We start from the raw sequence: 72089 nt of genomic DNA, 5'->3' as shown, positions 1-72089 counted from the left end.
TCTCCGAGAATCTCAGAGAGAACGAGAACTAGAAGGCCTTGAGCATGCGCAGATGCTCAAGGCCCAGCACATGCAACAGGGAGGATCTTCGGGCACCAGCATACCCTGCGCATTGGTGCTGGTGCCAGAGCAGGGTAAGCGATGGTGTTCGGGTGGGGGATGCCGGCTCATGGCGAGCGGGGGATGCCGGATTGTGGGGGGATGCCAGATCACGGGGGGTGGGGAGTGTGGAGCAGCACAGGTGGCCTCGAGGGTGGGGGTAAAGTGGAGCAGTGCTGGTGTCCTCGGGGGGGGAGAGAGGGGAGGGAAGATGGAACGAATCAAGTGTGTTTCCCTTACCTCCTATGATATACAAGTAAATTGGTTTACGAGCATGCTTCTGGAATGAATTATGCTTGTAAACCAAGGTTCCACTGTATATATTTTCACATGATTTTATGTAATCCTAAATATATATTTGGAATATTTTAGAAATATATATTTAACTTGTAAAACTTTTCTTTAAGTCTATTATTTGTAAAAGCTTAAGGAATGTCTTTGTTTAAAAAAAAAAAAAAAAAAAAAGGCCCGTCTATTAAGAGAGCTGGTAGCTGAACACTGGAAAACTGAAGTGATATGTCACCAGTCACTGCAAAAGTATAAAAGCAAGCCCCTGGCTGCTGATCGGGGGGGGGGGGGGGGGGAGAACTGCTCTCTACAAGGACCACTTAGTCCTTGGGAAAGACACTCCCCTCACACACAGAATGTTTACGGAGTTATGGTTTATGGCAATGCATGTAATGCATATCATTAATTGGCAATTTAACCTCAAGTTTAATTTGATAAATTGAATATTATTTTTATGAAAATACATGTCTGTGTATGAGTTATTGGCATAAGGTACCCTATGGGCTCCTTTTACTAAGCTGCCATAGCGTTTTTAGCACACATGGCATTTTAGCGCACGCTAAACCCACGCTACGCAGCTAGAACTAACGCCAGCTCAATGCTGGCATTAGCGTCTAGCGCGCACTAAAACCACTATCGCAGCTTAGTAAAAGGAGCCCCATATGTTGGGCCGCAGTACGAGAAGTGCACTCACATGCTCTCTCCCCATGCACCATCTATGAGGTGAAAATAACCAGGTGAATCGCTGGAATGGTGTCTCAAGGTGAGGATCTATAATTCTACGAAGACTAAAAAAAAATTCAGCCTATGACTTAGCCTGTGTTCTAGATTTCAGCCCCTTATGTGACTGCGTTTAACACCCCTGACATAAAGAATAAGTTAACTTTTATATACCTTTGAAGCCTTTAAGGTCCTCTCAAGGAGCATCACTTCCTGCAATCTCATGAAAAGAAATTGCATGTGATACCGGCCAGCAAGCCTTTTCAGGAGCAATCCCCATACTGGAACTCACTCCCAGACAGGCTACATCTATCTTAATACTACCTCTTGAAAGCAGGTAAAATCTTAGCTCTTCTCTCAAATGTCTAACACATGTGACAACTTTCACTCCACACCTGGACTAATTTGCTGCATACCTTGCAACATATTAATTGTACATATTATTTGACCTCAATTTGTCCTGTTTATATAACTGAGCTGCACATGCCCCCTTGTCTACTAAGACATTTCATTGTATTGTACAAACAGCCTTGACACCATATCTGTGCTATTTGAATGTTCTATCTAATGCAGGGGTGTCCAACCTGCGGCCCAAGGGCCGCATGCGGCCCTGTGAAGTATTTTGTGCAGCCCCAGTTGAGGGCGATACAGTGTTTTCCTCTGCTGCCTCTGGGTGTTTACCATTTTGCTGGCTCCCTCCTTTGTCTTGCTGCAGCGTCTGCGTGTTTGTGTGGCCCCAGAAACATTTTTTTCTGCCAATGCGGCCCAGGGAAGCCAAAAGGTTGGACACCCCTGATCTAATGCATGCATGCATGCATGCATAAAAAGTGTTTCATTTGCATTGTGTTGACATTGTATCATATTCATTATACAAATGTTCTTCCATGCTGCCTATTATAGTATCATTTGTATTCTTCTGACATGTATCTTATTTCTGTTATATGGTTGCTTTATATTTCAGATACTGTTTCATATTAGCTCTATTACTAGGATTCAATTTGGCATCTCCAAGATTACCTTGTTTGTATTTTTGTTTATTATAGTTCATTTTCCTGTTGTTTATAGTACCATTAACAAAATTGTATACAGCCTTGGGTGAATCTCTTTAGATGGCTATTAAATACCAATCAATTAATAAAATAAATAAAAGAACGTGTTAGTCAGAACAAACCAATATGTTGATGTTTGGGAAGGAGCCTTTATTGCCCTCGCCCTCATCTTTTTAGGTCTAATTCTTAGGTTTCAAAATAAATCGATTAATTGAAGCTTCTGGACAGTGGGGCAACTTGTAGCTGGTAATAAACTTAGGGGGGTTTGCTGCTCAACATAGGGAATTTGATCTCAACTTCTACTTAAAATGATTCCAATTAAGTAATTGTATTAAGTGAACTTAGCCTTCCCACTGGACACATGGCCCATTGAAGATACTTTTACAGCTTCCTCATGTTTCTATCACTTATTGAATAAGGGCCATGAGAAAGGTTCTACTGGTATTGAGATAGTTCTAGAGCACAGGTGTCAAAGTCAGTCCTTGAGGGCCGGAATCCAGTCGGGTTTTCAGGATTTCCCCAATGAATATGCATGAGATTGCTTTGCATGCACTGCTTTCAATGCATATTCATTGGGGAAATCCTGAAAACCCAACTGGATTCCGGCCCTCGAGGAGGGACTTTGACACCCCTGTTCTAGAGGCAGACTTAAGAAGGTGCTTTCTGACCTTCTTTGGGCCAAGTTCTGGGGTAAATCAATCCAAGTCTTTTAATGAGTGTCTATTGCTCAGGCCTCTTACTTTACAGTACATACAGCTGCTTTGCTTCCTGTCAAGATGAATGTCCCCTATAGTAGTAATATAATAAGGGCTGGATTCAGTGAATGGCACTCAGACTTTGGCACCAAACGGTAATCTACAATGAATTTCTGGAGTTAGCGCCCTTTATTGAATAGTATGCAGCACTAGGAGCAATTTTAAGAACATAAGAACATATGAACTGTCATCTCCGGATCAGATCTTCGGTCCATCAAGCCCGGCGGCCCAAACACGCAGAGGTCCAGCCAGGTATACACCTTGCATAATTTTAGTCACCCATATCCCTCTATGCCTCTCATAAGATGTGCATCTAGTTTGCTTTTAAATCCTAGAATGGTGGATTCTGCAATAACCTCCTCTGGGAGAGCATTCCAGGTGACAAGGACAAGAGGACATGGACTGAAGCTAAGGGGGGACAAGTCCAGGACAAATATCAGGAAGTTCTGCTTCACGCAACGGTGGATTCTGCAATTACTTCCTCAGGGAGAGCATTCCAGGTGTCCACCACGAGCTGCATGAAACAGAACTTCCTGATATTTGTCCTGGACTTGTCCCCCCTTAGCTTCAGTCTATGTCCTCTTGTCCGTGTCACATTGGACATTGTAAATAATTTTTTTCCCTGCTCTATTTTGTAGATTCCTTTCAGTATTTTGAAAGTCTCAATCATATCTCCTCGCAGTCTCCTTTTCTCAAGGGAGAACAATCCCAGTCTCTTAAGTCGTTCCTCATATTCCAAGTTCTCCATACCTTTTATTAGCTTCGGTGCTCGTCTCTGCACCCTCTCAAGCATTTTAGATTCTTCTTTAGGTTGGGAGACCAATGTTGGACACAGTATTCCAAGTGTGGTCTGACCACTGCCCTATAAAACAGCATTATAACTTTCTCCAATCTACTTGTGATTCCTTTTTTTATCATGCCTAACATTCTATTTACTTTCTTTGCCGCTGCCACACATTGTGCCGATGGTTTCAGGGTCCTATCTATCAGTACACCAACTGAAACCAGGTGTAAATCTCAGCATGCATGTTAGACATGGATCCACACTATTTTGTAACTGTGCACATTTTAAGGAAACACCACTGATCCACCCATGCGCCCCCCAAGGCCACACCCCTTTGCAGATTCACACAAAAACACTTAGGCACTATTCTATAAATGGGTGTTTAAGTGGTTTGCCATGTGGATCTGCCCTCTTTCAGCGCTTTGCATCCGTTAGAATGCTTTTCTGAGTCAAAAACTCAGCATGGAAGGCCTGATGTTTGGCACATCTCATAGAATTCTCCTGTAAATGTTGGTCACATAGGGCAGCTGGGGAAAAGTTTTCTCTTATGCTTTTTCAATGACGAGTGGAGAGCTCCATCTTCCCCATGGCTAAAAAAATTTAAACGAGCTCAATCAAAAGTCAAACCAATGATGATTTTTTGCTTTTGATCATGAAGGCATCATCATTACAGACAAAGTTCCATGGGGAAGAAGTGTCACAGCAGTGTATTATTGTGATTTTTTGCGAAAAATGCACAAAACCTGACCTCAGTTGCTCTTGGCTAGGCCACTCATTCTTCAAAACAATGCTTGCCCGCACATAGGGAATGTCGTCATTGAAAAACTAGGCAAATACGGCTGGGAGGTGTTACCTCATGCTCTCTACAGTCCAGACATGAGTCCACCAGACTTCAACTTTTTTCCAAAGTTGAAACAACCTATGCATGGACATTGTTTTGCATCTCTGGAAGAGCTTTCTTCCGCTGGTACTCAAGCCATTCGGCAACTGAACAAAAACGGTGTCTTGGATGGAATAATGAAGCTTCCCGGACGTTGGGACTTGGTCACTGCAAAGCAGGGAGACTATATTGAAGGAATGTAAAGAAATACTTGAAAATAAAAAACCAACACAGGTAAATTAAAAAAAAATAAAAAATTGTGTGCATTATTAGGTAGGGGAGGGTTATTGGGGAGGGCAGATTTAATGGGCCGTGGCCCTTATCTGCTGTCTGTTTCTATGTTTACACCACCCAGGATTTTGTAGACCTTAATCATATCCCCCCTAAGCTATCTTTTTCCAAGCTGAGGAGCCCTAACATCCTTAGCATTTCCTCATAGAAGAAGTTTCATCCTCTTTATCATTTTGGTTGCTCTCCTTTGAACTTTTTTCTACATAATTCCACTACACCTCTTTTGGGATATGGTGACCAGAACTGAGTACAATTTTCAAGATGAGGTTGCATCATGGAGCAATAGAGGCATTACAATATCTTCAGTCTTATTTACCATCCCTTTCCTAATAATTCCTAGCATCCTGTTTGCTTTTTTGCCGCAGCTGAGGGCAGAAGATTTCAGTATAGTGTTTACAATGACACCGGGATCTTTTTCTTGGGTGCTGACTCCTAAAATGAAACCTACCATAGAGTAACTATGATTTGGATTATTTTTCCCAAAGTGCATCACTTTGCATTTATCCACATTAAATTTCATTTGCCATTTGGATGTTCAATCTTCTAATATACTAAGGTCTTCTTGAAATTTTTCACAGTCCTCATGTGTTTTGACAACTTTTGAATAATTTTGTGTCATCTGCAAATTTAATCATCTCACTTATTTCAATTTTCAGATGATTTATAAATATGTTACATGGCACTGGTCCCAGTACAGATCCCTATGGCACTCCATTGAGAAAAATGGCCATTTAACCCTACCCTGTTTTTGTCAGCATAGCTATGGCTAGCATTCTTAGTTGGCATTACTAATGTCAGTGAAGGCCTATGGGAAATTATATCAATCTGACTCTGAATGCAGAATTCTGTGCTCCTGCACAGAATTCACATACATTAATCATTCAGCCAGACTGGATTGTTTATCAAGAAGATAGGCTGCTTGAATGGGACAAAGAAGCCAAAGACTAATCCCATCTACCATGCCTGCAAGTATCACACTCTCCTTATCAATTAAATTAACCATTGTTTCAAACAGTTTACAAATTCTAAACAGAAAGATACTGGGACATACAATATTTTCTATACACAGAATAAGATTCCAAGCTATAAAAGCCTCCTTTCTGCAACACATCTGCAGCTCTAGCTCTCTCTCTCTTTCTCTGTCTATCCTTCTCTTTATCTATGGAATAAGAAGCTTGGACCATCACCCCATCCCCCTTTTTCTCTCTCTCTGCCTCTCCTTAGAACTTCAGGCTTCTATGTCTCTCTTTTCCTCTGAACTCTGTAAGGCAGGGAAACTGCGTTGCTCTCTCATTAATTGTAATGCTTATAAATATTGCTTTTCTGTAAGCCTATTTCTATAATATATTCTTTATGCAATCACCTCTGGCTGTGCCTTTTTGATTCTACTTCCTGGTGAATCATCTGTGAGGGAACTGAACCTGGGACCTGGCATTTGTAAGGGCGCCTCTCAAGTGACCCCACCAACCATATATTGTGGGGGCCACTAACAAACCTTACAGTTTTCTGTCCAATAACCAATTCTTAATCCACAACAGAACATCGGTGCCGCCTATCCATGACTCTAATGTTCTCAGGAGCCTCTCATGAGGAACTTTGTCTAAAGCTTACTGAAAATCTAGACACACTATATCAATCAGCTCACCTTTAGCCACATGTTTATTCACACCTTCAAAGTGAAGCAACTTGGTGAGGCAAGATTTCTCTTGGCTTGACCCATACTGACTTTTCCATTAAATCATGTTCCAGAATTGCATTTTTATAATTGTTTCCACTATCTTGCCCGGCTCTGAAGTCAGCCCTTTCTATAGAAAACGTCACTGGCTACCGTTCGAAGCAAGGATCATCTTCAAATTCGCCTGCCTCTGCTTCAAAACCCTAACTGGCTCAGCCCCGATATATCTGTCACGCCACTTCGCCTTCCCAGGCTCTAACCGTACACGCAATGCCCACCTGTTTGCCTACCCCTCCCCAAAAGGATGCATCTACAAAAGATTCTTCGACAAAACCCTCTCTTTCCAAGCTGGCAAATGGAATGACTGCTTGTCCACTCTCATCTCTCTTGCCCCAACTTATCAATCCTTCAGGAAATCTCTCAAAATCATACCTCTTTGATAAATTCCTCTAACCCCCGCCCCCCCCTACCAAACTAATAATCCCAACCTCGCCTCCCTCCCTACCCTTCCCCTCCTTCATCCCCGGTTGGCACCCCCCATGTAACAGTTATTGGATCATTTTGTAATTGTCACTGGTTTATACCATACAATTGTTAACTAATTCTCTGCACCTGCATTGCATAAATTGCTCTGAACTGTTTTCTGATATGCTGTAACTTCGCTGTAAATGTACAGTCTCTTAACCTGTAAACCGCTCTGAACTGTTTTGTGGTATTGCGGTATACAAAAATAAAGTTATTATTATTATTATGTAATTTCCTGAACCTCTACTTTTACCCTTTAAAAAAATCAGTTTAAGAATGGCCCACCCTCCAATCTTCAGGTTCTATGGACAATTTTAGCAACAGGTTATAGATCACTAACAGCAGATCAACAATTTCATGTTTGAGCGAAAATTCAATTCTCCTTTACCCATTCTATAACACTCAGGATTTTGTAGACCTCAACCATATCTCTCCTCAGTGTCTCTTTTCCAAGCAGAAGACCCTTACATATCTTTAACCTTTCCTCATATGAGAAGAGTTCCATTCCCTTTATCATTTTGGGTGTTCTTTGAACCTTTTCCAATTATGCTATATCATGTCTGAGATACAGCACCCGAACTGAACTGTGAGATTGCACTATGGAGCGATACAGAGACATTATTGCATTCTTTGCCTTATTTACCAACATTTCTTAATAAAGAGTAGCCTGAGAGCCTGTCTCGAAGGGCGAAGGGTAACACGGGGCTGGGAGACCCTATGTCGCCAATGAGGCAGCTTAGTAGAGGGGAGGGACAGAATTAGAAAAGAGTTAGGGGTGTGGCTCGCGCCAAAAAGCTGGTGTAGGATTGGGTAGGCAGAAGGTAGGACGGCACGGAGGTGATAAAGCTGGGACCTTGGAGGACTCGGCTTTTTCAGGGTCCTCCAGGGTGGCTTTTTTTCCTCTCCCCCCACCCGCCCATTAGGTGGTGGCCTTGGTAGCTCAGGAAGGCGGGTCTCCCGAGCTACTCGGTGCTGGGGCTCATCCGGCGATGAGCGGTGGGCTGGCTGTGAGCTGTGCCTTGGGATCTGGTAACCCGGTTAAAAGGGCATGAGGTCATGCCAGCCCTCAGACTCTTGCTGTTTATGGCGGGTCAGGGGCAATTTATTGATGTTTACACCGGGTAGCTCGGGAGGAGCTTGCAGATGTTATATTGAAGTTTAATGTGTTGAGGATGTTAATATATGCAAATTAATTTATTTGCTGTTCTTGATTAATAAATTGAGCTGCGGCTATGTTCCAAATTATGTGTGTGGTCTCTTAGTTATTGGGGACAGGATGTAGGGAGGGGGTGTGTATGGATGGTAGTAGGGACTATCCAGATCCTGCTTACTCCAAGCATCTTGTTTGCTTTTTTTGGCCACTACTACACACTAGCTTATTTCATCATATTCTCCCATCTAATATAATAAAAGCCTAAGCGTGAATGCGCACTCTTACCAGCGTGTTTCCATTTTCCGTGCGCTTTAGGTCCCCGCTGATAGGAGGGCGCATGCGCGCTTCCACGCATCTCTCTCTCTCTCTAAGCGGATGTCAGCTTCAGGCGGCGTGGAGGCTGTCAGCCGCAGCAGCTGTCAGCGTCTGCAGACCACCGTGGCTGTCGGCATCTGCAGGCCGTGGCGACTTCAGGCGGCTGTCGGTGGAGGGCAGACGCGAGATAAGGGGTGCTGCTGGACAGGAGAAGAGACGGGGGGAAAGGAAGGAGGCCTACTGCTGGACGGGGAAGCAGGAAAGAGGTGCTAGGGGGGAAGAAAAATGAAGGGAGGCCTACTGCTGGACGGGGGGAGCAGGAAAGAGGTGCTGGACAGGGGAAGAGATGGGGGGAGAAAAAGGAAGGGAGGCCTACTGCTGGACAGGAAAGAGGTGCTGCTGGACAAGGGGGAGATTAAAAAAAGGGAGAAGGGCTGCTGCTGGATAAGGGGAGCAGTGAAGGGGTGGTGGTGGACACAGGGAAGGTAAAAGGAAGGGAGAATGGGTGGACAGCCAAGGAAAAAGAAAGACAGAAAGCGGCTAAGGAGAGAAAGAAATAGACAGACACACACACATATATTCTAGCACCCATTAATGTAACGGGCTATAAGACTAGTATTCTATAAAGTCCACCTAAAGTTAGGTGCCTACATCATCATGCGTAGCTGTTATAGGCACCTAATTTAATTAATAGGCTTAACTGGTGCTGATAACTGGCATTTAACACCTCATAATTGTCATTAATTGGACTTAAATGAAAGTTAGATGCCTAACTTGAAAAATGCTATTCTATAAAAAGTAGACATGTAGTCCAAAGCATGTGGTTAAAAGTGGGCAAGGTTAAGGGCAGATTGTGGGCGTTTTTCACTTAGGCGCCGTTGTGCACTTAACTTAGGCACATGCATTTATGCCATGAAAACCCTGGCCTACCTATGGTGTGCCTCAATGTTAGTATGCCTAGCAACATCTAAGGCTGCTTAGATAAGCTGGGCTTAGTTCTATAGAGTGCGCCTAACTTTTATAGAATTGAGCTTAGCACGACCATAGTCTGCACTAATTAAAAAAAAAAAAAAAACCCACCTAGATCTGTTTCTTAGGTGCTGACTCCCAAGTGGACCGTAGCATGATTTGGACTATTTTTCCCAGTGTGCATCACTTTGATTTGTCCACAACTTCTCTAACTTCTCCCCCCCTCTTACTAGCCTCCTCCTCTAATTCCGACTTACCTCCAGACTCTCCGACTCCTCCAATCCTGTCAGACACTAAATGACTTAACAAAATGGATCACCCAATCTAACTAATTATCCCTTCTTCATTACTCCCCATACTAAATACCTCTGCTTTGCCTTATCGAACACTGCAGTATGTATCACCGCCGTATGTAACTCTGCTGTATGTAATATCGCTGTATGTAACTTACAGCAAATGTAACTTCATTGCAAATGTAACCTAGCTGTAAAAATTAACTTCACTGTAAATGCAGCGTCGCCGAAAATGTAACTTCGCTGTAAATGCAGTCTCTTCATCTGTTAACCGCATAGAACTTCCATGGTAATGCAGTATACAAGAATAAAGTTATTATTATTATTAAGGGGGAGAATTCATCAACAGGCGCTAACCACATTAACATGCACTAACGATGCCCATTATAAATCATGTTTGTTTACATGTTCCATAATTTTATTTTTAGAACATAAGAAGCGCCATCTCCGGATCAGACCTTCGGTCCATCAAGTCCGGCAATCTGCACACGCGGAGGCCCTTCCAGATGTATACCTGGCGTAATTTTTACTCACCCACATCCCTCTATGCCTCTCGTAAGGAGATGTGCATCTAGTTTGCATTTAAATTTTTATAATTGTTTCCACTATTTTGTCTGGCTCTGAAGTCAGGCTTACTTGTATGTAATTTCCTGAACCGCCCCTTGAACCCTTTTTAAAAATTGGCATACGAATGGCCACCCTCCAATCTTCAGGTACTACACCTATGGGCATCTTTAGCAGTTAGCGTACATTAACATAGTAGTGCCCGTTGATGAATTCTCCCCTAAATTTTTTCTGCCATTAGGATGCCCTGTCTTCCTCCAATTTCCTTAGATCTGCAATTTTTCAGTCTGAATGGGTTTTAAGAACTTTAAATTTGCAGATGACACAAAACTATCCAATCACCTCACTTTTAGTTCTGATTTCTAGATTATTTATAAATATGTTAAATAGCACCTGTCCCAGTACAGATTCCTGATTTTGTATAGATCAGAAAGAATCAAATTAAAAGGGAAATAAGTCAATGTAAGAACAAGGAGGTAGGTCAAAAGATATAACTGTCAATTTGTGGAAACAATTCTTGCTAAAAATAAATAAATATACTCCCATAAACCAGCTGTCCTGCCCAATTCCTCAATGGCATCTAGGCAGCCATCGATCAGGATGTAGCATACTTATCACTGATCTGCTACTACTCCACCTCTTCTCATTCCTAGGCATGCACGGTCTGTGTCTGTATATGGCCGTTTGGGGGAGGATGGGCTGCGGATGGCTTCAATGGCTGGGAGGGTTTAGATGGGCTGGAGTAGGTTTTAACAGAGATTTTGGCAGTTGGAACCCAGGCAGAGTACCGGGTAGAGCTTTGGATTCTTGCCCAGAAATAGCTAAGAAGAAAAAATTTAAATTGAATCAGGTTGGGCAGACTGGTTGGACCATTCGGGTCTTTATCTGCCGTCATCTACTATGTTTCTATGCTTCCAACAGAATGGGAGGCAGCAAGGTCACATCAGAACTAGTACTCCATAGAGATAGTGCAAAATTTTGCAGTTGCTTGGAACAGCCTGAAACCTTGCTCTGCATCCTAACCCCTTCGGTACTTTCTTCAAACCACCTTCACAGGTACAGAGGCAAATTTGGCACACAAGTCCCTGAATTTCTTTTTTTTAATAAGATTAGAGGCCATCTACCTTCCCCACCCCCCTCCAGTGTAAATCCATCTGATATATCAATAGGCAATGTCTGTGCACAAGGACAAGCAGAGACACAGAAGGATCATCCTACTTACAAGCTACAAGCTATCCCTGGGATATTTGACTGTCCTGGAAGCTCTGAATCTTCTCAATAAACAGATGGGAAGTGGCAGAGAAAGAGGTGAATGGTTTCTGTGTAGGCAGCGAGAATTCCAAGGTACTAGGTTCCAGTGCTGAGGCTCATCATACCATCTTGCACCCTATGAACTGTCACTAGCTACAGCCAGTGTCTGACAGGAACACTACAGTTCAAGACAAAAGAAGGGCACTAATGTCCCTTGACTCAACCAGTGAGGGCATCAAAATGTCCTTACAGAGTTAAACATGTATAATAAAAAATATATTATATATTATAAATACAATTTTCACTTTACAAAAATTAAAATGGCGCACATTTTTCATTAGTAGCTCAAGGCAAATTACATTTAGGTACACTAGGTATTTCCCTGTCCCTAAAAGGCTTACAATCTACAGGGCATAGTTATCAATATGGCTTACCATCAAAACATGCTATTTTACCACTAACTTGTGCTAGTTTAGCACAGATCCCATTTCAAGTAAAGAAATTACTCTTATAGTTTAACAGTAAGATAATGTCAGTGGTAGCTCATGCCGATAACTTCCTTCCTAAGTTTGTACCTAAGGCAATAGAAGGTTAAGGTGACTTGTTCAAAATCACAAGCAGCAGCAGTAGGATTTAAACCCTTGTTTCTTTGGTTGCCAGCCCAGTAGTCCAACCACTAAGCTCTTCAATTTTTCTTTCTTTTCTTAATAAGACACACTATATTGGATGTGTGGTTGAAGGTGACAAGACACCGTTGGGAAGAAAAAGGACAAGAATAGGGAGTCAAGAATAAAGATATAAGTTCCATTTGCTCAAGCTAGGCATTGTATTATATACTAAGCTGTTTTCTCATCTTCTGCTGCAACACATTTAATTTCTCCCTGTAAAATGAAAGATGGTAGTCTATCGAGCATGAGCCAGTGCCAACACTTGAGAGTAAACATTGTGGCTGTAATATCACAACCATTTCTAGTTAGATGGTGGAGTGGGATGGAATGTCAACTCATCTAAACGTAGACACTGTCAGTGGCTCAGAAGAAATAAAGGTAGTGAGGAAGGCCTACTGGCCAGTTTAAGTGGTAGTCTAGGAACATTTCAAGCATACGTTTGGCTAGCTGGAGTAGCAAAAGGTCTCCTACTGATTCCTTTGCAAATTAATTTAGATTCTGGGACAGTGGTTCCCAATCTTTTATATAATATAATCCCATTTTTATAGGCAGTGGAATGAGGTGCGCCACTGGGGCTATGGTCAAACCAATAATTTGCCCAACACAGCATCATGTGTTCTACAGCCCCTGCCCATTTTAGTCTTTAAAAATGAATATGACCCACACTTACCTTCCTCTGTCTCATACATTTTCCTCTTCCCTTACTTATCCAAAGCATGAAGGCAGAAGTGATGGGACCAGTAATGAAAATCAGCACAAGGGCCTGTGCATCAGTGTGGACTCACAGACTCCGGGACTCTAAACAGAAAGTCCACACTGGCAGGGTCTGTGAACGTTCACTGATTCACATGCTAACTATAACTACTAGGCTTAGGTCACAGTGGAGGGCCAGCGGGAAAGGGAGCTACTAGCTTTCTGGGACACCATCTACCTATACAATCCCAGTTGACGTACCAAACCATAATTTGGGAACCAATAGTCTGGGCCTTGGACTGGCTGCCTTGTGATATATGAATGTCCATAAATCAAGGTAGTTTTACATGGCAATCTCACTTCTCCCCTCCCTCCACCGCAAAAGTCTATTAATGAAAGTTTGCCTGGCAAATGATGGCCTTATTCCTCTGCAGCAAATAGCAGTGCAGTATCAGATTTCCTTTAATGCTGCAGTCTACTGGACCAGGCATTAGTCCAAATTCAAATTCATTTACTATGGCTGAATTGCAGCCTTCTCCTTGATTCCCTCAAAAGATCTAACTTGGATAAAATAGCACGGGAGCCACATTGTTCCACTTTGAGGCTAATACAATTATTAATCTTTAAAAATCCAGTGAGTTTCTGAGCTTTGATCATATTCCAGTCTCCTTTTTAAAATATTTTCTTTTTCATACTGTGTGATACCAGCTCCTATTACAATCCTCATCTCTCCGTGATATATTCATGTTATATGTGCATCAAGTGATGAAGATTTGTTGTCCTTGATGTGTTCATTTAGGATGCTAGCATAGGGCTCTGATAAAGAGTCCCATCTCTGCTATTTGTACTGCATTCTTGCTTTATGTTTATTAATGCAATGCCTGCAAGAGCTTCCAATGAAGATCCACTTTTCTGCTGTCCATGCAGTATGCATGAATTACATAAATCAGTGTGAGGGCTGCAGTAGACTCACGATTTCAATGTAGGAGTAACACTATTGTTGCAACATGCTTAAATAGCTCTATCATCTCCTTAGGGAATGAATTAAAAATTTATCAGGAAAGGCTGTGATTCTCTATCCCTATAAAAAAATAACCTCTCTCCTGCCCCTCCTCACATACAGCTAGCTTCAAATTAAAGTTACTAAAATTAGAAGGCCATTTGATGAGTCCCTGTACCCATCCCCTTATGCTCTGTGGATGCAGTGGCTACTTGAGCAAATGCCTTTACTTTGTCTAAGGAGAGGTTAATTAAAGATAGGTTGAACATCCCAATCATTCTGAAAAGGTAGCTCCTCAAGCTGGGTTGACTGGAGTTGTGTTGGAGTAGGGCTTAGTTGGACAATGTTTATGGACACATCATAGGGATTATTATCTTCTAGGCCTACCAGAGCAGCTAGCTGGTCATTTGTTTGCTTACAAACACCATGCTGACCTTTGACCTTCAAGACAGAATGCCAGGGAACATAAGCCCACGTTTACTCTCTTTCCATGGCCTCCTTCCCCCTCCAAAGTACTGTATATAAAAACACCCTACAGGTGATGCTGCTGTGTGTGAATGTACAGGGAGCTTCTCAGCTCAAACCAGACTTCCTGTACTGTTCCTTCTTGAGGTTTGAAGTCTAACCAATAATTTTTGCTCCACAGCATAAAATATAAAAATTCAGAAGAAAGCCTGAAATTGACACTGGCCGAGTTTAGATCAGGTGACCACTCTGCAATAACGTGCTGACAGTGTTCTGCAGAGCTGCTGCCACCTTCTTGGAGGTCTTGCGTAGCAGAGGGCTCTGGGGATGCTGCTCTTTCAAGTGCAGGACACTGGCCTCCTGGCTGTCTGCTGTAAAGCCACATGCCTCACAAACATACAATTTTGTGCGCCGTTCTTTGTAGGCATAGTGTTGTTGCACACCATGGATTTTCTTTAAATGGGACTCCAATGAGCAGCGCTGGGTGAATGCTTTGTCACAAAGGCTGCACTTGTAAGGTCGGACACCTGCAAAGGGTTGGGTTGGAAGAATAGGAGGGAGAAACCAACACATGTAGAAAATTATTACCTATGCACCAAAAGCCATCAGATGGCACCATTCAGACATGCAAACTGGGCCTGATTCTATAAACAGCGCCTAGCAGCACCTAACTTGTAAGCGCCACTCCACAATCAACCACACGGTTCCATTTACAGAATCACGCTTAGCGGCAGGTACCAATACATTAGCCATGTTTTACCTGGCGCCTACTTCAGATGCCTAGCGATATCTAAATTTACCACGCCTACTTTTCAGGTAGGCATCAGAGAGCATCTCAACTTAGGCATCGCTAGGCACTGCACCGATATCCACATGCAACCTAAAATTATCAGTTTAAAAAATTTGCTTTTTAATGGGTTTTTAATGGCATTAAACCCATTAAAAAAAAAATTTAAGTTGCACAAAAATAGTTAGGCATTGCTAGGCATCCATAATTAGAGCACCGTTTATAGAATTTTCACCACTGTCTCAAGTCTTGTACAGCACAGTCCTGTCCAGGGCAAATTCTGTTTCCCACTGGGTTACTACATGAAAGATGTGTCTCCCTTCTCCTCTAAAGTAAGTTTAGAAAAAAAATTATTATTATTAATTTTTAAGTTAAAAAAAAACCAAGACAACTACACCCCCTCAATTTTTTTTTCCAAAGTGGCTGAACACAAAGGGTCAGATTCTAAAAACGGTGCTCAAAATTAAGCTCTATGTGCTATTCTGTAAAAGGTGTGTCCCCTTTACAGAATAGCACTTAAGCATGGATCTTACTCCCAACCCGGTTTATGTAAAATCTGCTTTTATTGATTATCAAGAAACTTACAACCAGCAGTATATAACCACAGGGCCAGATTAAAGGGTAAGCCAAGTAGGCACGGGCCTAGGGCCCTAAATGGGCAGGTGGGCCCGCCGCTGGAACCAACCTCCCTATTCTGCCACTGCTACTTTTCTTAACCAGCAGCAGTGGCAGCAAATCTTTAAATGAAGTGTTCAACCCGCGGCCCAGCTTGTGCTCCCTCAAACACGGCCTTCTCTCTTCCTTTCTTCCATGCCTCCCTCCAGTGTGTGCTTTGTTTTTGCCCAGCTCCCTTGGTACCTGTTCAAAGCCGTGGGCATCGGCTCCTCTTGCGATCTGCGGCTGCGTCGGAAGCGTTCCCTCTGATGTCATGACGTCAGAGAGAAAGATTTCGATGCAGCCGCATATCACAAGAGGAGCAGACGCCCGCAGCTTTGAACAGGCAGCAAGGAGCCGGCCAGAAACGAAGCACGCGCCGGAGGGAGGCGCAAAAGAAATGCTAATACTGCGGCATAGGGGAGTGGGGGAAGGGGGAGAAATGCTGCTGCTGCGGCGGGAGGGGGTAAAAATGCTGCTGAAGGTGAGAAGGGGAAGAAATGCTGCTGCTGCACAGGGAGGGGAGGGACAAATGCTGCTGCTGCACAGGGAAAGGGGGGACAAAAATGCTGCTGCTGCACCCAATTGGGGAGAGAGAGGGAAGAAGGGAGAAGGAAAAGGGAGAGGAATGAGAGATGCCAAGTCCATGGGAGGGAGGGAAAGAAAAGGAGATACCAGACCATGGATGGGGAGGAAGAGATGCCAGGGCATGGGGAAGGAGACATATGCCAGACCAGGAGAAAGGAAGGAAGAAGTGAGGGAGAGAAAGGAAGGAGAGGAGATGCCAGATAATGGAGGGGGAGTTGGAAGGAGAGGAGAGAGATGCCTAGGCATGGAGGGAGGGAAGGGATGGAGATAGAGATGCCAGACCATGGGATGGAGTGGGAAGGAAGGAAAGGAGAAGAGAGAGATGCCACAGCATAGGGGAGGGGGGTGGAGAAAAATGGAGAGGGGGTGAAGCTGAAATGAATCATGTATAAAGGAGAGAAGGGGCACAGGATAAACAGTTTATGGAAGGAGCATAGAAAGAGGGTAGATATCATATGGAATGGGGAGAGGGCAGACAGTGGATGGAAGGGGCAGAGAGAGAGAGGGCAGACAGTAGATGGAAGGGGCTGATGCTGCATGGAAGACAGGGAGAGGACAGATGCTGGCTAGAAAGAAGAGAGTGAAGACAAGATGATTAAAGCAGAAATGACAAAAGGTAGAAAAAAGATTTTTTTGCTGCTTTAGTATAAAATAGTATTGAAGTTGTATTGATAAAACTTTTAAAACCAATAATAAGGTAATATTTTTATTGGACTAATTTTACTACATTTTTTTACTAACTTTTAGAGACCAAAACCCCCTTTCTCAGGTCAGGACAGTATAATGTAACAGCAGTATACTATATTGACCTGAAGAAGGCTATGGCTTCTGAAAGTTAATTGAAAAATGAATTAGTCATATAAAATGGTATATTCTTATTTTCAGTTTTTGTGATTTTTATTTCTTAATTTGTAAAGTGGTGATTGTCAGTTTCTTCAAATTTACATCTGCTATTATTTATATTTTGCAGAGTATTAGGGGGCTATATGTCATTGTTTCTGTGGTGTTTCACTGTATGCAGTTTGGCTTCTTGGCGGTTCAGTTTAACCTTTATCTATATATTTCTGTTTTTAGTTTGTGATTACGTATTCCATACTAGGTGAGGGTGTATCTGTGTTCTGTGTGTATGAAAGACATGGTTTCTGTTAGAGATGACTAGCCTTGTTTGGCGAAATGCATCAAGCATGGTTCTTGGGAGCGCCTTGAATAAACCTGATTTGAATCTCCTTATTTTCTGCCGATCTTTTTTTTCATGTTAGATTCTTTGGTGGACTGCTTGCCTTGCTAGTCAGTTGGTGTAAGGTGATGTAGATACGGTATGCTGATTAGCGCAGAAATGTCCACTCTTCTACCTCAGACAAAAACTAAAAAATAATTTTTAGGATGTAGACAGCGCACACACATTTGGAACTTACCATAGGGTACCTGCATACACCCTGTAGTAAGCCCTTTTAAAATGTGGTAAGCATATACTAGTGCTTAGTAAAAGGACCTCTTTGTTACATTAGAGACATGATTGACATGGAGTACTGTGTCACACTGTCAAGTCAGCTCCTATATGCATCATCTTACCCAATAGCTAGGCATCAGAGTTAGTTTAAAATTTACAAAATCAATTTGCATATCTTGATTCATGCATTTATAACACCAAAACTTGACCATTATAACATCATGTACATGGGAAATTCGAAAAACAAACTTAGAAGGCTTCGAACTATTGGCAATGATTACAAGTTTGTAGGGCCCATGGGGAGGACCGAGAAAGGTAAGATGGTGATGGCAGACCCACAGGGGAGAGAGAGGGGAGAGGCTGCTCATGGATGTATGGAAGGGAAGAGAGAGGGCAACATGCCATGAACAGAAGAGGAAGAAAGGGAGAGAGAGAAATGCAGCAAATGGATGGAAATGGAGGGAAGTGGTAGAAAACTAGATAGATTTGGAAGGAGGCAAAAAATGGAAGAACCGGAGACTGGGAGCAAGATGATCAGAAAAAAATCACCAAAGGTAGGAAAAAATATTTTCTTTTCAATTAGTGATTAAATGATATCTGTTTTGAGAAAATGCATTTCTTTCTATTTCTCTGGTGTTGCACTGCATGCAGAGTCTGGCATCTTGGATCTCAATTTAATTTTTGCCTACATTAATACTTTTAGTTTGTGGTTGTTTATCCTGTTTTTAAACAGGGGCTATCTGTGCTCTGCATGTGTGACTGAGGCTAGAATGGAGTGTTGTGGAAGAGTATGAGAAAGAGAGGAAGGAGATCTTAGGGGTTTGAGTGAGGATGGAAATGGAAAGGCAATAGGAGATTGGGTTGAAGGTAAGACACAGAATGTTTAGGGTACAAGGGAATGGAGGAGATACAGGGATAGAGCTGAGGCTGATGAGGGGATAAGTGGTGGAAGGTAAATGAGGGCTGAGAGGGTAAATACAAAGGATAGAAATGGGGGATTAGAGAGTGGATGAAAAATAGAGGGGAGATTAGATGACTGGGGAAGGAGAAAGCCAGCGGGAACAATGGGCTTGCTGGAGAGGGAATGAGAGGGAGATGAAAAAAGCTGGTAGGTAGATGAGAGCTAAAAAGAACACAACTAAAGGTTAAGGGGATTGAGGGGTACAGATAGAAGTAGAGGTAGGTTATAGAAATGGTCAGGAACCACTTCACAGGTCATAGACCTGATGGGCCGCCGCGGGAGTGGACCGCTGGGCGCAATGGACCTCTGGTCTGACCCAGTGGAGGCAACTTCTTATGTTCTTAACTAGAGTTGAATAACTCACTGGTTCAAGACTCATATGCCTTTCTATTAGAAAGAAGATTATGGAGGGAAGAACCTAATCTTCCCTTCTAAAAAGGATAGCTCCATTGTTGAGGAATATAGAGTTTGTAATATAGAACTGGACCTTCAGGTTTATATAAAATTCTGTCCAGCCCTGTACAGAATCTAGGCCACTCCCATACAGAAGAAATTTGTTGAATAACGCTATCAATTATAATGCTAATTTAAAGGAATATGTGGGGGGAAGAGAAATATGATATGCAAAAATGTCATTGTGACTTGCCCTCTCGTCATACCTAGTTGCCCCCCTTTTGCCACCTCAAATATTTCTGTCTAGAGAAGCCACTGTGTACTGTATATTTACACCTGCATATATTTTATAAACTAGCCCTCTAATTCTATAAAAGGCATGCATGGTTATGAATGCAACTGCATGCATAATTATAGAATAAGTAATTAAAATTACACACATAAGTGGCACTAATTATCCCTTGATCGACACTTAATTAGTAATATGTATAATTAACTTTAACTAACACCATTTAGCACCAAATTGCAGTTACGTACGTGACTTATGACCCTGTTCTATAATGTGCATCCATAAATTTTGGTGCAATTTCATCAGATGACTAAAATCATCCGACTCTTGTATAAATGGTATGTTGGCACCATATTTGAATTGTTATGAATATGAAGATTTGAACAGTGAAAAGTTTAGATAACTAAAATTTTATTACTGAATTTTGTGCTGGAATGCTTGTAAAGGTCAGACACCAATGATATAATTTTTGCAAGGAACCTCTACCCTGAAGCAGTTAACTACGAAATGTGACCATGTCGGGGTGGGGGAGGGGTGTCTAAACACACTGCTTTACTGATAAGACTTAAGATAAGTGATATGCGCTTTATTAATATAATGTGAAGTATCATGAAGATTGAAGTCAATGAAAGAAAACCTTTAGGGGAACCCTACCCCCCTCAGGACTAATGACAATTCGGATGCAATAGTAGCAGTAAAAAGTGTGTGCTGCTTGCACAGTCTGAGGTTCTGGCTTCTATAAAAATTATTTATGAAAGGCTATTGATGAATGTATTTTGTTAATTGTCTAACACGTAATGCACAGGGGGCATTCATGTGAGAGGGGCATGTACATTATACAGTAGAATGTTATCAGTTACATGTGCAAGATGCTGCATTTAGGGGGCGTGCATTTACACCAGCCACACACATAATTGCTTGTGCCTAAATGTTGGCACATAAATTGCCCTGCCCGTCAGGCTCTGCACCCAGCCCCCTCTCTGCCAGGCATTGCACCCAGCCCCCTTCTCTCCCTCCCCTGCCAGACACTGCACCCAGTCCCCTTCCTGTCAGGCACCTCACCCAGCCCCCCTTTCCTCCCTCCCTCCCTCCCCTGCCAGGCACTGCACCCAGCCCCATTCCCTCCTTCCCCTGTCAGGCACTGCACCCAATCCCCCTTCCTTCCTTCCCTCCCTCCCCTGACAGGCTCTGCATCCATCCCCCCTCCCTCCCCTGTCTTCGTACCTCCTCTGCCGATCCCTGGTGGTCCAGAGGTGCAGCAGGCAGGATCGAGCTTTCTGCGCTCCTGCTCCACTGCTAACTCAGTCGGTGGTGGTTTCCGCGAGATCTGGTTTCTTCAGCCGCTGAGTGGCACCAAACAGGAGGGCGCTTTGGCGCTCCTACTCAGCGCTGAGCAGCTTCTTGACTGGCTCCCATGAATTCTTGCAAGAATTTGCGGGAACCAGTCAGGAAGCCGCTCAGCGTCGAGCAGCAGCACCAATGCGCTCTCCTGCTCGGTGCCACTCAGCAGCTAAAGAAACCCGATCTCACGGCAGCCACCACCACCAACCGGGTTAGCAGTGGGGCAGGAGTGCGGAAAGCTCACTCCTGTTCTCTGCATCACCAGGGATCGGCAGAGATCGGCAGAGGAGATTCAAGGACAGGGTGCAGATCCTGGCGGCGGCCAGCAATAATTCTGGGAGGGGGGGGCGCTGGCCTGAATATAAACTGGGACCCCCATTTTTGGGCCAATTTTTTGGCTCAAAAATCCCAATTTATATTAGAGTATATACGGTAATTGCCATTATACAGTAGAATTCATGCTTTAAAACAAAGAGACAAGAATTCATGCTTAAAGCATAAACTTTTGGTACTGAAGGGTAGTTTCATAAATTGAACCTCATGTGTACACATTAAAATTCAGCCTCTGCCCAAACTAAGCCCCTTGAAATGCCTATGTGCAGTGCACATATAATCTAATTTAATCTAATATTTGTGTGTCATGCACACGTAAACAGGCTCTAGGCGACTTGAGGAAAAGAAGAGGATTAGGGTGGGAGGGAGGAGTGGAAGGGGGACAGGAAACATAAAACTTAGGCGAATTAAGTAAAGGTCAGGTGCTTATGATGATCTTAGAAGAATTAGTTGTCGAAGAGTGAAGTTTTCAGTTTCTTTTGGAATAGGGTATAGCTGGTTTCTATTAGAACATAAGAATAGCCATACTTGGTCATACCAATGGTCAATTTAGCTCAGTATCCTGTTTCCATAGTGGCCACTTCAGGTCACAAGTACCTGGCAGAAACCCAGAGAGTATCAACAATCCATACTACCGATCCCAGGGCAAGCAGTGGCTTCATCCATGTCTTACATGTATTTGACTGAATACATTTATAAATTAATGTTGCAGGTGTGGCTTACTGGTAGGGCTGCTGCCTCTGCACCCAGAGGTTGTGAGATCAAATCCCAGTGCTGTCCTTGTGACCCTGGGCAAGTCACTTAATCCTCCAGTGCCCACCACTTTGAATGTCAGCCTTGAATGCCAAAGCCACAAAAAAGCGGTATACAAGTTCCCATTCCCTTTCCTGTGGATAAAGCATATCCTTTATAAAATTGATCCACCATATGGCTAAAAAGCTAAAGGCAAAGTATGCTCCTAAACTGACCCTTCTAAAATCTGACTAGGAGTTGGATGCCTCAAGTTATGCTAAGTATCTGGAAGACCAGGTTTCACTCAGAGAAATAGGGTGAAGTAGGGGGAGGTGGGAGCAGTAGCTATAGAGACAATACCTTAGCAACCTTCAATTCTGCTTTTCCCTGCAGCCTGTTATCTGGCTAAGTTTCCTTATGAATGTCTGACTAATCGGCTGCAGGGGAGAGGCAGGAGCAGTAGCTATAAAGACAGTGCCTTATCAACTTTCAGACCTGCTTTTCCCTGCAGGCTAAGCATCTTTATGAATATCTGACCAATGGGTTATGGGAGAGGCGGGAGCAGTAGCTATAAAGACAGTGCCTTATTAACCTTCAGTCCTGCTTTTCCCTGAAGCCTATAGCTGGCTAAGCTTCTAAGCTTCAGTAGAAATGCCTGACCAATGGGCTGCAATGAGAGGTGGGAACATCGGAAAAAAATACCCCAAAGGAATTTTGCCGAACTCCATACTTAGCTAAATCACTTTCTCACACCTGAAAACTGTACATTCACCCCATTTTATGAAAAACCTTAGGGCATCTCAATGGCCACGAATCTGGACTTGGAGGATAAGATGTACGGTGTCGGAATCTATGAGACAAACATGGTTTTTCTTATTATATAGAGCATTTTGGACCCCAGTTCGTTTACAGAAATTAGATAGTTCAAAGTCTAATAGATGCTGGCATTGTCATCTTGAAGCTGGGACTTTGGATCATTTATTATACTATTGTCCCTTGGTACTTAAATTTTGGAGATCTATTTGGGATCAAGGGAACAATATATTAGAAAATCCAGTGGCATTGACGTATGATACCATCCTATTTGGTACGTTAATGAGGGCTAAAAGCCAAATATCTGCTCGAAATAACAAACTTCTCTTTATAATGACAAGGGGTTGCCATACAACTTATTTTGAGGAATTAGAAGAACTGTGATAGATTAAATTACACTTTCTGGTGGGAATCTCTTTGCTATACTTTTAAAATGGAACGTATGATGGCCATACAACAGGGATATTATAAGAAATTTATGGATGTTTGGGAGCCATTGACAGAATTCTGCAAGGAGTGATTGTTGATTTTGCCCTGTGATCATGCACGTCTAGGAAGGGTGGGGAATTATTTCTATTTAGAGTGCAATTGTTGGTCATGTATAAAGGGGGAGGTTGATATATGTATTTGTCATAAATATAATTTGATAGAATTTAAGTGTTGTTAAGGTGTAAAATGTCAGTAAAATATGTGGCACTTATTTTTGGCTTTAAAATGAATAAAGATATTTAAAAAAAAGAAAATCCTTAGGGCCGTTTTCAAGATAACATTTATCTACATACAGACAGACATACAACTATTGCTTGCTTTATAGCAATGTTTCTCAACTCGGTCCTGGAGTACCCCTTTGCCAGTCAGGTTTTCAGGATATCCACATTGAATTTGCATAAACTTGATTTGCATATATTGCCTCCATTATATGCAAATGTCTTTCATGCATATTCATTGTGGATATCTTGAAAACCTGAATGGCAAGGGAGTACTCCAGGACTGAGTTGAGAAATACTACTTTATAGTATAGGATAGCTTCACTAGGTTTCTAAAGCTAGTATCCCAAAAAGCACGTGGCAGCAAGGGTGGGGAGAAAAAGGAGCTACTAAGCACCATTTTTCAAGCACAAAAAGGGACAATTCTACAACTGTGTGCCTTCATATAGGCATTTTAAGGTAAAAGTTTATTATGTAACAGACCCTAGGTGCCAGGGTTTTATTCTAGAATACCAACATAATCAGTATTGATGTACTTAATATTAAGGCACCCACCAGTTATAGAGCTGGTATCCGAGTTTATTTAGATTTTACTATACTGCCAATTGGGCAGGGCATCTGGGAAGTCTACAGTCTAATAAGGCATGAATAGTCAAGAAAAAGAAGCTGGGAAAAGGGCTAAGAGTAGAAAGGAACAAAAAAAGGGAGGGGTATGGTATAATGAATTACATATTATCAGATAGGAAAGAAGGTGGACAACAGGATAGAAGGATAAGGGGTTTACATGTGTCAAACAGGTCACCGTGAAAAGGAGCATTGGGCTTGAGAATCAGTTGAATGCATCACTAAATAATATGTTTTCAATTGTGATTTGAAGTTCTGGAAGAGAATCAATCTGATGTAAATGACAGGAAAGGGCATTCCAAAGAGTGGGGCAATTATTGAGAAGATAAGAGTAGCACATTATTTCTCTTAAGGTAGGGATAAGTAAGATGTTCTGTTGAGATGATCGTAGTGCCTAGATGGACAATAAGGTGTGAGAAAGCAGACTAGAAAGGCTGGAATGCCAGTTAGTTTAAATTATAAAGACTAGAAGTAGTATCTTATAGACTATTTGATGAGTTATGGGAAGCCAATGAGAATTTTTTTTAGCGGGAGGGGGGAGTAACATGAGCAAATTTTTTTCTGCCAGTAATTAGACTGATGGATGTGTTCTGGTCATTTGAAGTCAATGAAAATCTTTCTGTCTCCAACAAACTATTATTAATCTTGACTGGGGTTGCTATTCAGCATATCACCAATAACTAGAAAAATTATACTAATCTTAATTATACATTTTGTTTTATTCAATTTTTATTAGAATTTTATAATGAAAATAAAACAATATAATCACCACAAGTACATTAATCAAGGATATTACAACCACTCAATAAAGCATACAGAAAAAAAACACAATACAAGTACATCCCAATCCCACCACCCCACATAAAATAAACCAATACAGTCAAAAATAACCTCCAACAAAATCAATACCATGAGGAAATCCCTTTGTTGTTCCTTCAAATAGACTCCCAAATAACCACTTCTCCCCTCCCATCCCAACCTCCCATCCAACAGAAAGAAAGGATCAAATGCACTGAAATATTTTATCCCAAGTCCGCCTTTGGAAGTCATAATAACCATAATGCTTAGCAGCTATACATTCCATCTGTGCAAGTTTTCGCAATTTCTCTAACCATTCCTCCTCTGGTGGAGCAGCTAGCTTCTTCCAATACAATGCTATCAAACATTTGGCTGCTGCCAATCCCATTCGAACTAGTTTTGTCTGCCAAGGAGCATCTCTAACATTATGTAATCCGAGCAGACAAACCTGAGGTAAAAGCTGTATCGAGTCCTGGATCCACAATGTCAAAAAGCGGGTAACAGATACCCAAAATTTCTGAATCACCCCACACTCCCACCAAATATGCATAAAAGAGCCAGGGCCTTTACCACATCTCCAGCAAGAATCAGAAACCTGAGGGTACATAATATGCAACCGTTCAGGAGTGAAATACCAGCGTGTTAATATTTTATAAGCATATTCTTGGACTAGTATACAATGAGATGCTTTCTGTACCTCATTACAAATACGGGACCAATCGTCTGCAGAAAAGTGCAGCCGAAGGTCCCGTTCCCACTGTAGCCTAAAAGGAAGGGAAATCACCTCTCTACCTCGCAAAAATTTATAGAGAATGGAAATCGGCCTCGGTACTCTACTCAATAAAACCCATAAATTTTCCAAGGATTCAGATCCCTGAGTATTCCCTTTATCCCAACCTTCCGAGATCATAAAATGTCTCAATTGCATATATGCAAAAAATTCACTCCCCAACCCAGGCTTCTTAGTCACCAAAGCATCGAAAGTAGGTAAGCAACCCCCAATAAGCACATCCCGAAATGTAATAATACCCATAGTTTCCCATCTCCTAAACGCCCCCCTTTCCAATCCTGCAATAAACTGCGGTTCCCCCTTAATATGAGCAAGAGTAGAAAGCCCTCTACCACTCTTCTCCCTATGACACAGAGATCCCCACATCCGTACCAGATGACAAAAAAATGGATTCCTTTGCCCCTGCAATCGCTCCGAAACCGAAAAGGAGGTCCACAACCAAGTATGCAGAGTACAATGAGGAACATAGCTTTGTTCAATTTGAACCCCGGGTTTAAACTCAGCAATCTTCCAATCTAAAATAAAGCGAAGTTGTGCCGCCTCATAATACCAGTGCAGATTGGGCACTGCCCTTCCTCCATCCTCCCGAGCAGACCAAAGTACTTGTTGACTCAACCTGGGGTGTTTCCCCTGCCAATAAAAAAGCGAAATTCCTTGTGCAATATCTTCAAAAGTCCCCTAGGCACCGCTATGGGAAGTGTTTGAAATAAGAATAATAAACGGGGTAAGACATTCATTTTGATAACTGCTATACGCCCCCACCAGGACAACCACAAACCCTTCCAAGTTTGCATATCCGTCCGCACTAAGCGTACTATCCTAGAATAATTAAGATCATAAAGACGCGATAAATCAGATGGAATCAAAATACCGAGATACCGAAGATGACCCCTTACTCGCCTTACCGGAAAGGTATCCACCAACCTCTGCACCTCCTCCTCCTCCAAAGAAATATTCAAAAATTCAGACTTGTCCATGTTGATCGTAAAACCAGACAGACCTTTAAATTTCCTAAATACCTCCAGTAACTCAGGAAAAGTAGCCTCCGGATCTGTCACATAGAAAAGAATATCATCCGCAAATAGCGCTAATTTATGTTCCCGTCCCCCCAATTGGATTCCCCTAACTGCCCCCAGGTCCCGAATATAACAAGCCAAGGGTTCTAAATACAAAGCAAAAAGTAAAGGGGAGAGTGGGCAACCCTGTCTGGTCCCTCTAGTAATAGTAAAGAAGTCTGTATAAAGCCCATTAATTTTAATACAAGCCCTGGGTGTCAAATAAAAATTCCATATCCACCTCTCAAACAGTCCCCCTATTCCCATCCGTTCCATTACTGCCCATAAAAATTCCCAACTGACCTGATCCAAGGCCTTTTCAGCGTCAATGGACATTAAAACCATTTTACTATGCTGTTGCTGTGCCTCCCAGATCAAATGTAAAGTTCTACGAATATTATCTCCCACTTGACGCCTCTGGATAAATCCAGCCTGATCAACATGGACAAGTCCCGGTAACACCCGTCCCAATCTCAATGCCAACACCTTTGCCAAAATTTTAGCATCAACATTTAATAATGAGATGGGACGATATGCTCTGCACTGCTCCAAATCCTTTCCCGGCTTTAACAATACCGTAATCCCTGCTTCTCCCATAGTAGATGGCAAAGAACCCCCATCTCGCACCCCATTACCAACCCTCACCAACATGGAAACAATCTGCTCCCTAAAGGTCTTGTAGAACACATTTGGTAACCCATCCAACCCCGGAGATTTACCCCCTTTTAAACCCCGTATGACCCCAATCACTTCCCCCTCCGTTATGGGAAGATCTAACCCCTCTTGTTTGGCAATGGGACCATGTCTAAAAAGTCTGTGATCCCAGAACCATCATTCGGGGTGTCTCCACGATACAACGCGGCAAAAATTAATTATACATTTTGATGGAATTCGGTATGCCATATTTTTAAGATGGAAAGAGCAATTGCAATACAGAAAGGGAACTATAATAATTTTATAAAGATCTGGGGGCCATTGGAACGATATTGTAAGGAGTAAACATCATTTTCCTTGGATGAATATATGTACACATTGGGGCTGGGAGTTTTTCTGGAAATTTCACTAAATTATGTGTTTATTATATTTATGATATAATTGATTATAATATTTGAAAGAAGATGGGTGGGACGGGATATAATTTTTATGTTTGTAGAATTATATGAGAATTACAAGTGTTATTGTTGTTACTAATGATATATTCCTGTACGCTTGCTGTAAGTTTTCAAAATGAATAAAGAATATTTAAAAAAAAGAAAATCTTTCTGTCTAATCCCTTTCTAAAGTGAATTACAATAATCGAGCTAATTGAGTATGAGTGTGTGAAACCTCAATAATCTGAGTTCTTTTAGGATACATAAGAGTCCATACTTGAGCTGTTGATTCACATTTACTGTGAACTGCAGAAGGATATCCCTGTAGTTGAGAACTCTTCCCCTTCTGCAGTGGAGCCCAGCATCTTCCTCAGTTGGTACCAAAGAACATAAGAAGAACATAAGTATTGCCTCTGCCGGGTCAGACCAGGGGTCCATCGTGCCGAGCAGCCCGCTCCCACGATGGCCCTCCAGATCCTTGACCTGTAAGTTCCCACCACCTTAATTGTTTATGCCCTAATCCTGAAGTACCCTGTATAGTATCCCTCTATCTATACCCTGTAATCCCTTTCTCCTTCCAGAAGTCATCCAAGCCCTTTATGAAACCCATTATTGTACTCTGTCCTATCACCTCTCCTGGAAGCGCATTCCAGGTGTCCACCACCCTCTGAGTGAAGAGGTACTTCCTAGCATTCGTCTTGAATCTGTCTCCTTTCAGTTTTTCCAAATGCCCTCTTGTTTTTGATGTCCCCGCTAGCCTGAAGAATCTGTCCCTCTCCACCTTCTCTATACCTTTCATGATTTTATAGATCTCTATCATGTCCCCTCTAAGTCTCCGCTTTTCCAGGGTAAAGCGCCCCAGCTTCTCCAGCCTTTCAGTATATGCAAGGTTTTCCATGCCCTTAATCATTTTTGTTGCTCTTCTCTGGACCCTCTCGAGCATCACCATATCCTTCTTAAGGTGCGGCGACCAGTATTGGACGCAGTACTCCAGATGCGAGCACACCATTGCTCTATACAGCAGCAGGATAACTTCCTTCATTCTGGTAGTGATATCTTTTTTGATAATGCCCAACATTCTGTTCGCCTTTTTTGAGTCCGCTGCACATTGTGCCACTGGCTTCATCGTTGTATCCACCAATACCCCCAAGTCTTTTTCAAGTTTGCCTTCCCCCAATACCCTCCCTCCCATCATATAGCTGTACATCGGGTTCCCTTTCACTGTGTGCAAGACTTTACATTTCTCTACATTGAAGCTCATCTGCCATCTTTTTGCCCACTCACCCAGCTTGTTCAGGTCACTTTGTAGATCTTTGCATTCCTCAACAGCATTCCTCAAAAGCAATCAAACTCAACTGAAACATAAGAAAAGAGAAGGAGAGGCACGGGGAACTTCTCTGGCAAAAAAACATTCTGCTCTGTTCTGGAACATATGAGAAAATAGAACAATGATCAATAAACACTTAACAAGTAAACAGAGTAACAAACATTCACATGGGTAACTCAGATCCAACCTGCTAAGGGTAACAAGCATGAGCTATGGGACCCTCCCAAGAGGAAAGAGAAACCCTCAATACCTGAAACACCTTTTCTTTATGTCTCAGGCAGAAATCAGGTGAATCAAAACAAGTCCACATAGGGAGGGTAGTATGGACTCCTGTGTAACCTAACAGAACCCAGATTACTGAGATAAGAACCTAATCTGTCATTCTGTTCTGGATACACAGGAGTCCTAGGGAATGCCATACAACTAGGGAGGGACAGATGAGCCTGCCCAAAGGTGGCATCCTCTTGAGCTGCCACATCCACTCTGTAGAACTTTTGTAAAAGTATGAAGAATAGTCCAAGAAGCAGCTCCGCAGATTTCATCAGGCGAAATGGCCTGGGATTCTGCCCAGGTCACTATACCTCTTTTGTAATGTGCTGCCAGGGAAAGAGGTGGCTGTTTCTTGGCAGAAATGTAGAAAGAGAAAATTGCCATATGGATCCATCTGATAATGGTTGCTTTAGAGTCTGGCCTGCCCCGTCTCGAATGACTGGTCAATACAAAAAGATGATCAGAAAGCATGGAGTCATTAGTCCTCTCCAGGTAGATGAGCTTAAGCAGAAATTTTGGAAAACGGGCATTATTGCTTCAGTTTGATATATCTGGAGTGTTTGATTCAATAGATCATAATGTTATGCTGTGTAGATTAATTGCTATTGGATTGGGTGGAAAGGTGTTGAATTAATTTTCAGGTTTTTTAAGGACAAGAAGGTACTATGTTAAAGGAATTTATGTAAATTCAGAGTACTGGAGTGCAAATTGTAGTGTTTCTCAAGGGTCACCTGCATCTCCTTTGCTTTTTAACTTGTATATGAGCTCTATGGGTGAATGGTTGACAAATTTAGGCATTTTTATTCAAGTTTCAAAGTTTATTGAAATTTTGATGTAAACGCAATATCAAGTATTTTCAATGCGTATAACAATAATAATAATTTGGGGGGACAGATAAAACCTTTTGAAACAATTAACATACAATTTTATCCATAATTGATTAGTGATACATAAAGAAGGCAGGGATAAATTACAATTGTTTAAAAAAAAAAAAAATTTAGAAAAACATTTAGGGAAGAACAGCATCAGGAGGGTTATTATTTTATCTTATGCTGATGATATTTTTATCTTAAGTTCAGCATTGAATAATCAGGAGGCAACTGAGATTTGTTCAAAAGGTAAATTATATTAGTGGATAATTGGGCAGCCAATAATTTCTTACAGCTGAATAAACAAAAAACTAAATTAGTTTGTTTTAGTAATCCAAGTGGGTTTATTGGTCAGACAATAGTACCAAGTACTGGAGAAATTCTTACAATAGAAGAAAAATGTAGGGTTTTGGGAATTATTTTGGATTGTGGTTTGACATTTGAGAATCAAATAAATGGATTGGAAGAGAGACTTTTTTTGTTTGCCCCAGTTAAGGGCAATACGTTCTGTTTTATCTTTAGAGAGTTTTCAAACCGTGGTAAGTGCCATCGTATTGCCTCAGTTGGATTACTGTAATTCTTTACTTTGTGTTGTTACATTACATTTAAAAAATAGATTGCAACTGCTTGATTTTTAGAGCAAAAAATATGACCGGGTTACTCCTCTTCTGAATCAGTTACATTGATTGAAGATTGAGAAGAAAGTAAATTTTAAATTGGTTATACTTATATATAAATTGTTGCAGGGAATGGGACCAGAAGGTTTAATGATGTATATAACTTTCCCAATAAATACAGCTATTGCCCAGTATAAATAGTCATTGAGGCATGGCTATTCTATAAGTTCATATGGTCATTTGAAATTTTTGATTTATAGGAGCCAATAATATAACAGAAAGTGGGTGCTTTCTTTCCTTTATAGCAATGTTTCGCAAACTGTGTGCCACGGCAAGATTCCAGGTATTCTGTGAGATGCCGGGGAGGAGGAGAGGTAAGAGGCATGTCCTGTAGGCAGTCAGCTGGCGCCTCTCCTCCTCTCCACACCTATCCTTCTCCAGCACCCGCCCCTTCCACTAGCGTAGTAATAACAGGCTCTGCACATGCGTGGTTGTCGACGTGATGATGTCACACATGCACATGACATCATTGCATTGATGTCTCCACATTTCTAGATGCCCTCCAGCCGTGCTACTGAGTTTCAGAAAGTTTGCAGAACACTGCTTTATAGAATAGTAACATTGCAGCACAATACATACATACATACATACAATTTAGGTGCAACCTCTTATCTCAGCAACAGAGTTGGTGTAATGCTTGTGCCTGGATGTCTTAAAATACCATAAATATAAATGATAGCATTCTGTAATCTACATGTGCAAACTGTGTGCCCTGCCCATATTCCACCCTTGTGTATGCCCCAACCTTCAAGCTATATATGCCATCACATTTAATCATCATGTTACAAAGTGGTGCATAGCCGGAATATGTGCACACAGTATATGCTGGTATTCTGTTCATTACATGCATTTTTAATTCTGTAAAGAGGGTGCCAACCTTTAGGTTCTATTTCATAAATGCCTAACTTAATATCTAAAAATCTAAGCAAATAAACTTTAGGCCTTAATTTAAGACCTTAACATTTAAGCACACAAACTTACCTTAGCTGCTTGAATTTCAAAGCTCAGGTTTTTTCCCAGCATTAGCCTCTAGGTCAGTGGTCTCAACCTCTTGGCCCAGGGGCCACATGTGGCCCACAAGGTACTATTTTGAGGCCCTCGGTATTAAAATGGACGATTCTTTTTGGAAAACTTGTGCCTTAAGTGTCCGGCGGTTGCCCGCCTCACTGCTGTAACCTCACGCAAGCGCTTTCCTGCATCTGTACGCGATTGTCCTCGCCACTCCACCTCACAATCATGTACAGACGCAGGAAAGCGCTTGCGTGAGGTTACAGCAGTGAGGTGGGCAATGTTTCAGAACGAAAGGTAACCATTAGAGGCAGTGCAGCTTGTACACGTGTCCGGTGCTAGAGGATGTGAGAGCTGAAGGTGGTTGCGGACGTGACCACTGAACACTTAAGGCACAAGTTTTCCATAAAGATTCATTCTTTATAATTCCGAGGGCCTCAAAATAGTTAGTCCAAAATCTTATCTCTTGCACTTGATACTTTGATAGCTTTTTACTTTCTGCATGTTGCACTGCTTTCAGCTGTATATAGCTGAAATTATCAAGTAATCCACATTTTGGATTTGTAGGTACTTACCTTATGCAAAGTTGTCATTTCTTTAATAAGACATTAACTATTTTTTCTGTGGCCCTCCAAGTACCTACAAATCCAAAATGTGGCCCTGCAAAGGGTTCGAGTTTGAGACCACTGCTTTAGGTGAAGCCTGAGGAAATTATCTGGTAAAAATTCAAAGTAATGGATTGTCCAGTCAAATAAAACCACATCTCCATTATCAAGGCTGCATATTATCTTTTAGGCCCAAATGGATCATGCCTTATCTTAAAGGAATGTAAACTTAGGCACTGTGTTCAAATCAATTTGGATGAAGAGAAGCTAATATAAATATAATTCAACAGAGAGAAATTATCTCGCTGCGTTAACTGTCTTCATTCAGTTGTATACTCATTAATTATTCACGGTTCCTCAGCGGGCCACCACATACTCGATTACTCTCATAGTGTGTGGCTTTATGCTCCCACTCCTCATTGGAACCACTATATATTTTTTTAGTATTATACTTATTTGCAATTTTGTGTAAATATATATTCAATACTAAGATACTTAGCTTTAAGCTGTTAGCTTATTAGCAAGACGCTGTGCAGGGGAGTTTATACGAAAACACCGACATGTTTCGCCCGTATGTATTAGTGGGCTTTCTCAAGGCTCCAACTCCCGTTCATAAACATTCAGCCACCAAAGCGCCAAAGCGAAATGGCCACACACTATGAGAGTAATCGAGTATGTGGTGGCCCGCTGAGGAACCGTGAATAATTAATGAGTATACAACTGAATGAAGACAGTTAACGCAGCGAGATAATTTCTCTCTGTTGAATTATATTTATCTTAAAGGAAAGCACACTGGTTGGGGTGGGGAGGTGGGAGGAGGGGGCGGAGGTGGTGGATGGCTCATCTTATCCCACCTGCAGAGGAGCCAGTAATGTCACAAAATCATTGAAGTGCCTCTGCATATACACTACATAGGCTGGTAGGCCTCTTCTCTCTCCCCCCCCCCACCATCTCAAGGGTAATGTCTCCAAATGGTTTCATTTTATACATAACTAACAGTTCTGACTTCACTTTTAAGGTTACCAGATTTCCCAAAGGACAGTGTTCCTCATCACCCCCAGCCCCACCCCCACATGAACCTCGTGTCTCCTTCCCCAAGCTCAGGGCCGTGTCTGTGAGGATCTTCGCACAAGTGTGGATTTTGAAGCAATGACATACAACGTGCATGTGTGTGATGTCATTACATCGATATCCATGCATGCGCAGAGGCCCTCCAGACACAGCCCTGAACTCAGGGCCTTCCAAAACCTGGACAAACTGCCGGATTTTGGAAATTGCTCTGGGCACCCAGACAATCCTCAAAAAAGAGGACATGTCCAGGTTTTCCCGGACATCTGGTAACTCTTACTTCACTCCTAATGCAAGGTACATAGAGTATGATCTAAGTCTCACCTGTATGTGTCCGCACATGCCTCTTCAGGTCAAATGTATCATTGAAGCCCTTGCCACAGTAGGTGCAGAGGTGGCGTTTGACTTCATTGTGACACTTCATGTGACGGGTCAGCATGCGTTGATAGGCAAAGCTTTTCTGACAGATGTGACAGCTGAAGGTGTCCCGAGTTGAATCCCCTCCTGTCACCTGCCACAAAATCACGGGCAACAGATGTGAGTAGAAAACATCCCCCTGGTGCTTCCTGGTAAAAGTTGTCCAACAGTCTCACAATTCCTCCCTCCACCAATATTTTACCTTTATTTTGGGGTGCAGGAAACTCTGTCCTTGATTTTCTATATCCAACACCTGTCCTGCATTGCCCTTGCCAGGTAACTGCATCCCCCGGGAGCTGGGGCTAGTAGCACCATGCCGGGATAAATCTATGGCACCATAGCAGGGTGGAGGCTGTGAAAACGAGCAAACCGTTTCATCCCAATGGGCAGCCAGGCCCAGAGTCACTGCAAGAGGTAAGTATTACAAGTGTTATTGTATGTGCTGTTCTACAGCCAAGAAACATAGCAAAAGAGGGAGGGAAAGGGACAGCATAGGCAGAAAATGTATAAGAAAAACAACTTATGCAATCAAAGGATTTTATCTTGTTTGTGTTTCTGCAAAGTTGTAAAATCCAAGGTATGTGTCACTTGTGTGGCTTTCTTTAAACTCTTCAGAAGGATCATTGCTTCATTAGAAGCCTAGCACACACCCTGCCGGGAGCACAGGAGAGGTAGAAGACGGAAGGGTGGGATCCCATTTAACAGAGAGCAGCCCCAGAAAATATTTTTCTTTCCAAATAAGCCTACCACTTCCGACAGCTTGGAGCAAAGATCAGCAATGCCTGCCCACTCTCTCAATTATGATCTGAAGGTGCTATAAGCAATTTTGAGGATTATAAAGGCAGTCCTCATTGAGCCACTCCCTGAAGTTATGGATCTGACTATGAGGATGTGTGGCAGTGCTGTTTGTCATCAAGAACTGTTACCCAGCAGCTCGATCTCAGAAATAAAGCAGTATGGGAAAGGAAGGAGTAAGCTCATCCTTTGGGTCAGTACTGAACCAATGCCCCCCCAATGATATTAAAAGGGTTCTCTCCTCTGAGCCAGTATTGATTCAGTAGCTCACCGCTACATCAGGCATGGCCTCAGAGGTGTATCTAGGTGGAGCGCAGGGAGAGCAGTTGTTCCTCTAAACAGATTTTTCAAAGAAAATGGTATCTTATGTACCTGAAGTACCTTATACTACTAATTTCGCTTGCTGCTGCGCTGCACTCTTCTGAACTTGCAGGCTGCCAGCAGCGTCAGTAGGGTAAGCCCTACCTTCTGCTTAACCTGCAAGCCTTTTGTGTACAGCCAATTTCTGTTCCCACATAGGCAGACCACTGAACATTGAAGGCTTCCGGAGCAGGCCCAAAGCAGCATTTACCTTGCTGATGCTGCTGGCAGCCTGCGAGTTCGGAAGAGTGCTGCATGAAGGGGATAGAGTGCTGTGTGAGGGGGTTAGAGAACGCGATATCAGCGACTCTGCAGAGGTTGGGAGAGATGCCAAACCAAAGGGAAAGTGAGAGCAAGGGTGAGAAGTTAGTAAAGAGAGAGAGGGAGAGAAACTGGACCCATGGGTGGGGGGAGAGATACAGAATGCAAGGGGGAAGGGTGTGAGAGAGAGATGCAGTACCATAGAGTTGGGAGAGAAGACGCAGAGATTCTGACTCTGGGGTGGGAATGCAGGAGAAAGGGTAAAGAAGGGAGAATAACATGGGGACACAGAGGGCAGATACTGAACATGTGGAAATAGGGACAGAGACACAGAAGGAGGTGATGGAGATAGTGAGACAGAGGAAATGACTGTGGACATGAAGAGAGAAAAAAGTCAAATAGAAGCTAGTGGAAAGCAAAAGATAGATGGGACTAATGGGAGAGGGAGGAGGACAGAGTGAGTGAGTGAAGGAGCAGAAGGTTGATGGAACTAGGGGATGTGAGTGGTGAGGAGGGGAATGGAGCAGAATGTTTATGGGGCGTGTGTGGGTGGGAGAAGGATCAGAAGATGGATGGAGCTAGGAGGTGGAGCTGACCCGGAGAAAGAGCAGAAACTGGATGGAATTAGATGTGAGGGAGGAGAAAAAAAAAATAGAGCAGAAGATTACTGAGGGGGAGATTCAGAAAATGTATATGACTAGGGTATGGGGTAGGGTGGATGTAAAGGGAAATAGAGCAGAAGATGACGGCTTTGTGATTGAACGAGTTATGGATAGGAAGATGGAGTGGGAATTTTGAAGGTATATTTGGCAGTTTTAGGTATGAGTGGGGATATATTGATGGATTGGGAAAAAGGGGATAGGACTTGATATACTATACTGCCTTTCTGTGGTTAAAATCAAGGTGGTTTACATATTATATACAAATATTTACAGTATTTTGTACCTGGGACAATAGAGGGTTAAGTTTCTTCTCCAGTTCCCCCTCTTCCCTCTGCTGGTATGATTCCCTTACTCCCCTTCTGCTGATATTAACCTTCCCCAATCTCTCCCCATGCCACTGAATCCCTTTACATCATATTACTCGTTATTTAAACCCATTGCATCCACCTCCCTCTTATCCACTACCCTCTTATCCATTTTAAAGATCCAACACTTTCTCCCTCTCATACAGTCATCAACACCTCACCTATGCTGCAGAAGCAAGTCCCACCCGCACCTTCCTCCTCCTTCTCTTGCTCTCTGCTGGGGACATCAACCCCAATCCTGGTCCTCCAACCAATTCCCACCCTACTCCTATGGTCCACTTTACTCTTGCGGGCCAACCCGCAATATCACCAACCTTATTTCTATTCCTCTCCTAACCTCCTCCTTCCTGCCATTCTCTTGTGTCCTATGGAATGCCTGCTCTGTTCCTAACAAGCTTCCCTACATCCATAACCTCTTCATCTTGCGATCGTCCCACCTACTCACACTAACAGAGATCTGGACCTGCCCTGATGACTCTACCTCAGCTGCTGCCCTGTGTCATGGAGGCTACATTTTCTCCCACATGCCTTGCCCAGTTGGTCCAGGAGGAGGTGTTGGGCTGCTACTCTCACCCTCTTGCATATTTCAACCCCCTTCTCCTATCACATTCAATCTCAATCTCCCACCACAATCCCAATGCTTTCCCTCCTTTGAAGTCCATTCCATATTTGCTCCCCTACCTCTCTGAGTAGCAATCATCTACCGACCCCCTGCTACATCCCACTCTTCCTTCCTCACTGACTTGGACTCCTGGCTCTCCTTTTTCATTGAGCCCTCATCCCCTTCCCTCATCCTCGGCGAATTCAACATCCATGTTGATGACCCCCTTGGACTCTTTCGCTTCCAGATTCCTTGACCTAACATCTTCATTCAATCTCCAGCTGTGCTCCATCAGCCCTACACACCAGAAAGGACGCTGCTTGGACCTAATCCTTTCTTCCAACTGCTTGCCCTCCAAATTCTGCAATACCTCTCTGACCATCATCTGTTAACATTCACAATTCATCACTCCACCCCCCCCAGACCTGACCAATTGCCACCAATACATTCAGGAACTTTCAGTCTATCGATCCTAGAGCCCTCTCCCAGGGGCATTGCAAGGGGAGGGGGTGGAGGGGCAGACCACCTCGGGTGCTGTCTCTGTGGGGTCAGTGGCACCTCTCTGCCTCCCCCCCTGCCACACACAAATCCTCCCTTCCCTACCCTTCACCAGCGCAACTACTTTAGCGTGTTGCTCACAGAGGCCTGGCTCCCTCTAAAATCACTTCCTGGTCACAGGACCAGGACGTGACATAAAAGGAAAAGCCAGCACGAGCAGCAGGCGGAGGAGCAGCTCACACTGGCAAAGATTTAGAGGTATGGGGTGGGAAGGGACGGCATGAGTGTGGCGTGGAGCCTGGAAGGAGTGGGGGCAGAGAGGAGGGCGTGGAGCGGCACAGAAGGAGCAGAGGGGGACAGAGAGAAGACCGCGTGTGGGCACCACTGCCCTGGGCACATCACACCCTCAGTACGCCACTGCCCTCTCCACTGCTGTCTCATCCCTTCCTCTCTGAGCACACTACCAAAACCCTTATCCATGCCCTCATCACCTCGTGCTTAGATTACTGCAACTCGCTACTCTCAGGAGGTCTTCCGCTTTGCCATCTTTCTCCCCTTCAATCTGTCCAGAATTCAGCTGCACAACTCATATTACGTGACAGCCTCTATACTCACGCTACCCCTCTCCAAAAGTCACTTCATTGGTTTCCCATCCATTTCCGAATACAATTCAAACTCCTCTTACTAACCTACAAATGTATTCACTCGGCTGCCCCTCACTATCTCTCTTACTTATCTCCCCCTTTGTTGTCCCCAATGAGCTTCGCACAGCTGATAAGTCCCTCTTGTCTATGCCCTTCTCCTCCTCTGCCACCTCCAGACACCATCCTTTCTATCTTGTTGTGCCATATGACTGGAACAAACTGCCCGAATCCCTGGCAGTGTTCAAGTCCAAGTTAAAAGCCCACCTCTTCGAGAGTGCTTTCAACTCCTAATTCCTCTCACCTTGGGTTCTGTATCCCCAACCCTATATGTCATGTCTGTCTTTCCATTTTAGATTGTAAGCTCTTCTGAGCAGGGACAGTCTACTAAATGTCAAAATGTACAACACTGCATATGCCTTTTAGAACTATTGAAGTGATAAATTGAATTGTATTTATTTATTATTCACTTTATACAAAGCGAAGCACAAGTGAACACACATAATAAATACACCATCATACATAAAATCATACATAAAACAATCCGAAACAAGACAATATAACATAACCAATACTGACCACAATCAATCTCCCTGCCCCTAATCTGTCACTCCTCTGTCAGCCATACTTCATTTCACAAAAAAGGTGACATTTTAACAGTTTTAAAAGTTTCATCAAATCCCCTTGTTGGTGTGGAAGCTTGTTCCATGCCTTAGGACCAATGCAGGAAAACGCTCCTGCCCTCATCATTTGCAATCTAATCTCCTTTCAAGGCAGGACAGTTAGGTCCTTATGTCCCAAGGAACGCAACTGAGGAAGTGCAGTATAATGTGAAAGACAATCAATTAGGTATTTGGGGGCCAACCCATGCAGGCCTAAATAGACTCTAAAATCCATCTTAAGCCAATACAGCCTAATATAGTAGCCAGATACATGTTCACCTCTTATTAGTCTAAACAATAACCTAATGATAGAATTTTGTAATACCTGTAAAACATGCAATACAGTAGCAGGTATGCCCAACAAAACGATGTTGCAATAATCAAGACTGGACATTACAACCATCTGAAAAGCCTGTTTATAATCACTCCAAGAGAGATAGGAATACAAATTGCGTAACACCCATAGTTTATAATACGTCTTAACGACTGTGGATACATGCTGCTTAAAGGAGAGCTGCAAGTCTATAATAACTCCCAAGTACCGTATATCTGAAGCAACTTCTACTTCCAAATCTAGCAACTTAACCGACATTACTAGGACCTGTCTGATGACCTTTGGCAAAAACATCACAAATAGTAGTAAGTGACTTGTCCAGAGTCACAAGCAGTTGCAGTGGGAATTGAACCCAGTTCCCCAGGGTCTCAGGCTGCTGCACTAACTACTAAGGATATGAGAAGAGGGCAAAGGAATAACAGGGATAAGGGAATAGGGCAAGATAGGGGGATAACAATGGGACTCGAGAGAGGATGATAGACACTGAAAAGAAATGGGGGTAGAGGGGATGGGAGGAAAGGAATGGTCTCTGAAGGGGTTGAGTGAGATCGAGAATGAGGTTAAAAAGATGGTGAATGAAAGAGAGGCAATAGGACATGGGGTATAGATAAGAGGTATAGGAATGGCCTTGGAGATAAGTGAAGGAAGGAGAGACATGGATGGAGCTGGGACTAATAAGGTAATAAGATGCGGTGTAGGGTAAATGGAATTATTTTTATATGTATTCATAGGCAGCGGAACGCTTTTTTGTTTGGGGGAACCCACAAGCTCCGCCCCCAGACCCCTCCCAATCTCTGCCCCAGACCCTACCCCCATAATAGTACTAACTGTAATACCATTTTTTCCATTCATTTTTCATATATACACACAATATCTTATTAACAATACATAATGGTTAACCACAAAATTAAACTACACAAAGCACACTCTACGTATGCTTCTCAACATTCATTCCTACCAGAACACAGATAACCCCTATGCAAATACGGGACCACAAACTAAAGTACTAATATATATATATAAACGAAACCCTAAGATTCAAGACTCTGCATGCAGTACAACCCCAGAGAAATAGAAATAAATGCATTTCTTCCATAACAGTGCAAAATATAGACAGCAGATGTAAATTCCCAAAATTGGCACAATTAATTCACTAAACTGAAAACTTGATGAACTTGCTGCACTTCTTTGAGGGAGTAAACAGGCAGATAGACAAGGGTGACCCGGTCGACATTGTATATCTGGATTTTCAGAAGGCATTCGACTAGGTACCACATGAATGACTACTTTGAAAAATTGTGAACCATGGAATCAAGGGTGAAATACTCACGTGGATTAAAAACTGGTTGGCAGATAGGAAACAGAGAGTGGGGGTAAATGGACAATACTCGAACTGGAAAAGTGTCACGAGTGGAGTGCCGCAGGGTTCAGTGCTTGGACCCGTGCTCTTCAACATATTTATAAGCAACCTGGAAATTGGTACAACGAGTGAGGTGATTAAATTTGCAGATGATACGAAGTTATTCAGAGTAGTGAAGTCATAGAAGGTTTGCGAAGACCTGCAACGTGACATAAACATGCTCGAGAAATGGGCTGCAACATGGCAAATGAGGCTTAACGTGGATAGTTTCAAGTTTATTTAAAATTTGTTTAATCGCCCTATCATATATTTAGGGTGATGTACAATTCTAAAAATATTTTATGAGTACACAGGAGAACAAAAAGTTAATATAACAAATACATGACTTTCAAAACAGACAAGACCAGTAGGGTAAATAGGATAGAAATACAATAATTGGAGGCAGATGAGACAATCAAGGAAAATTACAAGAGGAGGGATTTTGTGTTTGTTTTTTAAGAAAAGGGTGGATTTTGCTTTGGTTTTAGTGTTTTTACGATGTCTAGCAGTCAAATGCATCTTTTACCAGCGTTTCTTTCCTCCCTTAAGTAGATTGGCAAGGAATTCCACAATTTGGGGGCCACGACAGAAAAAATGTATTGTCTTCGTGTATTAATGGTTTTAAGTGATGGAACACTTAGCAAATGTTGGAAGCGTAGTGAATTAGAATCCTGTTGATAAAAGCTGGAGACTTGTGGAGCTGGGCCTTAAACGATAACAGACATATTTTGTAAATTATTCTAATACTGGGAGCCAATGAGATTTTTTAAGAAGTGGCAAGACATGGTCGAACTTTTTTTACATTCATGATAATTTTAATAGAGGTGTTTTGAATTAGCTCTAAACGCCTGATCTCTTTTTGCGTAATACCCTTGAATAAGGTGTTACAGTAATCAATTTTAGAAATGATCAGTGAATGGATTAATATGTTTAAGGATTTTGGTTCTAACCATTTAGAAATTGAACGAATTTGCCTTAACCTGAAAAATGTTGATTTGACTATACTGCTAATATGATCGTCATAGGACAGTTTCTAATCGAATATGACCCCTAGAATTTTGATGGTAGTGACTGCCTGATGAGTAGTGCCAGTAAGTGTAATGGGATGGTTGAATTTTAGGTCTTCTTTCCATGGAAAGAGCATTACATTTGATTTGGAAATGTTATGAGCAAGTCTATTAGTAGCGAGCCATTGATGTATTTGCTCAAGTTTCTTGGTAAATGATATTGATTCTGAAGGATTCTCGGTATCTATTGGATATAAAAGTTGAATATCGTCTGCGTAAGCAAACGCATTGAATCCAATAGATTGACAAAGAGTCATTAGAAGTGTGAGGAAAATATTAAACAGAAGTGAAGAAAGAATAGACCCTTGAGGAATTCCATAGCTTGAAGAAATTTTATTTGAAATTGTGTTGTTAAATGAGACAGTGGTAGAACGGTTTTCAAAATAGGAGCGAAACCATGCAAGAACCTGGTCAGTGATACCAATAGCTTCTAGGAGTTCATGATCCACGGTATCGAACGCATAAGAAAGATTGAGGGAAATTAGAAGTACAGACTTATGATGATCTAGAACAGGGGTGCCCAACACGTCGATCGCGATCGACAGGTCGTTCGCTCAGGCGACCCCAGTCAATCGCAGAGCGGGTTCCCTTCTTCCCTTCTTTTTTTTCCCATCCTGATTGGCCTGCCTCTTGAAGAACGCCGGCCAATCAGAGTGCTGGAAGGGCGGGGTGAAGGGTCGGTGGGGGATGGAGCTCAGCGCACCACAAGAAATAGAAGCGCCTGTAATGATTGAGGTAAGAGCTGAGGCCTAGTGCTGCCCGATATACAATTTTAAAACCCCCAAAATCGGCCTCCCAATCAGTGGCGTACCGGGGGAGGGACGGTCCGCCCCCGCCCCGGGTGCACGGCTTGGAGGGATGCACAGCCGTCCGGTCCTCCTGCCCTTCCTTTCCCCCGGTCCACGCTCGGGGCTCGCACCTGCCTGGTCCTGTACTGCCGCCCAAATGGTGCTGTTGGTTATCGCCAGACTCGCGGGAGTTGACGGCACCATTCGAGCGTCGGTGCGGGACCAGGCAGGCGCGAGCCCCGAGCGCGGACCGGGGGAAAGGAAGGGCAGGATGACCCGGACCTGGCCGGCTGTGCACCCCTTCTAAATCCATTGTACTTGTCTTTTATTCAATTCCACTAATGAGCATTGTGACACATGGGGCAGTTCTTGGAGGTATGTCTCTTCTGCATTTCTTTGTTTTCCTGTGCCTAAGTATTCTATTAATTTAACTTCCTTGTTCCTGTGGGGATCTCCAAAGGGAACGAATGGGAGACAGCCGGTGGCAGGTGGTACTTTAGCAATTCTTGAAGGTTGCCATAGGCCTCAGGTCTTCCCTTTGCCTGGTCCTGCCCCTCCTCTGGGTCAGAGACAGGATTGGGACAGAGGGAAGACAGCTCCTGAGGCCTATGGCAACCTGCAAGGATCGCTAAAGTACCAGCGATCCTCTCTGCAGACTGCTCTCTGCTGGAATTAGATAAATAGATGTGGGGAGGGCAGGCCTTTGGGAGGGGGGGTGCAGGCCTTCAGGGGGGAGTCAACCTTTGGGGGGGAATGTGCAGACCTTCAAGGGGGGGGTCAGGCCTTCGGGGGAGGGGGGTGTAAAGTGAAACACATGTACATTTCTTTTTCTGGGGGCCCTGGTGTAGAAGTACATGGAGGGAGGGAGAGAAGGGGTACAAAGAGACGTACATATGCCGGACTTTGGGGAAAAGAAATAATGGGTCTTAAAAATAGAGGAGAGGGAGAGAGATGGTGGACAATGGGATTTAGGGAGGGAAGGAACAGACAGGGAAGAAGTTGGAAACAAGGGATGGTATGGAGGGAGGAATAGAGATACTGGATAGGAAGGTAATTGGGAAGAGAAAGGGAGAGATGGTGGACCCTGGGGGGTGGGGAAGGAGGGAGAGATGAAGGATGAAAGGGTAGTTGAGAACAGGTGGATCTGTGGATGGTGATGAAAAAAAGGAAAGATGCCAGACTTGGGGGGAGGGAAGGGAAACAGAAGGGTTGGACAGAGATGGAAGATGGATGGTTAGCATGGTGAAAGAAGAAAACAACAAATGGGCAGGAGACCCTGGCAAGTGAGTTATCAGAAGACAACCAGAGCCTGAGACCAACAAGATTTGAATAATGTCCAGACAACAAAGGTAGTAAAAATGATTTTATTTTCAATTTAGTGATCAAAATGTGGCCATTTTGAGAATTTAAATCTGCAGTCTATATTTTGCACTATGGCCCCCTTTTACTAAACCACAATAGCGTTTTTTAGCGCAGGGAGCCTATGAGCATTGAGAGCAGCGCAGGGCATTCAGCGCAGCTCCCTGCACTAAAACCCGCTATTGTCTATTTCTGTATGGTTGTTACTGAAGTGACATTGCATAAAGTCATCTGCCTTGATCTCTTTGAAAAACCCCCCAGAATATAAATGATAATTAACATTTTCTCTGCGTACAGTGTGCTTTGTGTTTTTAAAAATTTTATTGTTGGTAGATCATTTTGACTTGGTCATTTTAAAAGTAGCTCGCAAGCCCAAAAAGTGTGGGCACCCCTGATCTAGATGGTAATGTATAACGGTAGACATGCCTATTAGTGAATGTTCTGTGGAGTGATATTTTCTAAAACCTATCTGGTTTGGATGAAGGATGTTTGTTTTCTCTAGGAATACTACCTTTTCTGTTAGCTTTGCTAAAAATGGAATATTAGCAATGGGTCTATTTGTTACTTCACTAGGACTAATTTTGAAATTTTTATTAATCAGCCAGAAAATTGCTTCTTTCCAAGGTGTAGGCAGGATACCTTGTTGTAAGGTGATGCATGTCGGTAACAAAAATCTTACACACGAATACAGGATGTCCGGTGCAGTACTCGGAGAGACCCCCCAGGGGTCAATGAAGCCAATGAAGCCATCCACGAAATGTGTGGCGGCGGCAAAAAGGGCGAAAAGAATGCTGGGAATGATTAAGAAAGGGAATCACAAACAGATCGGAGAAGGTTATCATGCCTCTTTACCGGGCCATGGTACGCCCTCACCTGGAATACTGCGTCCAGCACTGGTTGCTATAAGAACATAAGAAACGCCTTCACTGGATCAGACCAAGGTCCATCTAGTCCGGCAATCCGCACACGCGGAGGCCCATTTAGGTGCTCCTTTTTGGAGACTCGGATTTCCCGTATCCCTCAATATGATCTGCAAGAAGGTGTGCATCCAACTTGCGTTTGAAACCCAGCACAGTATTTTCTGCCACCACCTCCTCCGGGAGAGCATTCCAAGCGCCCACCACTCTTTGTGTGAAACAGAACTTCCTGACATTTGTCCTGAACCTGCTGCCATTCAGTTTTAGGCTATGACCTCTTGTCCGCGTCACATCTGAAAATGTCAGTAATGCTGTTTCCTGGTCAATTTGCTCAAATCCCTTTAGTCTCTATCAGATCCCCACGCAGTCTTCTCTTTTCGAGGGTGAACAGTCCCAATTTTCCGAGGCGTTCCTTGTAGCTTAAATTCTCCATGCCTTTGACTAGTTTCGTGGCTCGCCTCTGTACCCTCTACAACAGAATTTTATCCTTCTTAAGGTATGGAGACCAGTGTTGGATACAGTATTCTAAGTGTGGTCTGACCATTGTTCTGTAAAGTGGTATTATAACATCTTCCGACCTACTCGTGATCCCCTTCTTAATCATGCCTAACATCCTATTTGCTTTCTTTGCCGCCGCCGCACATTGAGCCGATGGCTTTAGGGTTCTGTCTATCAGCACCCCCAAATCCCTTTCTTGTTCGCATTTGGCTAATGTCACCCCCGACATCTTGTATTCATGTTCTTTGTTTTTCTTTCCCAAATGCATCACCTTGCATTTGTCTATGTTAAAATTCATCTGCCACTTTATCGCCCACGTTTCCAGCTGATTTAGATCTTTCTGAAGATCCTCACAGTCCCTTTGAGAGCCAACCGCCCGACATAGTTTTGTATCATCTGCAAACTTGATTATATTACAAGATGTTTCCTCTTCCAGGTCATTTATAAAAATATTGAACAAAATGGGACCAAGAACCGAGCCCTGGGGCACGCCGCTGGTCACCTTTTCCCATTCCGAGAATTTCCCATTTATGGTTACCCTCTGCGTTCTGTTCTCTAACCAATTTCCGATCCATCCGTGCACTTCTCCTCCTATTCCATGACTTAGTAGTTTACTCATAAGCCTTGCGTGCGGAACCTTATCAAACGCTTTTTGGAAGTCCAAGTAAATTATGTCCACTGGATACATGAAGGACACAGTACTACTCGAAAGGGTCCAGAGAAGAGCGACTAAAATGGTTAAGGGGCTGGAGAAGTTGCCATACAGTGAGAGATTGGAGAAACTGGGCCTCTTCTCCCTTGAAAAGAGGAGACTGAGAGGAGACATGATCTAAACATTCAAGATAATGAAGGGAATAGACTTAGTAGATAAAGACAGGTTGTGCACCCTCTCCAATGTAGAGAGAACGAGAGGGCACTCTCTAAAGTTAAAAGGGGATAGATTCCGTACAAGCATAAGGAAGTTCTTCTACACCCAGAGAGTGGTAGAAAACGCGAACGCTCTTCCGGAGGCTGTTATAGGGGAAAACACCCTCCAGGGATTCAAGACAAAGTTAGACAAGTTCCTGCTGAACCAAAATGTACGCAGGTAAGACTAGACTCAGTCTTTGACCTAAGGGTCACTGCGTTAGCAGACTGCTGGGCACGATGGATCACTGGTCTGACCCAGCAGCAGCAATTTCTATGTTCTTATACTATCTTTCCCAGTTCTGGCTGCACTTCCTTCTGTCTGTTCTCTTAACTGTATATCCAGGGCCACCTTATCCATTTGCTATTTTTCTCTCCTTCACTTTCTGCCATACATCCATCTTTCAAAATAGAACAAAACACAAAAGTCCCCCCTCTCATCGATACTGGGCAAGTTTCTCAAATAATATCATCATATAACATTTAAAGGCTTTTAAATATTTAAATGTGCTCATAACTCTTCAGCAAGGCGCCACAGCAGCGGTACAATGTCGCTGGAAAGGTGCTTGAATTTTAATCATAACACATTGCATGGAGCAAGGATTCTTGTTTCTACTGGAGTGGCAAATGTTATGGCTCTACAAAAGCTGTTTAACAGTAGACCATAAGAACATGAGCAATGCCTCCACTGGGTCAGACCCGTGGTCACGCTCACGCGGCGGACCAACAGGTCCAGGACCTGTGCAGTAGCCCTCTATCTATACCCCTCTATCCCTTTTTCCAGCAGGAAATTGTCCAATCCTTTCTTGAACTCCAGAAGGGAAAAAAGGCCTTTTGGGGGCTAGAAAGCGGCCTAGGAGGGAAGAGGATCTAGACCTCCATTTAAGTCTGTTGGATGTTGTAGATGACCTTCAGAAATAGACTGACTCCTCACCTTGCGTGTACAGTGAGATAGGATATAGGACTCAACTGCAGGTGAGCCCTAGGAGTAGAGTTTCAAGTTTATTATTTATTTGATATACTGCCTATCATTACGTCTAGGCGCTTTACAATAAATTTAATAAAAACATAACTGATGAAACAGGGAATTTAAAGATAACATTATTACTGGGACACACAGACAATTTTCCAGCTCTCGCTCTCATTCTAATAAATTCCACCCAACACCACCTACATTGGAGGGTGGGGCTTTTCCCCTCATCGCATAACATATAGGGCTATCAATTCAGGATCAACCACAGATTCTTCCAGGGGATTTTCTTCTTAAGAGCCAAGGACTCTCAAAGATGGACTGTATGATTAAGAAGTATTTAGAGGAAAATATCCATGACTGGGATAGGGCCATTCTCTGTGTGTTTACTTATAGAAAGGTAACTCGGGTGTCCCTGGGATTCTTCTCCTTTCAAACTGGTGTTCAGATGGTAGCCCTGGAATCTGTTGGAAGTAGTAAAGGAGACCTGGGTGAAGGAAGAAAGAGAGGTAATGTCAGTATCTTAACATGTACAAAAGATGAAGGAAAAATTAGTAAGAGATAGAGGAGAGATATGGTGGCTTTGGCCTAAGCCCCGGTAAATACTGGATTTTAAGGTAAAATATTAACAAATAATAATACAGTATTTTCCTCATTACACTATACAAAGGTGAAAATCACACGAGATGCTTTCACTACAGCTTCCGACAATGAACTGAACGATGTATGGGTGGCCCGAGCGCTGGGGAAATGTGTGCACAAACACACACGAACAATGTGCAGGGCGTTCAGATTCCAAAGCAGCGTTCAGATTTCGGGCAAAATTTGCTCAAATTTTTAGTTCGGATTCCAAGTTGTTCGAGTTTTGGGGCGTTCGGATTCCAAGGTATCACTGTATAGAGAGTACACCAGACAGATTACAATTATAATATCAAAAGAGCACTTATCAGACTTGGGGTTCAGGTCTTCCAATGTCAGCACATGAATGAATTACTGCAGGCAAACTTTTCACTGTTTAGAGCCCCGCCTACCTCCTGCAGAGAAGGTGAATTTTTTTCAATGAGTCAGCCAAGTTCCACTCCAGCCAGAACTGGGGTGGGTGGAGAGTGGAGCAGGGCAAGCACTCACAACACAATCAAATTCTGCTGGAATCTAATTTTCCCTCTTCAGCCATAAATCGCCAATAAAAGTATATCTAGCAAGTACCAGCCAGAAATCCACAATAAATGTATATATACCAAGTTCCTGCCAAATAAAACCAGAGATCTGTGAGTTGTGTTAGCAATGAAACCTATCTTCAGTGTAAATTTCTATTAAAACACCTTTCTATATACACGGTAATAGAGCCTGCCTACAGTCAAGATGTGTGGGGAGGAGGCTAGCAAATTTATATATTCCAAGTTCCTGCCCAACAAACCAGCTGCAAGGAAGGGGTGGGAAGGGTGGGAGATAAGAATATATCATTTGTACTATTGAGGATTATTAAGTGATATACTTATTGTTAATTGTTTTAACATATTGACACACTTATTGTAAGTTCGAAAATGAATAAAGATAAAAAAAAAAGATTTAATCTGCTACCTATCCAAGCTTTGGCAATGTAAAACGAACCTTAGAGAGCTTATCTAGAACCCAAGTTAGGGAAATTCTCTCAGTACCCTGATTATTCTATGTGCAAATTTTGAACAAAATCTGAAACATAATGATGGGGACCATTAGACCACTTGGCATGGAATGACCCTGCTCAGATAAAGATCCGGCTAGGATGCTAGGCAAATCTGATCCAGTCCTTGATTCTTAGTCAATTGGACTACTGCAATATAATTTACTTAGCAGATATTCAGAGAAATTTACAGAGCCTGCACATTGTCCAAAATGCAGCGATCAGACTAATTTATGAATTAAAGAAGTTTGACCATATTACATCTTTTTTTCGCAAGCTGCATTAGTTGCCAATGGAGGTCCAGATAAAGTTTAAGTTTGGTTGTATCTGCAATAAAGTTATGTTTGGATTGGCTCCTAAATATCTTACAGATTTATTTTCATTATCAATAGTAAACATATTAGGTGTTCACATATAAATTTCATTTTTCCATCTGTGAAAGGATATAAACTTAAAAAGAATCATCAATGTCTCTTAGCCTATCAAACAGCTTTAAGGGGCAAGGATCTTCTAGACATTCTGATCATGACTTCTGACACATACCATATTTTTTGCTCCATAAGACGCACCCCAGATTTAGAGAAGGAAAACAAGAAAAAAAAACCCATTCCGAACCAAATTGTATACTAATATATATCCAACACCTTTAAATTCTGTCCCAATCAATCATCACTTTTATATACCCCTGCACCTTTAAATTCCATCCCATCTGCTGCGGTCCCGCCCCTTCTCTGGCGTCAGAGGAGGGGCAGAACCGCAGCAGAGAGAAGACACTCCAAAGCCATATGGCAGCTTGCAAAGATCGCTAGCGCCAGCGATCTTATTGTAGGCTGCTGAAATTAGGAAAATTGATTCCGGGAGGGGCAGAACCGCAGCCAAAAGTTCTCAAACAGGAACAACTCAAGGAAAGATAGAGTAGTCTATGAGGATCACTTAAGAGTGTACTGAAGTGTCCTGGAGTAGTGGTCATCTGCAACTCCAGAATGAAGGAAGGATAGCCAAGTGCAGATGATGCAAGGCAGTTGGTGTGACAGGGTCCAATGGCTGCTGTGCTTACTATGTCCTCTCTGTGTACTAGTGATGGACCTGTTGCTTGTCCAAAGTGGGTGTCTGGTTTTGGCTCAGGTAAAAGTGGAGTTGAAGTTGTGCCTGTGTATCCAGTTGTACAAGCACCATATTGCTTTTCATTTCAGCATTCCTCTCTTCCTCACATCTGACAGTGCCCTCTTCTGGATCACGTGACAATGGTTGGGCGCCTTCCCACATCACAGGCAAGGAAGTGGTACAATGGGAATGGTTTGTGGGGAATAAAAATCTAAAAGGAGCAATATATGTTAGGCCCTGGATTGGTTAAACTAGAATTGTTTCTAAGGTGTTTAACTATGTATCTTTCAAATCCAGTTTCTAATTTGACTGAATGTTCATAATGTTTAGAAAATACTTTTTTTGTCTTTTTATGAGACCTCAGAACCACCACTCCTCCGTCCCACCAAGGTTTATAAGGTGTATAAACTTCAGGGAAACATGTCGGGTCTTACCGTTCAGTCCGTATGAAAAACAAGATTTCACCATTACTAAGTTAAGTAATAACACACTAAGAAATGCATGGTGTTTAAACTTTGAAGAGACTGGTGAGGATTTCACTGCTTGTACTCCCTGTATATACACCTTGGTGGAACGGAGGAGTGGTGATTCTAAGGTCTCATAAAAAGACAAAAAAAAGTGTTAGAAACTGGATTTGAAAGATACATAGTTAAACACCTTAGAAACAATTCTAGTTTAATTGGTCAGATTTCTAAGGAAGTGATCAGCCTTTTTACTCAGGCCCTGGATCAGTAGCATGGAATATTGCTACTCCTTGGGTTTTGGCCAGGTACTAGTGACCTGGATTGGCCACCGTGAGAACGAGGTACTGGGCTTGATGGACCATTGGTCTGACCCAGTAAGGCTATTCTTATGTTCTTATGATATGCACTCACTGGGAGAAAGACCTTGGCATGACAGTGCCGGAGGATCTCAAGGCTGCGAAACAACATGACAAAGTGGTGGTGGCTGTAGAAGCCAGAAGGATGCTGGGCTGCATAGAGAGAGGAACTGCCAGCAGTAAAGGGTTGATGCTCCTGTACAAGTGATTGGTAAGGCTCCACTTGGAATTATGTTCAGTTCTGGAGGTCCTATCTTGCGAAGGATGTAAGAAGACTTGAAGAGGAAGGCAACAATAATGATATTGGGATTGCGCCAAAAGATGTAGGAGAAGAGGCTTGAATACCTGAATATGTATACCCTAGAGCAGTGGTTCCCAACCCTAAGCACATGTCCTGCTGCTTCAAGTACTGAAGTGAAAGTGAAACAAGGATTATTGCAATTGCATCATCCACTCTCCAATGTAGCCAACCTGTGCAATATTTATGAAACATCTGCATCTTCTTTATCCCTTCTTTCCTCTAGGGCAGTGGTTCCCAACCCTGTCCTGGAGGACCACCAGCCAGTCAGGTTTTCAGGATAACCCTAATAAATATGCATGGAACAGATTTACATGCCTGTCACCTCCATTATATGCAAATCTCTCTCATGCTTATTCATTAGGGTTATCCCAAAAATCCGACTCGCTGGTGGTCCTCCAGGACAGGGTTGGGAACCACTGCCCTAGAGGAAAGAAGTGATAAAGTAGATGCAGATGTTTCATAAATATTGCACAGGTTGGCTACATTGGAGAGTGGATGATACAATTGCAATAATCCTTGTTTCACTTTCACTTCAGTACTTGAAGCAGCAGGACGTATGCTTAGGAGTTCTGTAGTGTACATAGTGTGGTTGTGACAAGTGTGGGAAATGGAGGCTGCAGGTGTCTTGGGTACTGTGTCTGTTGATGATCAGAGGTCGTACATTAAGACTAAAACTCTACGTGGCAAAAACCCGACAGAAATCCACAGTGCGTTACATGAAGTTTGTGGTGAGTTAACAGTGGACCATAGTACAGTTTCTTGGGAATAAATTTGAGTGCCCCCTTTACCCTTGATAACACTCACCTAGAACTTGTATCATCTTTAAAAATTCTTGGTGTCACCATCGATAACAAATTCTCATACCACAAGCATATAAGTAATATCGTAAAATCTTGCTTTTTTAGATTATGTATGATTCGGTCAATCTCTAAGTTCCTAGAGCCAAAATCTCTAAATATTCTAATTCATTCTTTGATTATTACCAAACTTGATTACTGTAATTCGTTATTAATAAATATTACACAAAAGGAAAAGAAACGATTACAAATTATCCAAAACACTGCCATTAAACTTATTCATAATGGTAAAAAATACAATCACGTTACTCCGTTTCTAATCAAATCTCACTGGCTTCCTATCAACCACCGCATTACTTTCAAAATTTTATTATTAGTATTCAAAACCCTTGATACTAACGAACCCCAATTTATTAATAATGTACTTATTCCTTATAGTACGTCGCGTTCCCTTCGGTCCACCAATCTAAAACTCTTAGTTGTTCCTTCGCTGAAAATTATTGGAACTCGGCGACAAGATATGTTTTCGGTAATAGCACCTCAACTTTGGAACTCCTTACCTCTGCAATTGAGAGATGAAAACAACCTGAGTCATTTTAAAAGTAATTTAAAAAGCTTTCTTTTTAAAGACGCTTTTAATTTATAAATTATGTCTTAAAGATTTTACTTCATCCTTTATATCTTTATCTTCCCTTTCCTAATGTTTTTCCCTTCGTTTATGGTTCTTCTTTTTACCCTGGAAAATACTGAACTATAGTTTTGCCCTTTTTTTGTCTAGTGTTTCGGTTGGTCTGCATGTCTGTTGGTCCCAATTAGTGTTTTAAAAATAAATTTGTTTTTTTTCCTTTAAAAAAATATTATGTATAAATAAATATTTTCTTTTTATGCTGTAACTCGCTTAGTAAAAATTAGTTAAGCGATTCATCAAATTATAATAAAACTTGAAACTTGATTTTCAGAGTGGTCGTGTGAGCATAGATGATGAAGCAAGACAAGGAAGGCCAAAATCAACAACCGAAGAACGATGTGTGAAACTCATGGCTGATGCTCTTGAACAGATCATTGTGCGACATGCGAGGAACTTTCTGAAACTACAGGGATTCCACCGACATCAGTATACCGAATTCTGACAAATGATTTTTTTAAAAAAAGAGAAAAATTTCTGCGCAATGGGTCCCCCACTTCTTTACTGCTGAATAACAGCAGAGATGCCTGGTCAATGCAACCGTGCTGAAACAAAGATTTGACGTTGAAGGTCAGGCATTCTTGAATCGCATTGTTGCAGAGACTTTGAGCCGGAGCTGAAATCACAGTTCAATGAGTGGGGACCTCCATCTTCCCCACGACCAAAAAAATTTCAACGAGCTCAATCAAAAGTCAAAAAATGATGATTTTTGCTTATGATCATGAAGGCATCATCATCATCACAGACAAAGTTCCATGTGGAAGAAGTATCACAGCAGTGTATTATCGTGATTTTTTGCAAAAAATGCACAAAACCAGACCTCAGTTGCTCTTGGCTGGGCCACTCATTCTTCATGACAACACTCGTCCACATATAGGGAATGTTGTCATTGAAAAACTAAGCGAATACGGCTGGGAAGTGTTACCTCATGCTCCCTACAGTCCAGACATGAGTCCACCAGACTTCGACCTTTTTCCAAAGTTGAAACAGCCTATGCATGGACATCGTTTTGCATCTCTGGAAGAGCTTTCTTCCGCCGTTACCCGAGCAACTGAACATAATGGTGTCTTGGATGGAATAATGAAGCTTCCCAGACGTGGTCGTCTCTGATGCAACTTACGGTTGCGTCAGAGATGACCTTTATGGCAGCCACATGCAATTTCAACGCTCTGGCTGCTGGTAGGAAGCACTTTTAGAGAAATTGCCTGCTGTGAAGGTAAGGAGCAGAGAGGGAGATGCTCAGGCGGCGGCAGCAATCGGGCAGCAGCGATCAGGAGGGATGGAGATGCTTGGGCAGCGGTGGCGGCTATCAGTATGGAGGGAGGGAGCGCAATCTGTGAACGCGTGCATTCCCTCCCTTCACTGCGGAGACAAGACCATTCACTGCTCCATGGGGCAGTGAATGGCCTTCTCCCCGTACCCGCAGCGACCAATCCTTTTCTCTCCCCCGTTTTGGCGGGTTACCCACGGCTAGCCGCAGGTAACAGCCACCGTGTCATTCTTTAATTTGTACCTTCAACGATAAATTGGCCAATTTTTTTTTTTTTTTAAATCTAAAGTGGAAAATAATTTTAAACTACCCGGTCAATGCCAGTTTTCTTTTCGCCAGCAACTAAAGGAAAAAATGGAACAGCTATGTTGGTTAGAAAGTTATGGCTCAGAAAAATGATACAGCTGGCAGATGGTCTGCAATCCAGTTAATGATTGGGGATGACCTTCTATCTGTTATAAATATATATGCACCGAACATGGATAATCCCCGAGTTCTTTAATGAGATCCTTTCAATGGCTTTAAGTGACAATTCACAATTGTATATAATAGCAGGAGATTTCAGTCTAATCCTAGAACCTTCAACAGTTAAATACAAAGTCACTAGAGCCTGGCACTCTTTACATAACATGATCTCCAAACTTAACTTAGTGGACACATGGTGGATAACTCATAACACTGGGTCCCAATATATGTTTTACTCTCCACAGCATAATTCGGATTCTAGGATTGATTATTTTTTATTAAGTAAACATATGACAAAAAATATACTGCATACTAGAATAAACGAAATCTCAATATCAGATCATGCTGCGATAGAATTACATTTGAATGATATTTCCAAATCCATCAAACCCTCAACCTGGACATTTAATAATGCACTATTGGAAGATCAGCATTTTATAGAGCACATAAAAACAGGTCTTCATGATTACTTTGCCACAAATAAACCAGAAGACACCAGTTGGATATCTATCTGGGGATGCCTGTGAAGCTTATATTCGTGGAAAAATAATAGCATATCAAGTGAACAAAAAGAAAAATATCAGGAAACTATTGGATGGTTCTGAAGGGAAAATTAAGAATCTTAAACTCACACATCAACAAAATCCAGAGGATATGAAATCACTGAAAGAACTCAGAGATGTCAGGCTTCAATATAACACATTGTTAAGTGTGCAGGCAGATAATTCAGTTTTTATGCAATCTGCTATCTACCACACAGTAACAATAACAGAAGCGGACACCTGCTAGCCAACTACTTAAAAATTCAAGAAGAGAATCTCATATATATGTTGTTAAAGATGCACAATATACTAACAGATCCTAGGGAGGTAATATCAGAATTTAAAATGTTCTATGAAAAACTATACTCCACCAAATCTACTTCACATGTAATGGAGGAATTCCTAACTGATTCGATTATTCACCCGCAAGTAACTAAGGAGGATAATGAAATTGTATCTGCCTCCATTATATCAGATGATATTGCAGCCTCATTGCATTCAATGGCAAAAAAGAAATCTCCGGGTCCAGACGGGTTTACCGTTGAATATTACAATACCTTTCAAGATATACTAACCCCTAAACTACAAGAACTTTTCAACTACTTCCTTATAACTGGAAATATCATAGGGTCTTCCGCAGAAGCAAACATAATAGTATTGCCTAAGCCATGAAAAGAGCCACTATTGATTCAAAATTATAGGCTTCTGTCCTTAATAAATGTAGATTCGAAAATATACGCAAAGATACTGGCTCATAGATTACAGTAAATATTACCTAAAATTATTAGATCGGAGAACAAAACAGATTTATGGCAGACAGACTGGCAAGTGATAACACCAGATTTTTTACGTCCCCTATACCATTTGCTCAACAGTCATCTAACCCACTGTTCTTCAACCGCCAGTCCGCGGACCAGAAAATTTCTGTCGGTCTGCGCAGGACTGGCGAGATCGAGTCGGCAGTTCAAGTTCCTGCCGACTGCCGTTCCTCCCACCCTCGGGCGATCAAGACAAGCTGCTGACATCAGGGCCTTCCCTCTGTGAGTCTTGCCTGTTCAGAAACAGGAAGTTGAAACAAAATAGGCAGGACTCAGAGAGTGAAGGTCCCGACGTCGGCAGCCTGTCTTGATCGCCGCCCCTGCCGAGTTGCTGAAGAGGGCTGCAGGGAAGGTGCAAGTGGAACGGAGAGAGCTGCAGGTGGAGGGAGATGGTCAGCGTGTGCGAGCAAGATCCTGTGGAGCCTTCACATTGGCTGTCTCCCCTTCCAGCAGCTCTCCTACTTGCCAGGGCAGCGATTCACTGGCAACTTCCTGCAGGCAAGTACTGAGAGATGCTGGAAGGGGAGGAAGCCACTGTAGGAGGCTGGGAAGCTGCTGGATAAAGGGAGAGCTGCTACTGGACTTGGAGGGAGGTAGAAGGAGAGATGCTGCTGGGAGGAGAGGAGAGAAAGGGATGGGAAGAGAGTTAATGTTGGATAGGGGAGGAGGGAAGGGAGAAGGAAAAAAGGAAGGAGGGAAGGGAGAAAGAAAAAAGGAAGGAAACAGCTGGCAGGGAGATTACAGGAGGGGAAGGGGGTCAAGGTGGAATGGAGAGATCAGATGAGGGAAAGGGGAGAGAGAGGAATGAGAAAGTAGAGAGAGATTGATGCTGGAAGGGGGTCAGCAGAGAAATGAGAGAGGGATAAAGATGTTAGATCTGGTGTAGGAGAGATAAAAATGAAGAAAGCAGTGAAGCTGGAATGAATGATGTAAAAAGGAGAGAGGAGACACAGGCTGGATGGACAGGGGAGAAGGGCATAGAAAGAAATCCGATACATATGGAAGAGGGAGAGGGCAGACATTGGATGGAACGCGCAGATGCTAGATTGAAGAGACAGGGCAGACGCTGGAAGGAAAAGAGTGAAACGAAGATGAAAGCAGAAACCAGAGACAACAAAAGGTAGAAAAAATAATTTTATTTCTATTTTGTCACTAGAATATATCAGATTTGAAATATATATCCTGCTAGAGACATAACTGGGGACTGCAGTATTCTGTTAGCATGATATTTCTGTGTAGCATTCTATAATAACTTGGCTTGTTCAGTTTTCTTGATATAGAGGGGATATATGTGAAGGGGAGGGGAGACAGGGGTTTTGTTGGTCCATGCTCTGTATATTTATAAAATCACAATTGTTCAGAATATTGTTTCTTTTTATACTTTAATAAAATACGTTAAATATAAAATCATAACTGCAGCTTGTGCAGATGGGATCAGATGGTTTGCGGGGACCGAGCTCACAGAGATGGGGCGGAAACTAAATTTTAGTCCTAGTAGTTTGCCGGTCCACAAAATAATTCTTTTTTTTCTGCCGGTCCACGGGTGTAAAAAGGTTGAAAAACACTGATCTAACCCATCTAGCCCATCTAACTCATCTAGCTCTTGCCCTCGATGTGGAAAAAGCCTTCATGTTTAAGTCTTTAAATTGGTTTGGATTTGATGTAAAAAGTATAGCGATGATAAAGGTACTATACACAGCCCCATCTATATCTCTCAAAATTAATGGCATAACATCTCTCATATGTCACCCTTCAAGAGGGACTAGACAGGGGTGTCCCCTATCTCCCCTATTATTTAATATTGCCCTAGAACCTTTGCTGTTCTTTATTCAAAATAATCCAAAAGTTACAGGGATTACTTGTGGCAAAATGGAAGTGAAGATATCTGCATATGCAGATGATGTGTTGATATACACCAATCCTCAGACTTTACTGGTATTGTTAGAAACCATCTTGTAATTTATATTATTATTTGTCTGGATGTAAGTGATGATTATTGTATTACTTGATTATATATTCTTTGCACTTTTGTATTTGATTTGAAAATCAATAAAGACTAAAAAAAAAACCCATCTCTAATTTCTCAAAGTTTACAGGATATTAATTAAATACATCCCAGACTGAAATTATGCCACTAAATAAACACGTTCAAAAGATCACTATGCTGAATATAACTTTCAATGGGAAAATGATAAACTAAAATATATGGGGCTACACTTTGATCCATCAATAGAAGAAACTATACAATATACTGCTTCAGATATTTTTAAAGAGATCACAACCTTAATCAAGAGATGGTCGCCCCTGAATTTAACTTGGTGGGGGAGATTAGAATCGATCAAAATGGTAATTGCTCTAAAAATTCTATATCCACTAAGTATGTTTCCCATCTTATACCCGAAATCGTTCTATCGAAAATTGGATCAGTTGTTGAATAAGGGCTCCTTTTACTAAGGTGCACTAGGGTTTTTAGCGCAAATAGGAAATTACCGCACGCTACGCTTTTAGAACTAACGCCAGCTCAGTGCTGGCATTAAGGTCTAGCGGAAACAACAAATTCTCCCAAACCCCTAGAAAGAAACTGAGATGAGAGGGAGAGACCGCTAGTAGATGGATCCACTCAAAAGGAAAATTAATTCAATTAAGTATTACTAAAGTATATAAGAGAGCCCTCAGTCACACAGCCTTCCTCCAGTCTCCCGGAGATAACGGCTGTCACTGGTTTGCACCCAGAAAGGTGTCAACTGTGAAACATCCCCGGGCTCTCTTGTGAATTTTGGTGATAAATAACACAAAAGTGCAGAAGAGTGTATACAAAATCAAAAACACCCTTTCTACTAGTGGTCTCTGCCCCTGATCCAGGGGGGCCAAAGAAAGAAAGTTCAAGTGTCCAAATTCAATAATAAAGCCAATGGAAGATACTTAGCTTCTCAAGAAAAAACAGCCAGCGGGTAACCAAGTGTCCTACGGGACTCCGTTTCGGGGGTAGACCCCCTTCTTCAGGAACGGCTGGCTCAAAGCAGAAGCCCCAAAGTCAGCGGGCTGTAGCAAATTGGCAGTGAAAGAAAATGGCCCCATTTTTTAGCCAGCCGTGGAGGTTAGCGCGTGATGAAATGTCCGACGCGCTAACCCCGCTAGCGCGGCTTGATAAAAAGACCCCTAATGTAGCTCAAAATATTGTATTGCTAGTGATGATACTTTCTCATTTTACACACGTCTGGTAAGTTTGTTTGTTTACATGATTCTAATTTCATTATTACTACTTTGTTAGTCATTGGCCATATGTAACTGCATTGCACTGTATAATTGTACCTCTAACTGGTTAATGACTAATTATATATTTTAAACTTTAATAAAGAAGATTGAACTTAAAAAAAAAATTTGGTTCCATGTGAAGTACCAGATTATAATATTTTTAATATGGAAACAGGAATTTGGGGAGATTTGTATTGAGATGCGTTTCCCAGAGTCTCAGAATAACACATTTTAAAGGTTTTGTTGTGATTTATCACGTAAATCGTGTATATTATTTGCCCTTCTGTTTTACTACCATCAATTCCATCTGAGATTTTATATTAGTTGACCAAGGGCTTCTTTTACTAAGCAGCATAAGAGCATTTTACTGCGGGCCAGTGAGGTAAATGCTCTGATACTCCTATGAGCATCGGAGCATTTACCTTGTCAGTCCGTGGTAAAATGCTCTTACACTGCTTAGTAAAACCCAGTGTAACTTTCCACCCCTTTTACAAAAGCGTAGTGCGGTTTTCAGCACTGGCCACGGCGGTAACAGCTCCAATGCTCATAGAATTCCTGAGCGTAGGAGAAGTTACCGCCGCTGCCAGTGCTAAAAACCACACTACGTTTTGTAAAGGGGGGGGGTTGTTAATAAGGTGTTAACAGAAGGGGTATATCCTGTTCAGCTTACCAATATTATACTTACGCCAATATCAAAAGCATCAAATGTTGATTTAAATAAAGTTGAATTCTATTGTCCAGTGGCTGGTATTCCATGGCAGGCCAAATTGTTAGAATCTGTGGTATTATGAACAATTTTCTGATTACTTATTTTCTGAAGATTGTTTATAGGGTCCTAGAAAACAACAGGGCAAGTGGTCTGCAAACTCCAAAATGGTAGTCAATGAAAAGCAGCACAGCCAAAAAGATGGTGCAGATATCAGATAAAACCCAATTTTTTGGTTAGCGCGCACTAAAAACGCTAGCGCACCTTTGTAAAAGGAGCCCACATTAAGGGCTGCTTCAAAGGTTAAGAAAAATAGAAAACAATACCAAAAAAAGAAAATCATAAAGAGAGACAGATATAATTTGTTTTAACATATACTATGTATAATCATGAATATAGAAGCTACTTGTCACTAAGGACATAGGGACTGGCTACTTGTCTAGCTCTGTAATTATTTAATAGCTGTTTGGTGTTTTTTTGTAATTGTTTTATATGCTGGGGGGGGGGGTTATTTAGGTATGTACCCTCATTTTTTCATGCCTGGTTTGGCCTTGCATTTTTTTTCAATAGCTGGTTTCATGACTGCTCCCTATGTTATGGATTCTTACCTTTGTCATGCAATCATCTGTATTAATGTGCATTTTTTACCCATTGGTTTTTCTTGCAGTCCCTATGTTCTTTATAGACAAGTAGCTTCTATACTGATAATTTTCTATGTTAAAACAAATCATATGTATCATAATGAGACAGATAGTGTGTTTTGGTATTGTTTTCTAGTTTTATTAACCCCTGATGCAGCCCTTAATGTGGGCGAAACACTATGGGCTCCTTTTACAAAGGTGCGCTAGCATTTTTAGTGCGCGCTAACCAAAAAATTACCGCCTAAAACCGTTAGCGCACCTTTGTAAAAGAAGCCCTATGTGATCAGATAAACCTATCCTTTAATGTACATTTCTCTGTAAACCACTTCGAACCTAACGGATTTAGCGGTTTATAAGAAATAAATTACATTACGAGGAGGCCTTCACAGAGCGGGGACAGGGGGAGCTGTTCCTGCTCCCCCTGTCCAGCAGTAGACCTTCCTTCAAGGCAGCACAGCTAAAGCACTCAGGTAGTACATAGGACAGGGGGGGGAAAAAAGGAAGGGAGGCCTACTGCTGGACAGGGGGAGCAGGAACAGGTGCTGATGGACAGGGGGCGAAAAAGGAAGGGAGGCCTACTGCTGGACAGGGGGAGCAGGAACAGGTGCTGATGGACAGGGGGGGGAAAGGAAGGGAGGCCTACTGCTGGACAGGGGGAGCAGGAACAGGTGCTGATGGACAGGGGGGGAAAAGGAAGGGAGGCCTACTGCTGGACAGGGGGAGCAGGAACAGGTGCTGATGGACAGGGGGGGAAAAAGGAAGGGAAGCCTACTGCTGGACACGGGGTGCAGGACCAGGTGCTGATGGACAGGGGGGGGGAAGGAAGAAAAGCCTACTGCTGGATAGGGGGAGCACAGAAAGCGGCTAAGGAAACAGAGAGAGAAAGAAATAAAGACAGACACACACACACACACACATATTCTAGCACCCGTTAATGTAATGGGCTATAAAGATGCTAGGGGATGAAGAGAAAGGGACAGGGAGATATAGACTGACCAGTGGAGAGAGGGAGGGGTATTCTGAAAGTGGTGAGCCATTTGTATGAGGTCAAAAGGGAGATGACACGATGAATGAGAGTATGGAGAGAAACAGAAAGAAACACAGACATATATTCTACCGCCAGCGGGAGGAAGGGAGACAGAAATAAAAGAAGAAAGACACAGGGACAGCGAGAGACACAGAAAGACAGACAGACAAAGGGGGCCAGGGACAGAGACAGACAGAAAGAAAGACAGCAGGACAGAGAGAGAGACACGGAAATAAAGACAGACAGACAGACAGACATATATTCTAGCACCCGTTAATGTAACGGGCTAAAATACTAGTATAAGAAATAAATTACATTACATTACACAATAGAATTGAATTTGGTTTCTACACATCTTTTTGGCTGTGCTGCTTTTCGTAAAGATTGTTTATATACAACCTAGCATGATTTATGCCCATTCCACAGCATGGAAACCTTATTGTTAATTTTGGTCTGAAATTAGAAAAGTTATGGAGCTCAGCCACCTTTTCCCTTGCCATCAGCTGATCGCAGCAAGGGAATCCCCAATCAGCTGAACCAGTGGGACTCCCCAAAGCTGTGGCTTTGGAGAGTCCTGCCAGCTCAGCTGATTGGGGAGAAAATACCCCTGCCGCAAATAGCTGAGCCAGCTGCGGCAGAGGTCTCCCCAAAACTCACCCCCCAAAATCGGCAGGAGGGATGCCCACTCCCTCCTGACACCGACCCTCCCATTGTGCATCAGCAGGAGGTATGCCCACTCCCTCCTGCTGTTGACCACCCCGACAACCCCCCAACTGCCAATACCCTCGACCACCCCCCCATCCCAGTACTTTTTTGAAGTAAGGTTCACCGGATGGATGCCTACTCCCTCCAACGGCAGGCCTGCCTCTTCCAAAATAGTAGCCTTCCCCTTCCTGGTGCATCCTGGGATGCACCGGGGAGGGGCCTAAGGCCCTGATTAGCCCAGATACCATAGGAAGGGCCTTAGGCACCTGGGCCAATCAGGGCCTTAGGCCTTCTTCCCGGTGCATCCTGGGATGCACTGGGAGTGGCCTAAGACTCCAATTGGCCAGATACTTAAGGTCACTCCTATAGGAGGGGCCTTAGGCATCTGGGCCAATTGGGGCCTTAGGCATCTGGGCCAATTGGGGCCTTAGACCCCCTCCCTAGTGCATCCTGGGAAGCACCAAGAAAGGGAAGGCCACCATTTTGGAAGAGGCGGGCCTGTTGGTCAAAGGGAGTAAGAATCCCTCCAGCCAGCCTTACTTCAAAAAGGTACAGGGGTTGAGGGGTGTCGGGATGGGTTCAGGAGGGCCGGCGGCAGGAGGCCTACATTTCAGGCATTTGTTATGGCTCTAGAGATGCCTAAGGCCACTTAAACTCACCCAAGGCCACTTCCAGGTGAAACCATGCCCACGCCCAGCCTTGGGTGAGCTTAGGTGTCCCTATCTGTCTCCCTAGACCCACAAGAAATGACTACAGTGTAGGTGTCCTGCCTTGGGAAGGTTTTTTTTTTTCTAAAAATGTGTTTCCCGATTGGCTGCAGTCAGGATGCCTGTTTATAGAATCAGCCCCTAAAGTGGTTTACATTCAGGTACTCAAGTATTTCTCCCTATGTGTCCTTTCTACTAATAGTTTTCAAACAATAGTTAGGGTAATTATTTTACCCCAGTTAGGATTATTGTAATTCATTGTACTGTGGTATTATTCTGAAGTTGAAAAAAAAATAGGCTGCAATTGCTTCATGACACAAGGGCACATCCGATATTCAAAGCTAAGCAATATGATTGGGTGACTCAATTTTTAAATTGTATTGCATTGGTTGACAGTTGAGAAGAGAATATTTATCCTTTCCAGTAAGTAGGATTGCTTCTTGTTTCTAGCATTCTTTGAAGCTCAGTTATTCACCAAGTAAATGTATTTGTTTGAAGTCTTTTGATGAGTAAATTTTTTGAATATGTAGGAACAAAACTTCGGAATGATCTTCCTACTGAATTAAGGAAAGTTTCTTCATATTATATTTTTCAAATTAAAAAAACCCAACTCATTTTAATTGATTTATTGCAAATTTGCTGAGAACTTTGATGCATTATTTTTACATATTATTATCTACCTAACTATCTTTTTTAAACCTTGTTATCTGCCTAGCATCTGACTGGAAATTAGAGCAGGCTACAAATGTTATATACAATAGAACAGAATAGAATAGATGTGTACTGGGATCCTTTATGTGAAGTAGACTGCTCTGTTGGCATGTCTGTGTGACCAGTCTACTAAAAATGCTGACCCCCCCTCCTACATCCAAATGGCTTGTTCTATGCGTTTTTCACATGGATGTTTTAATTTTTCAAAATGGCCAAAAAGTTCACACTATCCTCCCCCCCACCCCCCACTATACAAAGTCACATTAGGCTTTTTTTTTTTTATTGCCAGCCTCAGCAGAATTAGCTCCGACACTCAAACGAATTCTATGAGCATTGGAGCTAATACTGCCGTGGCTGGCGATAAAAAAGCCTAACATAAAAGGAGGCCTATGAATGAACACATCTAAAAAGGTCATTAAAATTTTTTTTAAAAAAGACGTTTTGCAGTTTTGAAAATAGACAGTTTTTGTGTCCAATTTTTGGACTTGCTTCTCAAAACATCCAAACTCAGACTTAGGGCTCCTTTTACGAAGCCGCGTTAGCGGCTTTATTGCACGTACATTTTTTAGCGCACGCTAACCCCTGCGCTAGCCAAAAAACTACCGCCGGCTCAAGAGGAGGCAGTAGCGGCTAGCGCGGCCGGCAAATTAGCGCGCACTATTACACATGTTAAACCGCTAACGCGGCTTCGTAAAAGGAGCCCTTAGACATCATATCAAAAATTCAATAAATCTTTTAAATCTTCTTTTGATAACAATATTTCTTCCTAAGAGTGGGAAAGAACATAGTAGCAGGAACCTATTGACCGATATCATTAATAAATGTAGATCTAAAAATCTATGCAAAGATCTCAATGTACAGGATGCAGGTGATTTTGCCGAGATTCATTGGCCCACGTCAAGTGGGCTTTATAAAAGGCAGAGTCACAGTGGCTAATGTAAAGAGCGTAGCGGCAGCAGAGTCTAGTGAATCTGAAGCTACACCCTAGAAAAAAAATTGGTTTTGGCCAAGATACTGCAAAAGATTAAAATTTATATCGAGAGCCATGAACACAAGTAATTACTAATGGAAGAGTATCGGATCAGTTCTTATGGGAGCAGGACACTAGGTAGGGATGCCCACTATCCCCAGTTTTGTTTGCTTTGTATAAGGAGTCATTAACCCAGAAATTAATACAGGACAAAGGTGGGGACTTAAGGGTAGGAAAGTATGAATTGAAAACTGTCATCTAAGCAATTTTTGATAGGTTTTCAGGATTGTGCATTCATTGTGGGATGACCCTTGAGACCAGCTGTGGATTAGAACCCCAATACTTTTCTATTTCTGTGAAATGACTAACCCTTGGACAAATAGCTTTCAGACTTTCAAGCCACTGTTCTCATTTTGTATAGACTAGAGTTAATGAGGCTGCGTGATGCATAACAGGGCTGCCCTCATGGGCTAGGTTTGGTGAGGAATTGGAGGGGGTTAGAGGGTCACTCACGGATCACTAGGCAGAGAGGAGGGCTCTCTCTTCAGCAGGACAGAAGAACACATGAGCAGCCAGCTAGCAGTCAGTCAGGAGTTAGTTACAAGATGAAACATATACCTCATGAAATACATGGGACCAAAATTGAAATATAAAGTCCTGCCCAACCTCATTCTGTCCAATTGGCATTTTGCTGCTGTTACTGATATTTTTCTCACCCAGAACCACCAAAAAATTAAATGTTAGGCTTCACTCTCTGATCAAACCTAATTAACTCATTGCTTTCCTGATCAAGAAGATGGTTTTGAAAAAGGAGACCTGCCTCTGTCGCAGGCTGTGATCTCATGTAGACCAGAGACATACCTGCTATTCAAGCTATAATTGTGCCCAGAGGAGACCTGCTCTCCTGCTGGCCTCTGACTCCACTCACACTGCTTCCTGTTCAAGTAAAGTAACTTTTCCTACAGGTCATATGCAGAGAAAGCAGAGCTGAAGTTTGGAACTCACACTGAATCCTGTGGCATAGTTTTGGCTAAAGCTTATCCCCAGGCTGGTAGCAGGTGCTGAATCACACCTCTAGAAACATAAGAAAGCATGGTTATACAGTTTGCAGGTCACGTGCCTGGGTGTTCCTGCTCAAGGTTCACTTGCTCTGCCCCAAAGACGAGGTCAGAGAGCTGAAACAGTGGGCTGTGCCAGCTCAGGATCCTTCAAGGAGTTTTAATGGAAACTTAGATGTGTCATTGAGAATTCTCATCTGAAAATGCAGGAGGCAACCCAGCTACATACAGAAAGTTCAAGAGCTGCAAATGTACAAGAGGAAACTAGAATGCTACGCAGTTAGAATTCTTTAAGGTCACCTGGTTGCAACCCCCCTCCCCCACACAAAAACAAAACACCCCAACAAATTTGAAATGAAACAGTAGTATCTGGACATGAACAGCATGGAATTTCTACTTTTCAGGATCTTGCCAGGTACCTGCAACCTGGATTAGCTACTTCTGGAAACAGGATGCTAAACTAGGTCTAACCCAGTATGGCAATTCTTGTAAGAAAAAAGACAGACCACGACTTGGGACTAGATTCACTAAGCAAACAGATCGTATGCGACCCCTTTGCAACCTGATTTTCCTCCGACCCAATTCACTAACCTCTGTGCCGATCCGTGCATACAAATTAGGGGAAATGGTATGCAAAGTAGGTAGGAAGCGATTCACTAAACAAATCTGGGACACCAACTGGGCTGGCCGATCAACAGAAGAAGCAACTGCTGGGGACCAGTTGCTCACGTCCTTTCCGACTGTCCTTGCCCTGAAATCCCAGCCCTGCAGCCCATCAAACCATCACAAAAAAACCTGTGCATCTCTGCAACTCTGCCCCGAAAGGTGGCGAACAGGGATACATCACCACACTTCTAGCCCTTCAAGAGCCCTGCTCTTGCCGCCCCAACTCTCCTGCTCTCTGCCGCCTTTCCCCGCAGTGCGAGCCCATGGTTTTAAAGGTTTAAAGCAGGGCTGCACTGAGGGGAATGGTGGCAGAGAACAGGAGAGTCGGGGTGGCACGGACTTCCATTTCAGTCACAAACTTCTCCTCCGCAACCCCCCTCAGTTCTCCTCCATTCCCTGCAATGGAGTCGGCAACGCTCGCACAGACCCGCTGCCGTCCCTCCATTTTCCCCTTCGCCTGGAAGCGTGGGCGAGACGGGGTCCCAGTGCAATGTGTATGGGGAAGAAGCGCGGGCGAGACGGGGTCCCAGTGCAATGTGTATGGGGAAGAAGCGCGGGCGAGACGGGGTCCCAGTGCAATGTGTATGGGGAAGAAGCGCGGGCAAGACCAGGTCCCAGTGCAATGTGTATGGGGAAGAAGCGCGGGCGAGACGGGGTCCCAGTGCAATGTGTATGGGGAAGAAGCGCGGGCAAGACCAGGTCCCAGTGCAATGTGTATGGGGAAGAAGCGCGGGCAAGACCAGGTCCCATTGCAATGTGTATGGGGAAGAAGCACGGGCGAGACCAGGTCCCAGTGCAATGTGTATGGGGAAGAAGCACGGGCGAGACCAGGTCCCAGTGCAATGTGTATGTGGAAGAAGCGCGGGCGAGACCGGGTCCTAGTGCAATGGGTATGGGGAACAAGCGCGGGCAAGACCGGGTCCCAGTGCAATGTGTATGGGGAACAAGCACGGGCGAGACCAGGTCCCAGTGCAATGTGTATGGGGAAGAAGCACGGGCGAGACCGGGTCCTAGTGCAATGGGTATGGGGAACAAGCGCGGGCAAGACCGGGTCCCAGTGCAATGTGTATGGGGAACAAGCGCGGGCGAGACCGGGTCCCAGTGCAACGTGTATGGGAAAGTAAAAGTAAAAAGTTCCAGCAGAGAGTATGCACAGACCATCTACAGACAAAGAAGATGGTCTGCGCATGCATCAGGATCGCTCAGTAGTTATCCGTGCAGTCAATGGAGGGTGTTCCTCCGATCGTCCCCATTTGAATATTAGCCTGTAGTGAATTGGTCGGCCTGCCACGGATCGGTCACGATCGGGCAGATTAGTGAATCAGGCCTTGGTTCCCTAGCTCTAGCAGTCCTGAAAACATCTCATTGAGCTGTACAAAGGATGCAGGAATTCTCGCCTTATGTACAAAGGACCTCCTTCAGACAGTAACAAATTCTGCCAGTGGCACATGCAATGCAGGAGGCCACTGGTAGTTTGCTACCAGCAATTCTGAAGCAGACACCCCAACTTTGGAGACCCATAATTTGAATGTCTTCCACTACCTACCACTCATTCATAGCCAATTACATTTCCCACATCCTTAGCCCTGACTGCAAGGATTTGCAAGAGGAAGTGTGGGGTCTCTGCTTCAGCAAACTCCAGGAGCCTCCCAGAATCCTGCATGAATAAAGGCAGTTAAAAGCTCTTTGAATCCGAGACAATGGGAGCAATGGTCTGCATTTAACTTAATCACCCTCCACCCCAAATACAAAACAATCCAGTGTCAGCCTATTTATTTAACCTGGTGTTTTACTTTCAGCCTACCCCCACCCCCTCCTTTTTGGGCCAACACAATATTTGACTCACCTTCCAAGTATCTGTTTTGGGGTTGTTGTTTTTTTTTTTTAAACAAAGAAGGGAGATAGTATGTATTGGGGGGTGAAAGGTCTTAGCATTTCAGATACCTCTGTCCCCACCACCTTAAGCCCTGAAAGGTGTAGCCCCACAGAGTAGAGGAGTAAACGAAAGGTTAGTGCAGTGGTCTGAAAAACTAGGGGAACTGGTTCAATTCCTACAGGGGCTCCTTGTTACTAAGCAAGTCACTTGACCCTCCATTGCCCTGTACAAAATAAGTACTTTTATATAATATGTAAACTACTTTGATTGCAACCACATTAAGACAGTATGTTTTAAATCCCATCCCATACTTCATCTCACTACCTCCACTCTCCTAGTCTCATTCCATTTCTCCCCAGCAGATACCCTTTTCTTAGAAGGCCAAAATAATATAAGGTTTTCAATCTGCATCTTTATTTACCATTAACTATAAACAAGGTTAAACATAGGGTTGGGGTTTTTTTTTTAATGTTTTGCATGTTAAACTAGGACATGCATGCAATATTGATTACAGATATTTTCTTCTAAGTTTAAATTGAAAATAATTACTTTTACCTTATTTCCCCATTATTCATCTTAGTTCAACAAGGAAAAGTTTAAAGAGCATTTTTAAATTTAAAAAAAATATATTTTCTTTGATACTTGGCGCAAGGAAACCTTTTAAAGTTTAATGGTGTTTGCATACAAAGTAAATTAGAAAGGTCTGAATAATTAGCTTTTGAGTAACAATCTAATTTGTTGTTATCCATCACTCACCTGGAATATAAATTTCTCCTCTTTCCTCGTCGGGGAGCTCACTCCAGTTCCTCCTGCTGGTGGCTACCGCGGCTTTTTTAACCAGAAAAGCTCTGGGCATTTTCCTTATTTTGAGAAGTTCGCTTTTGGAAATACAAAAGTCCTAAGTGATATTTTCTCCTCCTTTGCAATCTTCTTGCCTCTCTACTTATAGAGAGAGCTAAATAATTTCCGTGCCACTTTCTTTGCACCCCCCAAAAAAATTAAAAAAATGTGAAGCAAGTTTGAGTTACAGTATAAAACAAGTTTGGAAAACGGCTCTTCTGCTTAAGGCACACCTTGCAAATGTCTTCGCTTCAAAACCGGTAAAGGTAGAGCTTATCTCCAGTGCTTGCACTAAAAGAAGGGAGAGGGGGGGGGGGAAGATCTAATCTGTATTTAGAAAGGAAGGAGGAAGCCATGGAGATTGTATGCAAAGGGGGATGGACGGCGCAAGCGTGGAGAAATAACGGTGAAAGCCACCTGGCCGGGATTACCTGTAAAACCGGTTCTTCCTATAGGGTGGATCGGGAGGAGGACGCGCAGGCTGTGGCAGCTGTACCCGCCGCTTTCTTGTACACGGCAACAGTGGGCCGTTATCCCGCTTTGCAAAGGGGGGGAAGAGGAGCTGAGGAGAAATATTCGTCAGCCTTTCCTGCCAGGTGAGATGGAGGAAGGGAGTTAGACCTGGAAAAAAATCACTTAAGCACATATTTGCACACGGTTTATGGCCATGTATTTTATAGGCCATCTGCACAATTTGTCTCCAATACAAAGGTCCACAGGGTAGCTAGGCCCCTAACACCTCCTGCACAGGCTTTGGCTTATTCTCGGTCTCCTATCTTTTGTGTTCTAAAGCAGGGCTCTGCAAACTTTTCGCCAAGAGGGCCTCATTGCACTTTTCAGCGGCTGTAGTAAAAAAAAAAAAAAAGGAAAAATAGCTAGATATTCTTCTGGATATACCTAACCTCTTTTGCCTTACTAATGTAATTGAAAATATTTTCTATAACATCACTCTGTGTACAGTCTCTTCCTCTGTAAACCGCTCTGAACTGCTTGTGGTATTGCGGTATACAAAAATAAAGTTGTTATTATTATTATTATTAGATATATGAGTTTTATTGAAAGCAGAAAATTTTATAAACTAATTACAGCGTATGTGAGATTAAATTAGCGTATATTAGGGATGATGAACGCTACCAGCAAATTCTCATATTCTCATCACAAATTCTAATAAAACCATTAATGTGAATGATGGAACTATTTTTAAAATCTTAATTAATGCATTTTAAATCTATCAACATCCTGTGGAATTTTTTTTGTGGATTCTCATTGGAAAATTAGTCCAATTGGTGTGGGTTGGATAAAATCATATCGTGGGCTGAATGTGGCCTGCGGGCCGTACTTTGGAAACCCCCTTTCTAAAGGGATGTGGTGCTTGTTTTTACTAATCCTTCAACAATACACTTCCCCCTCCCCATTCGCGGTTTCGGCAATTGCGATTTCACATATTTGCGATTTTTGGGGGAGGGGGAAAAAGAACCCCCCCCCCCCCCATAGTTTAGCCTTTTCCCCCGGCGTCCCGGCCTTACCTGGTGGTCTAGCGGGCTTTCAGGGCAGGAGCGATCTTCCTACGTTCCTGCCCCGTGTAGATCGCCAATAGGAAATGGCTGTGGGGAGTCTCGAGAGACGATGGGAACTCACGGCAGCCATTTCCTATTGGCGCTCTACACGGGGCAGGAGTGTAGGAAGATCGCTCCTGCCCCGAAACCCCGCTAGACCACCAGGTAAGGCCGGGATGGCGGGAGGGAGGCATTGGTGGGTCAGAGCTGGACCAGAAGATATTCGCGGTATTTCACCATTCGTGGTCCGGCTCTGTCTCTATACCCCACGAATCTGGAGGGAGAAGTGTAATTTCCTTGACAAATCACCCTTATCAAAACTGATAAGACACTATAGAGTGGTCTGTTTTTCTTCTGTATAATCTTCTTTAACTCTAAAGACTATGAGCTAGATTCACTAAGCAAATCGATCGTGTACCGATTGGTTTGCGACCCGATTTTCCTCCGACCTGATTCACTAACCTCTATGCCAATCCAATTCTGATCCGCGCATGCAAATAAGGGGAAGGGCATCCAAAAGTAGAAAGGATGCGATTCACAAAAAAAATTAAGGAACACCGACTGGGCTGCCCGATCAAAAAATAAGCGACTGCTGAGGACAGGTCGCTCAGGTCCTTTCCGACTGCCCTGCTCTCTGCTGCCATGCTTTCTGCCCCAACTCTCCTCTTGCCGCCCTTCTCAGCCCCGACTCGCCTGCCCTTCCCCACAGTGTGAGGCTGTGTTTTTAACCTGCAGGTTAAAACCATGGGCTCGCGAAGTATTAAAGTAAAAAAAAACAGAAAAGAAAGCAGCTCGCAGCTCTGTAAGCATGCTCAGACCATCTACAGACAAAGAAGATGGTCTGCACATGCTTCAGGATCACTCACTAGCGATCCGGGTGGTCGGTAGGGGGTGTTCCTCCGATGGCCCCCATTTGCATGCTGGCCTTTAGTGAATTCGTCGGCCTGCCGTAGATCTGGCACGATTGAGTAGGTTAGTGAATATAGCCTAATTGGTAGTTATTCTTCAATGAATGTGTTGTAGGGGAAAAGGTGATTTCAACTGCTTGCGGCTGTATGATTTTAGATCCAGTCTTGTCATAACAGCCTAATGCAAGCTGTCATTAGTCCCTTCTGTTTTTCCTTTTTATTTTTGTTATTTGTTTATTTTTTTCTATTAATCTAATAAAAAAATTTTCAAAATTAAACAAAATGTCTCTATTGAGTTCTTATTTATTCTATGTTAGTAAACTAGCAGTTGCCAAGCTCTTTCCTATAGTCTATTCAATATTATACTTAGCATGAACACCCCAATGGACTTGGAATGTAGTCTTCTCCCTGCTTCACATGTAGAAGATAAATTTCAGCTTCCTCCTATTCCATATCGATGTGTTTCTGCACTCAACGGAGCGTCCCCGTTTCACTCTATCCGGAGCTTCATCAGGAGTACATCCACACCCGCACTTTAAGCTGGTTTACCCATTTGCGAAACCTTTCTGTTCGCTCACTGTAGTAATATCGTGATCGCCCAGAGGCTTGCTTGTTCTCTCACTGCAGGCCCAATGTTGCTAGCATTTTTTTATGCACACTAACTTTGGTGCTGTGTGGTAAATGCAGTACCTGCAAAACCAGTGTATTAACTGTCAGATGGTTTTCTGGGCAGTTTCCCATTCAGGGGTCAGAAGAAGACAACCATGAGTGTGTTGACTTATACCGTAACATAGTAGATGATGGCAGATAAAGACCTGAATGGTCCATCCA

The 72089-nt window shown here is 42.9% G+C and overlaps 1 protein-coding gene across 4 annotated transcripts; it reads right to left on the bottom strand.

The window, feature by feature from the left end:
• Positions 1-11876: 11876 nt before the first annotated feature.
• Positions 11877-69486, bottom strand: OVOL1 (ovo like transcriptional repressor 1). 4 transcript variants are annotated; one of them, XM_033954198.1, is made up of 5 exons: positions 68711-69201; positions 47558-47654; positions 34287-34489; positions 33992-34178; positions 11877-14964 (listed from the first exon to the last, which is right to left on the bottom strand). In XM_033954198.1, coding segments are annotated over exons 2-5 (687 nt in total). In that variant the 5' UTR covers positions 47559-47654; positions 68711-69201; the 3' UTR covers positions 11877-14668. The 4 variants fall into 4 exon arrangements, with proteins under 4 accessions (XP_033810089.1, XP_033810090.1, XP_033810087.1 ...); XM_033954199.1 differs by lacking the exons at positions 47558-47654; positions 68711-69201 and adding an exon at positions 69226-69486; XM_033954196.1 differs by lacking the exon at positions 47558-47654.
• Between the last annotated feature and the right edge of the window lie 2603 nt (positions 69487-72089).

The sequence above is a fragment of the Geotrypetes seraphini genome, chromosome 8, assembly GCF_902459505.1.
Source record: "Geotrypetes seraphini chromosome 8, aGeoSer1.1, whole genome shotgun sequence".
Taxonomy (NCBI): Eukaryota; Metazoa; Chordata; class Amphibia; order Gymnophiona; family Dermophiidae; genus Geotrypetes; species Geotrypetes seraphini.
Note: the sequence above shows the minus strand (reverse complement) of the source record. Positions and strands in the feature narration are given on the sequence as shown.

What these genes read in the sequence shown, in the direction of transcription:
- OVOL1 (XM_033954196.1), bottom strand. Translation starts at nt 68,810, where the DNA reads ATGCCCAGAGCTTTTCTGGTTAAAAAAGCCGCGGTAGCCACCAGCAGG. An exon ending in AGGAGAAATTTATATTCCAG is followed by an intron (nt 34,490 to 68,710) that starts GTGAGTGATGGA and finishes TACCTCTTGCAG; the next exon opens with TGACTCTGGGCCTGGCTGCC. An exon ending in GCATGTGCGGACACATACAG is followed by an intron (nt 14,965 to 33,991) that starts GTGAGACTTAGA and finishes AACCCTTTGCAG; the next exon opens with GTGTCCGACCTTACAAGTGC.